This window comes from Gracilinanus agilis, chromosome 3, assembly GCF_016433145.1.
Source record: "Gracilinanus agilis isolate LMUSP501 chromosome 3, AgileGrace, whole genome shotgun sequence".
Classification (NCBI taxonomy): Eukaryota; Metazoa; Chordata; class Mammalia; order Didelphimorphia; family Didelphidae; genus Gracilinanus; species Gracilinanus agilis.
In genome coordinates this window covers 77,880,425-77,952,513 of record NC_058132.1, presented here as the reverse complement: position 1 = coordinate 77,952,513, position 72,089 = coordinate 77,880,425, and the positions used below count along the sequence as shown (strand labels likewise).

General features: G+C 40.1%; 2 protein-coding genes across 2 annotated transcripts; both read left to right on the top strand.

Annotated features, from left to right (window-relative positions):
• The first annotated feature begins 6,767 nt into the window (after nt 1–6,767).
• AKIRIN1 (akirin 1) lies at nt 6,768–22,117 on the top strand. Its single transcript, XM_044668042.1, has 5 exons — nt 6,768–7,086; nt 17,221–17,361; nt 18,704–18,838; nt 20,804–20,875; nt 21,734–22,117. The coding sequence occupies exons 1-5, from the start codon at nt 6,882–6,884 to the stop codon at nt 21,742–21,744; spliced, it is 564 nt and encodes a 187-aa protein (XP_044523977.1). The 5' UTR covers nt 6,768–6,881; the 3' UTR covers nt 21,745–22,117.
• Nucleotides 22,118–38,570: 16,453 nt separating this feature from the next.
• On the top strand, nt 38,571–46,134 carry NDUFS5 (NADH:ubiquinone oxidoreductase subunit S5). The gene is made up of 3 exons (XM_044671470.1): nt 38,571–38,674; nt 40,912–41,129; nt 45,741–46,134. Exons 2-3 carry the CDS (start codon nt 40,914–40,916, stop codon nt 45,843–45,845), a joined length of 321 nt encoding a protein of 106 aa, XP_044527405.1. The 5' UTR covers nt 38,571–38,674; nt 40,912–40,913; the 3' UTR covers nt 45,846–46,134.
• The last annotated feature ends 25,955 nt before the right edge of the window (nt 46,135–72,089 follow it).

The following is a 72,089-nucleotide window of genomic DNA, read 5'->3' as shown; positions in this document are numbered from 1 at the left end:
GTCTCAGTCCCAGCTGTGTGTGCTCCTGGTGTGACTGCTTGGACAACCAGGCTTGAGTTTCAAAATCTGTGAAATGAAAGAATTGAACTACAGGTTATTAAGAAGCTCCCTTCCAGCTCTGACATTCTAGGTTCTATGATTTAAGGCCCATTAAAACTCTGACAGTATGTTCCAAGATCCCTTTGTTCTCTAACCACCTGGGTTCTCACATTCTGTGCTCTAAGGTCTCTTCTTGCTCTAACGTTTTATGTTCTAACAGTCTGTATTCTAAGGCCCCTTCTAGCTCTAACAGTTCTATGATTCTGCTCAGCAATCTATTAAAAACAATTGGCTTCACTGATTAAAAAAATAAAAATTTCCTACAAGGAAACAGACCAGGAAAAAAGGAAGCAAATAAAAGAAGGAGTCTTCAAAGAAAAAAGCAGTCAGGTTCCTATTCTGGAAACTTGGTTTCTAGTGGGAGGAAAGGGCCCAAAGAATATCCTGATGAACCTATCTGTAAATCAAGGAAAGGGAAAAAAAAACAGTTTTCTGAAGGACTTGGGGATTTCTGACCAGAAAAATATGAATTGGTCCATTTGAAGATTTCATAAAAGGCCAAGGGATAAATGAGCATGTGATCCAGGTTTCAGAGCCCTAAACCTACTCTTCAGAGAAGGCTAGTGCATCAATCATAGTTAAAAAAAAAAAAAAAAAGGAGCAATCAGAACGCAATCAGAGCTTTTCTAGGGAACATTCAATGAAAAGAGATGACACCCAAAACCCTAGACTGGATGTTAGAAGATGGGGTTTGGAGCTCTGCCATTTACTGACTGAGATTTTGTGCAAATTACTTCTATAGGTCTGTCTGTCAAATCTGTAAAATAAAAGAATTGGACCACACAATCTGAGTTTCTTCCCAGCTCTAAAGGTCTATGAGAACCTGTGAACCATTAAACAATTTTATATGCTAAAGATCTAGCCAGTTCAGAACTCTAAGTGACTTCCAACTAAAGAGAATTTCCCAAGGTTTCAAACCTAGCACCTGGACAATAACCCACCACAAACAGAGGAGAGTTCTCAACAAACCTCCCAAGCCTGCTGGTCAGCAAATTTTAGAGCACTAATTCCCTCCCTCATATTCATTCCATTCCCACTCCTAGGAGATTGCCCCAGTGGCTCCTTCCTCCTGAGATCAACTGGAGCCCTTCCCCAAGCTTCAATTCAGGCACAGCCTTCTTGCCCTGACAACCAGGGGAAGGAAGTGTCCTTAGTTTCCAAAACCCAGAGGTCAGAAATATTCAGAGACAGGAAGGAGGCAGGAAAGGGATAGTCTCTCACGCTCTCTCTCCCTTTCCTGAAACTGCTGCCCTTTGGAGGAACTTGGGAAGTCCCTCCCTAAACAAACTGCAAAATTGGAAGAGTCCAGAAGAGCTGCCAAACTTGTCTAGCCCAGAGAGAGGGAATCCCGGAAGGAAATCCCCCTGAAGGAATCCTGGAAGGAAAGTCCTTCCCTCCTGTGAGGCTGGGCAAAGACTGGGCAAGTCCCTACTTTTAATCTATAGGTGTATCTCCCCTCCCTGGGTGGGTTACTGTTTTACTCTATGTCTTCCTCACTTCGCTTTATTGTTCACTCACTGCATGCCTGTACCAGAATCTCCAAATCTTCCTTCCTGCCCCAAATCCTGCTGAAAATTAAGGATAATAAAAATAAGTGACCCTTCCCTTTGAGATCAGGGTAAGGACCAGTTTCTGGATGAAAGTTGAGAAGGGATGGAAAGAGGGGATGGGACAGGACTTTTGGAAGTGGAGAAATAGCATGTTTTTTTGGGTTCCTCTCTGACTTCTCTGCTTTCTCCTTTGAAAAGAGAAGATTCTTCCAAGGGGCTAAGTGGTATAATGAAAAATGAGCTAGGTTAGCATCAAAGAGAGGGGGGTTTACATCCTGGTTCTGATGCTAACTATGTTAAGGCCCTTTATTTCTGAGCCTCTGCCTTTACCAAATCTCTGGGTTGGAATGAATAGACTTTAGTGCCTCTCTAAGTCCAATTAATCCCTGAACAGAAATCGACTCAAGAACAGCCTAAATCCAAACTCTCCCAGAAACCCTCCAGTGACAGTAAACAAATTTAGTTCTAGAGGCCATACATTCCACTTCCTGAATGCTCTCATTGTCAGGAATTACTTTCAACTTTTTTTTTTTGCAACTTTTAGCCTCTTCTTCTCTCTCCCCTTTCACAGGATCATGGATCCTAGTTTTGTCCTCTGTGGCTAAACAGAACAAAACTAATCCATCATCCCCTTTAAACACGCTTTAACTCATCTATGCCTTTCCCAAGATGGGGCACCCAGAGTTTAATACAGTAGTATTCTAGCTACTGTCTGACTCAGAGCAAGTACAACAGGATTATCAACTCCCTCATTCTGGAAGTGATCATTTTAAAACAAGAGGACTACATGGAATTAACTGGATTCATGGTGCCTGCCTCTACCCAGGAAAAACTAGGGGTAGAGGAGGAGCTCCTATTTATCCCTCATCAAAAATAATATATGACATAATAGGGTATTACTGTATTGTAAAAAAAAAAATCATCCCTTTGAAGAATTCAGAGAAGCATGAGAAGACTTCTATGAACCAATGCAGAAAAGAAGTGAAGAGAACCAGGAAACAATCAACTACTACATCATATACATATAAGACTATTATATCATAAAAAGAAAGAACAATACCAAACCCGATTCCTCCATCTCCAATTCAGCATCCAGTAATTATAATAATCAAGCTTGCTCCTATGGCTGTAGAATAGTGTATATACAAAACATAGACATGTTAGATGCATTATTTTTGTTGACCTTCTATTTTTCCCTTTTTAAATATTTGTTACAAGGGCAAGATTAAGGGACTTGCCCAGGGTCACATAGGTAGGAAGTGTCTAAAGCCAGATTTGAACTCAGGAAGATAATTCTTCCTGGCCTTAGGGCTCAACACTCCATTCACTTCCCCTCCCAGCTGTCTTGTAGCCTGTATAGCCTTGGTCCAGGCCTTTTCCCTCAGCAAAGTGGTCCAGTAGACAGAGAGCAGGGCTTGAAGTCAGGAAAATCTGATTGTTCAAATCTGGCCTGAAATCTCTGCCTCAGTTTCCTCATCTGTTAGATGGAGTTAATAAGTACCTACCTTCACAGAGTTGTTGTGAAGACCATATGAGATAATATTTGCAAAGCACTTAACACAGTGCCTAGCCCATGGTAGGTACTTAATAAATGCTTATATTTCCTTCCTTCCTTTCTTCTCTAGGCCCCAATATCTCCTTTTATAAAGTGAGGAGATTGGACTATATAATCTAAGGTCCCTTCTGGTTCTAAGTCTTATGATCCTGAGTTGGAGAATGGTTACAATAAATACAGTGCCAGAAATTGCTTTCTCCCATCTTCACTCTTAATAAGCTTCATAATCATTCACTCAACAAATTTTTTCTCTTGTTTTTATAAATTTTTTTTTCTAGATTACATGTCAACACAATTTCAATATTCACTTTGTTATTTTACAAACCGCGTTTTCTGTTTTCCTCCTCCTCCTCACTCCTCACCAAGAAGGCAGGTACTGTGATATAGATTGTACATATATCATCATATAATACATATTTTCATGGCCTTCATGTTGTGAAAGAAGACACACTGCTTACACTAGACAAAAATTCACGGAGGAAACAAAGAATGGTATGTTTCAATTTGCATTTGATCTCTGTTCCTTCCATACCACTGGATATCCATTTTTTGTCATGTGTCTCTTGGTGTTGTTCTGGATACTTGCCTTTCAACAATAATTTCTAAGTAGTATTTATTTTGTCCAAAGAACTGGTAAAGGAAATTGTAAAAAAAAATGTGTTAAGTGGGTTTTTGCCCCAAAGAAGTTTATGGTAAACAAGAGTACAAATAACTATAAAACAAGTATACTAAGTGCCATTTGAGTGGTATACTGAATGTGAAGCATCGAAGGTGGAAAAAATAAAAATAATATGAAATCATGGGGATAAAAATGTACTTAGGCTACTTAGGTACTTGGGCATAGATGGATCTGTTTTCTCTCATCTTTTCCCAAGATACAAAGAATTCAAAAAAGGAAAAAAATCACTTCTAAGAAGAAAAATCCAAGAATGCTATGTGGAAGAAGTAGCAATTGGCCCTGACCTTTTTGGCAGAAGTGTATGTCTGTTAGAAGATATAGAGCTGTAAGGCACACCAAAGATCTAGTCCAACAACTTCATTTTACAGATGAAGAAACTGAGGTCTAGAAAGATAACAAGACATGCCCAAGACCACATAATTAATAAGTATTGGGTTTCCAAGCTAGGGCCAGACTCCAAATCCAAGAGATGCTCTGGATATACTGGCATATACTATGTCAATAAGAAAGTTGGAGTAGCATGAACAAAGGTGGGAGATTGAGATTTTTACAGAAAATTAAGTAGAGAAGTTTGCCCAGAGTACAAAGTAATTTAGAGGAGTAGGATGTTGGGGCCAGTTCAAGGAGGCCCTTGAATGCAAGGCTAAAGATTTTGGATTTTATTAGGTGGACAAGAGGAAGCCATCAGATTCTTTGAGTATCAAAATGACATGAGTTATTTTTTGTTAAAACCAATCTGGAAATGTATGCAGAATAGATTATAGAGAAAGAAATTGGAGGCAGGAGTTTGGTAAGAAGGCCTAGGCCTAATAGACCGAGGAAAAAAGTCCTAGATATAAGAGACATTATGATTTGGTAACTTACAATGGGGGACAAGGAAAAACAGAGTCAAAGATGCTCAAAAGATTTCTTCAAGGCTAGGTTTTAGAGAATTAGGGAAATATCTGGACAGAGATAAAGACAGAGACAGAGAGAGACAGAGAGACAGAAAAGGTGAGAAAGACAGAGAGACAGAGACAAAGACAGAGAAACAGAGACAGAAAGATCAGTGGTTCTGAATCAGAAGTATATGGAGAAGTTGAGGAGATGACCCCCCCATTAATGAATGTTTTCCTTCAGAATAAAGTTTTTTCTCAAGAAATAAATGAAAGGGAGCAGCTGGGTAACTCAGCAGATTGAGAGCCAGGCCTAGAGATGGGAGGTCCTAGGTTCAAATCTGGCCTCAGACAGCTGGACAAGTCACTTAACCCCCATTGCCTAGCCCTTACCACTCTTCTGTCAATACAGAGTATTGACTCCAAGATGGAAGGTAAGGGTTTAAAAAAAAAAAAGAAGAAGAAGAAGAAAGAAATGAAAAACTTTCTGGCTGCCATTTTCCCAAGATGGCAGCCAACATTCCATTTGAAAGGCTCAGAAGCAGTTCTCATTTCATTAAGGCTTCCACCACAACAATCTTTAGAAGGTACATAGTGTAAATGGCATTTTCCTCATTTTATAAAAGAAAAAATGAAATCTCAGAGAGACTATGCCCAGATCTCCATAGCTGGTAATTAAGTCAAACCTCCTTACATGTCTTCTTCTTCTTCTTTTTTTTAATTTAAACATTTATTACTAATAATTTTTAACATGGTTACATGATTCATGCTCCTACTTTCCCCTTCACCCCCCCCCCACTCCACCCCCCCATGGCGGACGCACATTCTTACATGTCTTCTTGAGCACCATGCCACCTTGCCCAGGATCACACAAACTTAGAAAGTTTGGAAAGAAAGGACATGCCTCGTTGCAACAAGGGTGAATCTGGTTAGCTTCCCAAGTCAGGGTAAGGAAACATAAGTAACAGAACATAGCACTAAGACAGACATCCATCTATCAGGTCTCTTAAATGGCTCAGGAGGTAGAAAGAGCACTGAATTTAGAGTTAAGACACACACAGGGCTTTGCCACCTAAGAGAATCACAGGAACCATGTAGACTGGAAAAGGGGTCTTAACATGTACCCAACCACTGGCCCATCCCAATGCAATGCAACTTGCTAAAATTCTAAGTAAGCTCCACCCTCTAGGTTAGGTCTTCCGTAGACAGAGCCTAAAAAAAAAAAAAAAACCTGCCCTCGAGGAGTTTACGTTCTAAGCGAGGAAGTTGCTCAGCAGCTTCCGAGGGACTGAGAGCTCCTGGGAAACAAGGCCTTTCTACTCTCTCGGCCTCAGTTACCTTCTCTCTAAAATGGGGGAGGGGTGCTGGGAAATGTCACAAAGGTGTCCTTAGGGGGATTAAATCTCTGCAGACTTGCGGGACCAGGCGTCACTGCCACGCCCCTGGTCAGGGGTGACCCTGGTTGTGGGGGTAGAGAGGGCGGGGTGTGGCGGCTCTCGGGACATGTGTCAGGGTCACCCATCCCCCGCTCCCCAGGGCGGCCACACGGCGCCCCCTGCCGGACTGTGCCCGTGGGAACGCCCACCCTAATCCCCTAGTGAGACTTCTCCCTCGGGCCCTGAGTCTAGCCGCCAGCGAAGAGGCCCCGACTCCAGTAGCCCCGGAAACGTAGGGAAGAGAAGGCGAGACTTGGGGGAGGGGCGGGAAGCGGGGAAGGAGAGGGGGAAGGGAAGAAAGCGAAGAGGAGAGGGGGGAGGGGAGTCTATCACCCGGCTGTTGCTTGGTGACCCTGCCCTCTCTCTCCCCACCCACCCACCCCCGCCCTTCTTGGGCATCAGGCGGTTCCATTTCCCCAAGAGGGGACGCCCGCGGCTGAGCCTCGGTTAGATAGGCACTCTCGGATGGTTTCGACCGCCTTCCCCCCTACGGGTGGTGTAGCAGTCCTCCTGACGTCACAGGGGCGGGGCTCGGCGGCGCTGCCGGGTGCGGGAGGCGCCATTGGAGCCGGCTCTGCCCGAGAGCCCCGAGCGGAGGCGCCGTAGCAGGTCGGGCCATTTCGCCACCGCCGCCTCCACCACCTTTCTCCTCGCCGCTCTCGTTGTAGTCGTCCTTCGGCCCTGAGCATGGCGTGCGGGGCGACGCTAAAGCGGCCCATGGAGTTCGAGGCGGCGCTTCTAAGCCCCGGCTCACCGAAGCGGCGGCGCTGCGCCCCCTTACCGGGCCCCGCGCCGGGCCTGCGGCCCCCGGACACTGAGCCGCCGCCTCAGCCTCTGCTCCAGCCGCCGCCGCCGTCCCCGCCCGGCAGCGAGCGCCGCCTGCGGACCCCGGGTAACAGGGGTGGGCCCGGGAAGCCGGGGCGGGGGGCAGCGGAGGGGAAGGGGCAGGGCCCAATACTAGAGTCCAGGCTAGGCCAGAGCCTAGGCCTGAGGAGGGGGAGCGGGAACCGGGGCAGAGGGCTTTGGGGAATGGGGGGTAGCCGGCAAGTCTCCGACCCACCCAGCCCGGTGCGACCTTCAGTGGCCCAGACTTCGGAGAGAATCGAGGCCGGGCCCTAAGAAAGCAAAGAAACCCGGAACAGCTGTGTGTCTGGGGTGTCCGGGGGCCACCCTCGCCACCTTCCCGTGCGGCACACCCGAGCTTACCTACACTACTGGCGATACACCGGGCATGGGGGGAAAGGAAGAACCTTCGAATTTCAGGGGGCAGAGGAAATTGGAAAAGAGAATATGTCAATTCAGTATCTGGCATTTATTGCAGTTTATATGGGGGTAGTTAAGGCCTTGGGATAAGAGGGGCATAAGGGGAGATGATACAGAACAGGAGGTCACATCAGAGTCTATTTTAACTAATTTAAAGGAATTGGCCCAGTTCTTTTGTTCAGGAATTTTCCTATGTCAAATTTGGTTTCAAAGTCATAGGCCATCAGAGCTTGGAAATCATTAAATACCCTAGGATTGTTGTGATTGGATTTGATATGTAGTTAGTCGAAGACTGCCAGGAAAAAAGAAGGAAAAAGCTGCTGTGGGGATCTCAGCAAAGCCCTGTCTTGATTTGTATAGGAGCCAAGGGATATGTTAAAAAATTCTTTATTTAAAAACGAAATTTACTTAGGTCCAAAGGACTTCCTAAAATAGGAGTGTCACAGAGAAGTCCTTGGGAAATAACCTTTCGTACTTAGTCTCCTGTTTCCTCAAGTTTATAATTTTAGAGCTTCCTTAAACTCATCTCTAACCATTTATTTTTCTTTAATCATCAAATTCTACCATTCCTTCCTTGCATATAGAAGATTCAACTTCTCTTTTGTTAACATAATCCAAGCCCTCACCTTCCCATCTAGATTACTACAATAATTTTACTGTAGTTCACCCTGCTTTGTAATGTTAATCTTCCTAAGACATGATTTCACCCTATTATTCCCTGCTACTTTTCAGATCATATCCAAACTTCCCATCCTAGCATTACATCAGTTAACCCCACCTTATGCTTCCAGATTTCTCACTCTTCTCCAAAATTACACATGTTCAAGCTAAACTGGTTTCCTTCCTATCACCCAAATGTTCATTCTTTCTCCATTTTTTCATTCTGTGTTGATCTTGTCACGCCAAGGAAGGTGCTCTTCCTTTTCCTCATTACTAAACTAATTCTTATACTTCATTGGAGGCTAAGCTCAAAGCTCACTTCTATTAAACTAACACCACTCCCACAATAATCTTACTTTGAATCCTTGCCTTAGCACTTAAAGTGCTGTTATGTTATATAGCTATCACTCTCTGCTTGCCTGAATATTGCCTTAGTATTTTTCCTTTGTTTCAGAGAATGCTGGATTTGATATTAGAGTATTTCTGGCTCTGCCATAAATTAGCTGTGTGACCTTGAAGAAGTCTGTGCATCTTTGTGCCTCAGGTTCCTTATCTGTAAAAAGAGGAAGATGAATGACTGCTCCCATCTCTCCATTCAGTCTAACATTTAAGTGCTTTCTATGTACAAGGCACTTATACTAGGTTCTGAGGACACTTAACATGAAAAAAATGACATAGGCCTTCTCATCAAGGATCCTACAGAGGAGGCATCAAGGACAGCCTGCTTAAATAAATAGAAGCAAGAGATGTCAAGATAAAATCAGGGAACTGCATAGCAGTCCAATTTGATTGGAACATAGAATGCTTCAAGACAAAAAATGTGAAATATGACTGGAAAGGTAGGTTGGAATCAGATTGTGGAATGCCTTAAATGCTAGGCTAAGGCATTTGTATTTTATCCAGAGTAAATAGAGAGCCTTTGGAGGCTTTTGAACAAAGGAATAGCATGGTCTAACCTATGCCTTAGGTAGACTGTTTTAGTTTGCTGTGGGGAAAATGGTCTGGAAAAGAAACTAAAGCCAAGGGAGACCATTTAGGAGGCTATTAAAGTCTACATGAAAAGTGATTGAAAAGACGAGAATGTGGTAGCAGTGGGAATAAAGAAAAGGACAAAAGATACTGCAAAGGTCGAATTTATAAGACTTTCTCATTAGATATGAGAGCTATGGAATGACTTTGAGACTGGAAGGCTAGTGGTATCTTTCATAGAAATGGGGAAGTTGAGAAAAGAAACAGATTTAAATGGGAAGACAAACTAAATTTAGGATAGTCTGAGTTTGTAGAACATCCAGGAAGAAGAGTTGAGCAATGGGGGATATGAGACTAAATATTTTAGGACAAAAATGGGACTTCTGAGGATCAAGTGAGACAATATGTATAAAAGTGACTCAAAGAATAGAAAGAACTATACTTAGTAAGGGATTATTAAGGTGAATATAGCATCTAAGGACAGTGCCTGTGCTCTCTAGTTTTGTATTCCTTAGAATACTGTCCCTGACCTGGACGTGTTCAGTAAATGCTTACTGCATTGAATTTGAAGTGCTTAGAAGATTTCTAGTGTGGGCCCAGTGCAATATGTGTGGTATGCAACATATTTGGATTGAGGACCAACCCAGTTGAGTTGGAACAGGCTTATCCCAGTTGTAAGATCCTGTATAGAGCCAGAATGAATCTTTGAGGTGAGGTTGTCTGGTCTAACACTTTACCCCCAACCCCTCTCCTCTTTTTCTTTTGCTTTACAGATTAAGAAACAACCTAGGGTGATTAGGTGACTTGCCCAAGGATATAGAACTAGTATGCAACAAAGGCAGAATTTGAATCTGTGTCCTGATTCTAAATCTTCTATATCTTACGGGGTCATGAATCTTTGAGCCACAGGACTCTTCCAAGCAGAGGAGTTGTGCCTGGTATCAGTGGAAGGAAGCACTCACTCCAAAGAAATTAATCATCAAAGTAGATATGACCACATAGATTCAAAGAAATTAATCATCAAAGTAGATATGACCACATAGATTCAAAGAGAACATAATTTAAGAATCATAGAATCTCAGAACTATAGAAGACTCAACCCATACCTAAACAAGAATCCCTTCTACAACATCCCCAACAGTAACTGTCCATTTTTGTCTTGAAGATCCTCCAGTAAGTAGGGCTTTCAGTCATGACATGGTCTCATTAAGTAATAGGAATATGTTTTTTCATCATAGTGAATATTTACTATTTCTAGCCATTGTTCCTATTTCTGGTTTCTGAGGTGTCATATAAAAGTCAATGACAGCATTTGAGATATTTGATAGCGACTGTCTTTAGCTACCACCAACGCTTCTTTTCTCAGCATCCCCAGTGCTTTGAGGTAATTCTAGTCCCTTCACCATTCTGGCTACTCTAACATTCTCCAGCATGTCAGGGTCCTTTCTAAGATCCAATAGTTAGAACTAAACACAGTATCTTAGAGAGAGGCCTGGCCAGTACAGAAAACAGCAGTACTGTTACTACCTCCACTCTGAATATTTGACTTTGATGTAGCCTAAATGGAATTAGTTCTTTTGTCTGTCTTATCACAGAGTTGCTTAGTGTTGAACTCACAGTCCACTGAAATCCTAGCTTTTTTTCTTATAAACTATTGTTTTACCATTTTATCCTATATTTAATCAATTGATATTTATTATTAATCTTAAAGTGAGCCTAATGCTTGAAGATCTAATTAGTAGCTCAATCATTTATACTGAAAATATTTTGTTTAAATTCAGTAATGAAGGAACACAGAATTACTAATGGTTTGCCATTTAGGGTATATTTTGTATGAAAGGTGCCTTTGAAATTTAAAAGAGAAACCTTTGATTCCAGAGTAGAAGACTTTGAAAGCATGTGGGGTAGAAGTGATAGAAGTAGCTATTTTGCTACATGCACCAAATGAAACTAACCAATCTCACAAAGAATGAATTTTTAAATCAGTAATTCTTTGCAACCACTCTACGTTGGCAATGGTTATCTTAAAGGTTTTTCTTTAGGGTTGTCCAACTTCACAAAAAAACCTTATTTAAATAACTCATTTTAATTCATAATAACTTGAAAAAATATGCCATAAAACTCTTGTGAAAGAAATTATGACATCAAATAATAGAATATTTATAATCTAAAAGTGAATCTGTCATCATTCCTCAAGGATGTGTGTTGGGTCAAATGAACAACAAAAATGAGAGTTTTGTGTCCCTGTGTTTTTTAGGGGGGGGGAAATTGGGCTTGATCCAGGGGTCTTTGGATTTCCTACAGCTGCTTATGTGATTTGGTAGATTATCACATTGCATTATTGCCGCTTGCAAAGAAGGGATTTTTTTTTTCTTTTAAAAAATACCTATTAGTGTTTTATAAAGTTTTAACTTAGTGAAGATTAGAGTGTGACTGGTGGTATGTCAAAAGATATGAACATTTGGTAGAATGCTCTTTTTATATATATATATATACACACTTTTAAAATCACTTCAATATAAATTATGTCTCCTCTAGGGTTGGTATTGGCCGGTCTTTTTTGGAGTGCAAAGAATTTGCCTTTGCAGTTTATTCACCTTGTAGCTGCAATGGCAGCTGGTGGTTGATGAAAGACCTTCTGTTCTGTAGCATTTGTTCTCCTCACACTTGTCCTTTCTTGTCTTTGCATTTCTTTACATATTTGTACTGAATCTGACAATTCTTTGATTCTGGGACAAAAGAGGGAAGGACTTCATAGTTTCAGTGAATCAAAATTAGAATAGATAAGAACTGTTGAATGAAAACTTTGCTAATCTTATATTCTTTTAAACTGTTCAAGCAAAGAATGGTAATTATACATGATTTAGGCTTAAGTAAATAAGGCTACCTACTTAAGGGTTTTGTCTGTTTAAAAATCTGAATTCCTCATGTATGCTTTCTACATTGAAAACTAAATACTTTGGAAGTGATTAGAAGATTAGAGAATCCAGAATGTACAGGTAGAGAATTAAAGTGTCATAGGTATGGAGCTGATTTATGTTCTTTTTGTATTAATGACTTATTTCCATGTAGTTCTGTTCAACTAATCAAACTACCCTGGACTCCATGATTAGCTATAGAGATGGACATGGATCATCCCTGCTTTTTTTTTTTTTTTTTTAAATCCCTGCTCTTAAGGAGCTTGTTAGCTGCTGAGATATACCATAGATATAAAATCCATATGACCCAAAGTAAAGGAGAGGTCCAGGCAAAATGAATTAACCACTAGAAAAAAGAGATCTTTATTTATAGTAAACAGATATCTAAATTGATTGTTAAATAACAGCTCAGTTGTGTGCGACATTTTTTTTTTTTTACAAAGTATTTGATAAAGTTTACAAAGCATTTTTACTGAAACTGAAACATAGGTTTTGGTATTGGGGTTCATCTTTTAACCCCATTTTACAGATGAGGAAATTGAGGCCCAGAGTAATAGGGATCTGCCCAGGCTTTGACTCTCTAGACTCATAAAAGAGGAGCAGTTATGGATTCAGTAAGTGTCATGGTCATATGCGCTGAGCTCCTTTGAATTTTTTCAGAGCATTCCTTAAGACTTTTTGGTAGAAGTAGTAATAATAGTTGCTTGCATTTCTTTAGCACTTTAAAATCTTGATGTGCTTTACTTATGGCAAACCTATATAGTGAAAATATTAGCTCTGTTTTATAAAAGGAAGCTGAGGCTTGGAACCAGGAGGTGCCTTGCCTGAGACCACAAAACTACTGAGTGTCAGAGGTAGTTGATTTGATAGTACTCTTTCTCTTACAGCATTCTGCAATTGGTGTTCCAAATGAGGTGCTAAATAGGAGACTTATCTACATTTAAGGAGTCTACTTAAAAGACAGAACAGTATAATGATGAAAAACTAGTGTAGTTCTTTTATTCATTCAAGAAATTAAGCTGGATTCCATTCCCTCTTTAGACTACTGTTCAACCCGGGTATCCTCTCTGAGCTTTAGTTTCTTAGCTATAAAATATCAGCTGTTAATTATTTCTACCTCAAGAGCTGTGTGGTTGGTTGTGAGGATCAAATGAAATTATGTATTATAGGGCTTTGCAAACTTTAAAAGTGCCCTACAAATTCTAGTTGTTATTGTCTATACAAGGACAATTTAAATATTGTGTGGGAGACAGAAAAGAAAATAGTCAATGTCCTGCATAGAGCTGGAGATAAAAACATTTATACAAATAGCCACAACATAAAAGAATGGCAGACCAATAAAGAAGTATAAAGTACCATGTTCAAAGATGAAAGAGAATCCTCCATGGGGCAGCCTTCATAGAGCAGAAAGGAAGGAGGCAGAGACAGTGTGGTGTGATGGAAAGAAATTAGTTTTGAGTCCTGTCTCTAAAACTTAAGAACTATGTCATTTCTGAGCTTTGACTGCCTCTTATTTAAAACTGGGGAAGTTATAATTATAATTAAGGTGATATATATATATATATATATATATATATACAGGTGAGTTATTTTTAGAATAGACTGAAATTGACAGGCTTGGAAGGAAGATTAGAAATTACATATTGCTGATAGGTAAGAGCATGCACATCCCTCAAATAATATCCTATCATTTATTAGCATTTAGTTGGCTTAGTGTATTTTCCTGAAAGAAGTAGAACTAGGTTATTCATGTCCAGTGGTTTAGAACCTAAAGAACTTTCTTTGATCCTAGTCAAGCCAGTGCATAGATTACTGTTTAGAAACTAAATTTGGGTAATCTCCTGGGAACTTTAGAGGAAGAGAAGTTAGCAATATTTGGTAGGCAATTTTTTCATAGTTCACATTTATATAGTGTTTTATGGTTTACAAAGAACTTAAATATGATGAGAAGTAAGACACTGAGGAAGTGGTAGATGAAATATTCTGAGAGACTAGTGTACTTGTTTGGAAGTTTAAAAAATGAAAAGCTCAGAGCATACTGGAAAGCATATAAAGGGAACTTGAGAAAGGTGCATTATCTGTTGAACTCCTTTGTGGTCAGGAAGGTTGAATAAAATGTTGATTTTGAAGTCTCGCTTAAAAATTACAAGAACATTGTTAGACAGGAAAATGAACATAATTTTCTCATAAGCAGTGATTATTCTCAAGATCATTACTGATATGATTTGACCAATTATGGGCACTTCTTCCACCATTGCAAATTGCAACCCTTCTCTGACCTTTTCATCCTGTACAGGTCATATACATAAATGCTTCATCTGTCCATTGCACTAGAGGCTTTATTCATGGTTTCTTCCTCCTGTGTCTGTTCCTACCCCAAAATCTCATTGTATTTCTCTCTGCTGTCTCTGTGCCATGACCACCTCCATTTCTTCTGTTCATAGATCTCTCCATTGTTATCTTTAATGTAACTTCTTGCATGTGCAGGTTGTTGTTGATAACCTAACTATAGTTTAGTTTGAGGTGTTCCGTGAGTTGCAGACACGTGTCATCACCAGGAGAATATTAGTATCAGAGAGATGAACTTTTGCTGCCTTAAGCAGTTTGGTGTGATTGTGATTGAAAGCTGATCAGTTTCCTGGATGTGCTCTAGCTTTCACATCATCCCCAGGTCTGGAAACAACTTATTGTCCTCCTGCAGTACCTCTCCAGGATCTTGATAGACTACCATCCAGTGTAGTAAGAATAACATAGTCTATAAGTCACTAAAAAAAAAAAATTGTTATACTCCTATGTTCCAGGTACTGGACTAAGTGCTGGGGATACAAATTTGGAAGGAAAAAAAAATCCTGTCTTTAAGGAACTCACTCAGATTGGAGAGACAATAAACAAAAGAAAGATAGCAAAGAATGGGGTGAGGTGGAAAAGTAAAATTCCAAATGATTATAGCTTAGCTGAGAAATGAAGAGATGTCTGAAGAAACCTTGAAATTCTTTCAAAAGAAATATTTATGGCCTAGGACCATGGCGGGGAGCCTGGACCTCTCTGTGGGCATGTGCACCATTGCTTGCCAGAGTTAGTTACTAGAAAGACAGAAAGTTGGAAGGAGCTACTCCCTTACCCCTTTCCACCTCACCTCTGTGCTTACTCCCCCTGAGCAAGGCCCCTGGGCCACTCCCTTTCTCTGGAGGTGTAGGGGGTGAGGCAAGGCAAACCACCCAGTGGCCTAGGAGAATGAGCATTGGATTTAGTTTTGGGACAACTGAATTCAAATCCTATTTTACTAATGTCTGTGTGATCTTCAGCAAATCCTTTCTAGGCCTCAAGTTCTTCATCTTTAATATGAGAGGGGGCAGCTGGGTAGCTCAGTGGATTGAGAATCAGACCCAGAGATGGGAGGTCCTGGGTTTAAATTTGACCTCAGACCCTTCCTAGCTGTGTGACCCTGGGCAAGTCACTTGACCCCCATTGCCTACCCTTACCACTCTTCTGCCTTGGAACCAATACACAGTATTGATTCCAAAATGGAAGATAATTGGCCCCCCCCCCCCCCAAACACACACACACACACACACACACACACACACACACACACACACACACACACACACAACAAATAAATAAATAAATAAATGAAATGAGAGGGCTAAACTTGATCTTTAACAGTCCCTCTCCAATCTAAATCCTGTCTTCCAAATGGGTACTGCTCTGACATCTTTGTTGGTATTGCATATGGAGATTTATGATTGGTCAGTCTTTAATTGAGTGGTACTTTTAAATATTTTTAATAAAAGTCACCTATAAACTTGTCTTTAATAATTATAGTAGATATTTATATAAAACTTGAAGATTTTCATATTACCCTACATACACCATCTCATTTAAGCCTCATAGCAGCCTTCCGAGGTTGGTTCTACAATTGTTATCCCCATTTTATAGATTTGAGAAAGTCACGGTTCAGAGAGGTTGTTACTTGTCTATGGACTTACAGCTTGTAGATGTCAGGGGTGAGACTTTAATACTTTCTGGCAGAAAAATTATCCACTAGAAGACATTGCTTTTCAATCTTCTAAAATTGTACAAAATACAGATCATCTTGTGGCTCCAGAGATCATGTTGTAGGCCATAGATTCCTAAACAGTCAATTAGTTGTAGGTAATTAGGTCTTCTAAGTCTTACCTGCAAGATTCCAAGTAAGGTAGACAGAGGCCAACCTTTCTAACTGAAGTTTTGCCCATTCTAGCCACACCCTTCTTAGTTCAAAATAGCACTAGGAGGAGGGGCAGGGTGACTTTGAGGGACTTTGTGGTTGGTGTGGAAATAAATCTGAGCATCTTTCCACTCCCTATACAGAACCTTTGCTTTACTTTGTCCCTGTCGGCATCTCATTCTTAGCATCACCAGTGATCAAAAAGACTTCAGAGAAACCAAAAGTAGTAGCTCCTAATCAAGAAAAATTTAGAGATCTCTCTTGTAAATAGTGCCTACCTTGAGAGCTCAGCATTTCGTAGGTATAGACTCTAGTCAAAAGAGAACATTGAAGTGCTTATTGGAAGAGTGCCAGCCAAAAGATGTGCTTCTACCTGAGGATGAAATAAGAAAAGTTCACTGCACTCTGGGAGGCAAAACAAAGACAGAGTCCTTACTTTAGGTGTGCAACTCGGAGGAACATTTTACAAACTTTAAAGATTCATTATTACATTGCTCATTTGTAAAATGACACAGTTGAGAATAGATGTTTTCCAATATCCTTTCTTATTCTGATATCTATTTTTTTCAAGTTGTTCAAAATGGAGATCTTGCCTTTGGATGATCAATAAATTGGAATCGGTCATAATGGAAGCATACTGTCTAGTGTGGGGCATGAGAGGAAGGGAAAGAAATACAATGTAATATAAACACAATAAGCATTTTAGAAAGGGAGTTATTTAAATGCTTTTAGGAAACACTCCAAATATAGTTAGATAAAGGAAATCTTTGTCCCTTATCTTATACTGAACCAGGTAGTGTAATGAAGAAGTCTGTGGACCCCTTCTCAGGATCATGTCTTGTTTGTTTAAAATGCATAAAACATGTAGGATTAAAAGGAAACCAATTCTATTGAAGTTCACTCATCAAAAATTTTAAAAAAGATAACAGACCCCCAAATTAGGAAGTCAACACCATCAAAGTTTGAGGAGAAAGATACAGTGTCTTCTTTTTTTCTTTTTTATTAGAGCAAATATTTCAGAACATCAAACAAGAATACAGTCGCTATCAGAGGTGGAGACAATTAGAAGTTGTCCTTAATCAGAGTGAAGCCTGCACTTCAGAGGGTCAGTCACATTCTTCAGGACTTACAGCACCAAGTTCACCAGGTAAGAAGGATACAGGTTTAAAATTTCTTTTTTTTAATAGGATTATATTTGTTTAATCATACCAATGATAGGGTTTTCATTGAACTTCAGGTTTATGTTAATAGAACATTTCAGCAAGCTACATTTATATGTATATATCCACTTGGGAGAAACATTTTTGCTTTTCCCAGTATTTTTTTATGTTAATTTAAGGAGTTTGCCCAAGAGCAGAATCACCAGAAACACCCAATATATGACTTGGTTTTTTTTTCTATATATTCACACCCCACAAAAGATAGTGCTGACCATTATGGCTCAATTATAAAGTCGTTAATGCATTACTTGCCAACACTATTGAAATCCAACAGTAATATTGTTGCTATGGAGCCTCATTTCACCTTGAGTATTTTCATTGAACCAATAAATATTTGTCAGAGTCTGCTTGGCTTTACACAAGCCAGATGCTCAGTGCTATTTCTTCTGAACTGATAAATTGTATGCTATTCACAGGGATAATTTCTCTATCTCTGGTAATGTTTTATATGATTTACTGTTGGTAGTAATCTGATACCTGCATAGAATTGCAATGTAAATTAGCTCTTTCATCCTCATAGGAGTGAGGTGATCATTTGTCAGAGAATTCTGAGTCTTAGCTTGAGAATGGTGATAACTGATGGCCTAAAGTCTAAAGACTTTCAGAGATTGATTCTATTACGTATTTTTTTTTTGTTAAGAATGTGTCTCTTAAAAGTTTATTAAGAAGCATTCATGTGTTAGTGTCTGGTAACATGTTATTAGTTAAATTCACATTATCCATCTTAGCCCATTACTTCTGCTCCCCAGACTTCAGTTTCTTCACATTAAGAAGAACTAGGATCATAACTAGGATATGGACTAGGTGAGCATAGGATCATGAATGTCTAGTTCAACCCCTCAGTTTATATTTGAAGATCTTGCCCAGGGTCACATGCTATATAAGTGATAAAGCCAAGATTCAAACCCAGTCTTGCCTCCCACTGAGGTCTCTTTCTGCTTTGTTTAAGTTTGAGTTTTTTGCTTTAAAGCCTAATCTAATTATTTTAAGTCTTTGCTGCTTTTCAGTAATGTCACAGCATTAAATGTGTGCCACCTTCTATGATGTTAGAGCTATTCTTTTGAGCTATATTTGTCTAACAGTCTTCGTTTGATTCTAAGGGTTTCATTCATATGGTCTTAGTCAATCTCGTGGGGAAACCAGGACTCATTGATTTGGCCCATTTGGCTCATAAGGGGCCGAACAAGATGTTCGCTCTTAGTCTGAGCTTTGGAACTAGAGTGACAGTTCAGCAGCAGCTCCATAGACTTTCTGTTTTTCTTTGTTTAGGTTCATCCTGGATGAAAAAGGACCAGCCAACATTTACATTACGACAAGTGGGACTATTGTGTGAACGTCTTTTAAAAGACTATGAAGATAGGATTCGGGAGGAATATGAGCAAATCCTCAATACAAAATTAGCAGGTGAGTTGAGACAGTACTATACTGATGCAATTAGAGCTTTCCTTGAAATAGCAACTATAATAGTGTTTTCACTGGTACAGCAGGTAGGAGCTTGGTTTTTTTTTTAGGTTTTAAATTTGTTTACTTAGGCACATGATTTTGCTATTATTTTCTAGTTCTTGATTTCATGGTATGCACATAAATATCTTGTTTGTACAAAGTTGCTCAGATACTGATTTGACCTGGTTGGTGTGAGTGACAAAGGGGTGTGTTGTGGCACTTGGGTAGCTAAAGTACTTTACAAATACAGGGCAATGCCCAGGGGAGGGCTACCCCCCATACCCTGGGGCCATCCTGGGACCATTCAGGTCAGGTTAGAATGGTCTTCCTGCTAGAGACTGGGGTGGGGGGGGGGGTGTAAGTGCAGAGGTCATTGCAGCAGCTATGGGACTGTGATCAAGATAGGATAGCAGATGGCCTTTAGGGACCCCATGGCCTAGAACCTTCAGCATAGTACTTTTTGATCATAAATGCAATGTGATGGCATTTATAAGGGAGTGAAAAAAGGCCTGAAGTGAAATGAAAGGAATGTGGTAGGAAAGAAATGAAAGGTACTTTAGGAAAGGGAGGCTTTTTTATGTAATCCTAAAATAAATTATTTTTAATTTGATGTTGAAAATAATGGCTAGTTAGGAAAGAATTTGGAGAAAGACCAGTGAGTTCAAGAGGATTTAAGTAGCCACTTCTCCAGTGGCTCCCTCTAGCCACAGTCAAACTCCCCACAGAGAATTTAGAGCTGGAAAAAACTTGAGGGCTAGAGGCCCATGGAGTGGTTATGCAGCTAGCATGGCAAATCAGGGATAGAAAACTAGACCTTTCAGCACACTTTCCCCTCTACCTTCAAGGCTGTTTTAATTATCTTCTCTGCCTGGATTCCTGCAATGTTTTGTTCACTAGCTTTTCTCTGTCTAGTATCATGGGCCTTTATTTAGTCAGTGCCACAATTGTGCATTTTTACAAATTTGAAGGGGCAGGAGCTATTCTAGCCCTGAGGACCGCTGTAGGGTATATATATATGCTTTAGGAAGACCTGAAAATTAAGGGTGACTGAAGTAGGGGGAAAGTAAAAGGGGAAGCAGGAAGAAGTAAAAGAGAGGAGAAAGAGACCATTTATGAGAAGGGAGGAATGCTAGGAACAATTGGTTCTTTCTCACAGCTCTTATTTTCCTTATTCTTCCCTTCACACACCAGGCCAGGGACAGAGTAGATGACTGACTTCTAATGAGTCTCTGACAGCCATCTTCCTATCAACTGCATGTTTAGTTGTTCATACCCTACCCCCCCTCCTTGTAACCCCCATTCAGGTTAGCCCCTTCTCTGCTCCTTTGTCAGCTTGTGGCAGTCTGTGCCTGTGGCAGTCTCTGGCACTGAGCCTTCTCTGCTGCTTTCCTTCCCTGTGCTCCTCTTTGCATTTGTCAGGATGCTTTCCTGTTTTCTAGGCAGTTTCACATTGGAAATTCCCTCTCCCAAGAAGCCTTTCCCAGGGAATTGGTCGGTGGGGTTTTTCATTGTCATTATACCCTGTTAACCATCTTAATGTTTACCCTCTTATACACCCTCATCTTGGGGCCTTTGTGGAGAATGTAGTGATGCAAAGAGAGAGTTAAGCTTTTTAGAGTTTGTCTTTATCAGTATTCTCTAGAATGTGTACTGTCTGTGTGTGGCTTTCTGTTTATGAAGGTGCTCAGCAACGGTTTGCTCCTAAATTGAAAGAGATGCCATTAGGAAAATAGACTTTTTCAAATAAGAGAAGACCAAAGTGAGGACCAGGCAATTGACCTTGAAATTCTAGAGGAAGGGGCAGGTCCTAGGCAGTAGGAGGACTGGCGGGCTTGGAGACCAACTTTAATGTGGGGAAAGGAGTCTTGTGGAGTTGATCAGAACCCTGAGATTCAATGCATGGAACGGTATCTTTTCCCCTCATAGAACAATATGAATCTTTTGTGAAATTCACACATGATCAGATCATGCGACGATATGGGACAAGGCCAACAAGCTGTAAGTGATTCCTCTGACTCATTTGTCAGGGTCATCTTTATCTTTTCTTTTTCCAAAAATTCTAAAGAGTAAGATTTTTACATTGTGTGCCCAAGACCCATAAGGTTTTCTGCTGAGGGCAGTGGTTGACACTGGGCCAGGCCCCTTTGCAACACAAGGTGCCAGGTGATTTAACACCCCAGCCCTATTAGGGCAGGTGCCTTTTCCCTCCCATTGCCATGAAATACTGTGAGAAAAGGCAAATGAAACCCACCCAAGAAATCCAAATTATACTTTTTCCAGATTTAAATACATCAGTTTGGTACTTTGACTTAATTTTTTCATGCAGTGCTCAGGATTTCTTGATTTTGAAGATTGTGGAACTTCCAGATACCTAAAATTTACTTGAGCATATCAGGGGTCTGTGATTTCCTCATTATAAGTACTCCCTCCATTAGGTTAGACTTGCAGTCCTCCTTTACTTTAGGAGATGGTCATGTTGAGCTTCTGGAGCTGAGAAAATTCCTTCCCTAGTATCTGATTGATCCTCTGGCAGAGAAGGTTCTCCAAACTTAACCTTAGATGGCTCTTGGAAAACAGACCCAAGGTTAGTTGCCAAGTAGTTACACCACTGACACAGCATTTAAGACCCTAATAGCACAATGAGACACAGTGGATGGAGGACATTGGTGGAGGCCTAAAATTCTAATTAGTCAAAGGAAGTGCAAAGAGATGGGCCCAAGTACATTTGAATAGTCTGAGTTTTCCTTGCAATGAGTAGTAAAACCTGTATGCCAGAGTGTTCTGCCCAAATTCCCATTTGTATGTCAAAGTACAACATTGTATTTTTACTGATAACTACTATTCTTCTTTTTGCAGATGTGTCTTGAATTTTCTTTGCATATCTGGGTACCTGGTCTGACCTCAAGAGATGGCTGCTGTACACTTTTGCAACTGGTTTGATATCACATTTCAGCTCCAACTTTGCATCCTGAGAACACTTAAAATATCTCTGCAGGTCCATTTTTATATAACTTGAAAGACCTTGAAACTTTCTGGTTGCCACAAGCATAACTTTCTTTTCTGCTCAGCCAATAAACAGCTGTGCCCTACCACGAGATATTTCCCAAACACAAAATACATGGAGCAGCAGTTTAGCAACGTAAGCCTTCATTGGCAACTAAGCAGATGGATCGTCTCCCCAAGCCCAGTTCTGTAAGGTGTGTGTGTGGGTGTGTGTGTGTGCATGTCTGTAAGAGTGAGAATGAGAGTGTGTGTGTGTGTTGTGTGCGTGTGTGTGAGTGTATGCATGTGTGTGCGTGTGTTTTTTAAGTTATTATTTGTACTGTGCAAATTTTCTGATCTTGGGGATCCTGGCTGTGAATTTGATGCACAACAATTATGGTTAGAAACATTTTTTGGTCTATAAGGATCAATAATGTTTTGGTGACCATAGAAGATATAACCGTGGATTGTTTTGTGTGTAGCTATTATTGTTAAATACAGGGACTATTTTCAGGCACAGAATATTAATCATAATTTAGGTTGGACAATAGATGTGATTATGATGACAGAGAGAGGTTTTTGTGGTTGTAGGTTTTATATATACGGCATGGAATTAGTACAAGCTGGAGAAAGGATCATTTGACTATGGACTCGGCCTAGCCGTGCTAAGAAAACACCTTGACTCCAAGCCTTAAAATACACACGTGGAGTCTGCAGCTCACAGCGGCTTGTGTGTTCATTTACACAACCAGGAGCTCCACCAACACTTTTGACCTCTCAGAAGAAAAGGCTTCCCCAAGAGCAGTAGGTTTTGCTTGTTTCAGTGTCACACAAGTGAATGAGGGTGGCCCTGCTCTGTCCAGCGTCGTATTGTTACAGTTAGTAACGGTATGTTCATCTTGGGTCATTAGACTAGAAACAGAACTTCTGATCCCACATTCAGGTTTTTCCAAATTCTTCCAAGATGTTTCCGTGCTTGGCTGCTTGGATTTTTTTTGACAGGGTGCAATCCCTGTTCTGAGTTGATAACATGCTGTTCTTCTCCTTTGAATTTCCAAGGTTGAAGGACAGAAAGTAACCTCTGTTTTGAGGAGGTGGAAGTTCAGTGTACTTTTTTTTACTGTGACTTTTCAAGGACCATATTCCACAGCAATGCCTTGTTTCCTTTATTATTGTTTCTTGAAAGTTAAATGTTTTTAGTTTAAATATAGGCTAGAATTTTAAATTAGGGCTTATTTCGAAAAATGCTGAGTTTAGTTCAAATGTATGCCAATGCCTTCTGGGCGGATAATATTCAGAGACAATTGTTCTTGATCAGATGGCATGGAGAAACCTTTTGGAATAGTCACATTTGCAGATTGCCTATTGATGAATGTCTTTGACTTAAATCTAACCAAAAAACTACAATGTTATCCTTTGTACATTTTCATTATATAGTGTTAACGAGCTTAGTTGCAAACCAATAAAATACTTAAGCTATTTGTTTACCTTGCCTTCTTAATATTGTTATCAAACATTCATTGAACTATATGATTTAATAGGAGGCTGCTTGCCGTAAATCATTTACTCAATTTGACATAACATGGAAGATTCTCTTTTTCCTTCCCTAGTCCAGGGGTGATCTTTAATGATGAAAGAATGATTTTTTTATCTCAATTTTGAGGGCTATTGCTTCATCTCTACTTATTCTTTCCTCTAAGTGGCAGTGGTTGCTAGTAGTAGTTAGGAAATTAGATCTACTAAAGTGTAAGCTTCCTGAGGATAAAGACTTCATTTATCTTTATCTCCTCTGGGGCCAAGCACAATGGATTGCAAGTTAATATTACCCTGCCCAATTATTAATCATTCAATTGTTTATAGAATGTCAGAGCTAGAAGAAAACCTGGAAATAGTTCAACCATATCATTGTATAAATAAGGAAACCGAAGCCTAGACAGGGAAAATCACCAGCCCAATGTTATTGGACATTCTGAAACAAGGTCTTCTGACTGAAAATCACATTTTCTTTCTGGGTAAAATAGTTAATCATCACCTCTCCATACTATATAGTGAGTGGGCAATGACTTGTTATCCTTAGATGAGAAGGTCACTCATAACTAAGACAGTCTCTTTCCAAGGTACCTCTCAATTCAGCTCTGCAGATGAGTTATGTTCTAGGGCTAATACCATAAAGGGGATACAAATGAGAGTGAGTACATTTGAGCTAAAGGGACAGACAGGAAAAAGCCCTCTCTGGCCTCCATCTGCCTCTCTTGTTCTCTGTTATGGTCACCAGCCTTAACAGCAATAAAAGTTGAGGTCACCAGAGAATAGGTCAAAGCATAGAGAGAAGACAGCAGGGTACAATGGAAAAGACCATTGAACTTGGAGTTGGACCTGGCCTTGAACTCTGACTCTGCCGCCTGCTGATCATGTGGGAGTTAGAGGGCCTTCTCCAAAGTCCTTTCCAGCTCTAAGAAACTATGTTGAGGAGAAGAGAAGCCATATTTACTATTTGGGGACCCTGACTAGGAGTTTATGGGGATAGGAGAGGCTTTCTCAACCTGGCTAGTAGGTAAAGGTAAGCTATCCTCAGAATGATTGTATCAAATGGGAAAAGGGGGGTAAAATACCTTTTTAGGCTCATAAAGTCTCTGTACCCATAACAGGCCTAATCTGAAGTAGGAGGTCAGGTCAACTGAGGGTCTATAGTGAGTTTTTAGGATAAGTATTAAATATGGATTTTTCCAACTGGTGAACTAATTGGAAAAACCACACTCTTGGGAAAGTTCTTCCACTTCATGTCCCCATCCCTGTTGTCTATTTCTCCTGGGTCTTAGTTTTTTAAAGAAACTTCTTTTGGAATACTCAGAACATTAGTGTGTTATTGCTAGAGGGAAGATTAGAACCTCTTGGTTTAAACGTCCACAAGCCTCCTAGGAGTAGAATGCTAGAGGATTTGATGGTGACAAAAATCCAGGTGATATCACTAAGTTGGCCAAATAGGGATAGGAAAGGGAATAAATATTAAGTACCTACTATGTGCCAGGCACTGTGCCAATCACTTTACAGATATCTCATTTGATATTCAACAACAACCCAGGGAGGAAGGTGCTATTATGATCCCTATTTTATAGTTGAGGAAACTGAAGCAAATGCCTTGGATGCTTTGCCCAGAATCCTCTTTCTAGTAAGTATCTCATATAACACCATTTCACTGTCAAGTAAAAGAAAAGGCACATAGTAGGAGGGAGGGGGACCCCATTTTCTAGGCCCAATGATAGCATGGGGAAGGATAAGAGGTTTTTTTTAAATATATATATTTATATAGCGAAGGCAGGGACAATTTTGTTTTTGTATCACCATTTAATAAATGCAGTCATGGTGGAGTGGTGTAGTCCCTTCCACAAGTCATGTGTTTAGTGCTGGACTATAATATGTTGGAGGCTACCTTCTCCCCACAACTTGCATTTATGTAGTAGCAGCTTTATGACATTCCTTACCACCTCATAAGGTGCGTTGTACAAAGATAATTAAATCCTATTTTACAAGTGAGGAAACCAACTAATGTATGAGAAAAGATTAATCGACTTGTATGTATTAGCCAGGATGATTCAAACTGCAGTCTTTCAACTCAAAGACCACACTTCCCCCGTGATAGTATTCTCTACTCTTCTCCCTCTCCTTCCCTGGAGAGAGAAGCAGATTGTGAATATGGATTAGGTGCCCCTTGTCTTCCATGCGCTTACACATTGTAGGGCCTTTATAAACATTTGTCATCTATTCTGTATTTCCCAGGACCTCCTATCCATTATCTTTTTTTTAAAACCTCACTTTCCAACTTAGAATCAATACTCTATCTTGGTTCCAAGGCACAAGAGTGGTAAGGGGTAGGCGATGGGGGTTAAGTGACTTGCCCAGGGTCACACAGCTGGGAAGTGTCTGAGGCCAAAATTAAACACAGAACTTCCATTTCTAGGCCCAGCTCCCAGTCCACTGAGCTATCTAGCACACACATCCCCCATCCATTATCTTTGAACCAATTCAATAAATATTGATGAAGCCACAATTTCCATCTTCATGTATTGTTGGGGGAGTGAGTGCCCTGAGAGGTAAAACGGATGGATGGAAGTTAGCATTAGGTTCCCTAACTGTTTAGATCAGGGATCTTGTGATGTAGTACTTGTAATGGGGAGGAAGAGGATACACAAATAATTGAAACATGGTCCTTGCTTGAAAGTAAATGGGGAGTGATGACATGAACAAAAATATCCGCCATATCATGGGGGTTCAGAGATGGGAAAGGTGACTCAACTGGAGAGACTTGGGAAAAGTTCCACACAGAGGAGAGTATTCAGACTGGGCCTTAGGGGATACATAGGAGGAGGGAAGGACACTGGAGGGAACAGCGAGCTGCAATTCCACAGGTCTGTGGTTTAGGACCAGCCTCTGGAGGCCTTGAATGGTAGGGTAAAACGTTTTAGCTGTTATTAGGCAAGCAATTAAAAGTTTAGTTTTGAGCCAGAGGTGTAAAAGACTGACCAGACTACTAGCCAGATGAGGCGAGGAAAGAATTTTGGTTTGGTTAGGTGAGACTGAGGCAAGGAACGCTGGGAAGGAAAACTTGATGAAATTCTGTCATTGCATCTGATCCGCTCCATCCTTTCAGCATTTATGAAGCACCTACCATATACCTACCCTGTTCCAGGGGCAAGAATAAATATACATTGGGATTAGATGCTATCTCTGACCTCATAAAGTTTATGTTCTAGAAGCAGAATTAAGTCACCTAGCTAATTCTACAGAATTTTCCACACAGTGGGGGGATAAATAAAGTATTCCGTGAATGTGTAATAGATTGCCATGGTGTTTGTGCTTGGTGGGGGATGATCAGAGAAGGCTTTTCCTGGCCACTTAGATAGGAGAGTGTGTCTAGGGAAGAGTCAGAGGGTAATAATTGGAACTTGGGAGACCAGGAGCCCCAGGGATTTCAGACAGGCAGCTCCACATTTCATAAGGATCACTTTAAAATCCCAGCTTCACCTGCCAGCCATGGGAACCTGTGCAGTCACTTCAACTCCTTGGGGCCTCTAATTCCCCCTATATAAACTGCAGGAATTGAATTCCATTAAGGATTCTTAAGGTTTAGTCTGTGACCTTGTGAAAATTGCTAACTCCTTGCATATAATTTCTTTTGTATTCCTTTGTATTTTATGCATTAAAAAAATATTCTTCTGAGAAGGGAAGGGATGCCTAGGCTTTACCAGACTCTCAAAAGAGTCTATGGTTATGGACCCCTCTAAGGTTCTTTGCAGCTCCTAATCACTGACTTTCCCTCTGAGCTCCACCCTTGTTTTCCAGTTCATTTCATATTGCTTCAGTGAGCCCCATTTGAAGTACAGCCATCCCAGCCCCATAACTGTTCCCTTGGATTCCTCTGACCAATGGATGTTGTCCATTTGCTGACTGCTGCCCCGAGCCGGTCTCCTATGATCCTTGCTTTACTGGCTGGAGTATCAGGAACTCCCATATAAAATGGGCAATTGAGTGACCCCACCACCCCATTCTTTGCCTGGCTTTTCAGCTCTCCTCCTGGGCAGTGCCACCTTGTGGCCACTGTCCCCATCCTGATGCTGTTTCACAGTATTTTCTGACAACCATCCTTTCCTTGTTGGTGCCAGCCTGGTTGTCTTGCCTAAGACTTTCAGAACCTCTTATAGTGACTGAGAAAGTTATAGCCAGGGGGCAGCTGGGGGGCTCATTGGATTGAGAACCAGGCCTAGAGACGGGAGGTCCTAGGTTCAAATCTGGCCTCAGACACTTCCCAGCTGTGACCCTTGACCCCCATTGCCTATCCTTACCACTCTTCTGCCTTGAAACCAATACACAGTATTAACTCCCAAGACGGAAGGTAATGGTTTAAAAAAAAAAAAAGTTATAGCCAGCTCCTGTTTATAGGGAACTCTGAGTACTTTACAAATCTGTTCTACTACAGTCCCAAGGAGGCAGGTCCCCTTTATTATACCCATTTTGCAGATGAGGGAACTGAGACTTGGCTTAAGTCATCTATCTACCTTGGGAGTTGTAAGGGTCTTGAATGAGAAGTTTGAATGCTAGTCTTCTTGATACTGTGTCTGCTAGCTGCTTCCTTAGCCAATCTAATTACCTACCCATCAACTTCCTTTCACAAGATTTAGAGCTGAAAGGCGCCTTGCGTGTTATCTAGTTCAACCCCTTTGTATTACAGACTGGGAAACTGAGGACAAAGTGAAGTAACTTGCCCAGGGTCACAGAGCAGAGTTGGGATTCCAACCCAAATCTTCTGACTCAAAACCCAATGTTTTTCCCACTCCTTCAAGCTGCCTATCATCCCCTGCAGCTCAGTAGAAATCTCTGACTTTCCCTTCAGCCTTCCAAACTCTTAGGCTGCCTCTCAGGAAGTTTTTCTTGTACCCTCCTCTTCCTTTCCTTCCAAAGAATTCAGAGATTCAGTTCAGTTATTTTTCAGTCCTGTCCAACTCTTCATGACCCCATTTGGGGTTTTCTTTTTTAATTATTATGTTTTAAATTTTTATTTTAAACCCTTAACTCTTCTGTGTATTGGCTCCTAGTTTGAAGAGTGGTAAGGGTAGGCAATGGGGGTCAAGTGACTTGCCCGGTCTCTAGGCCTGACTCTGAATCCACTGAGCTACCCAACTGCCCCCTATTTGGGGTTTTCTTGGCAAAGATATGGAGTGGTCTGTCATTTCTTCTTCCAGCTCATTTTACAAATGAGGAAACTGAGGCAGATAGGGTTAAGTGACTTGCCCAGGATCACACAGCTAGGAAGTGTCAGGTCAGATTTGAACTCAGAAAGATGAGTCTTCTTGACTCCGGGTCCAGGATGCTAACCATCTAGGCTGCCCTGAAAATTCAAAGAAATCTTGGTTCAAATTCCACCTCTGAGAGTTATTAGCTCTATGACCAATGGCTATTTTTTTTTCCTGTGCCTCAGTTTCTACACCTATAAAATGAGGGTCATAATATTTAACTTAGCTGCTTCACAGGCTTTTCATGAGGAAAGCATTAACTGGAATTAACTGGGGAGCTATGATTATGCCACCCCCTTCAAACCCAACATTACTTAGTGAAATCTCTTCTTTGATCCCATGTGTACAACTTCTAAGTCTCTTTTTTTTAGTTTCTCGGCCTGAAATGCCTCCTTCCCCTTTTACCCCAACAAAAGGTTTTTGATTTCTTTTTTTTTCTCATTTAACTTTTTATTGTCTTTCTTTTTTTAATATAATATTCCTTTTAAAATATTTTCCCATAGTGATATGATTCATGTTGTCTCCCTCTCCTCTTCCCTCCACCCTCCTGGAACTGACAAGCAATTCCACTGGGTTATACATATATTTTCACTCAAAACCTTTTTCCATATTCATTTTTTTAATAGAGCAATCTTTTAAACCCCAAATCATATACCCATAAAAATAAGTGATAAATGATAAATCATATGTTTTTCTTCTGTGTTTCTACTCCCACAGTTCTTTTCCTAGATGTGGATAGTGTTCTTTCTCATATTGACATTATTTCTTAAAACCTACCTCACCCTGAAAGCCTGGGCACTCCTAATGGGGATGGAGGGAGGGAGGTAGTGTTCTCTTCCAGGTCTCTCCCTCATCTCTTCTCTTTGTTTCCCCATCCCTCCCTACTTCTCTCCCCTTCCCCCTCCCCACCCCCATTTCTTTTTTATAAGGGCAGGATGGTATAGCGGATAAGACAGGATTTAGAAAGGACCACATTTAAATCCTGCCTAACTGACCCTGTAAAATGAGCAGTGCTAAAACTTTACAGCCTTTATGGCCCCTTCCAGCTTGAAATCTATGATCCTCCAATCCTTTTATCTTCTGCCATTGTAATTCCTTTAACTTGTCTTTGATCGATGTGTTTTGGGTAGGGATCCAAATCCAGATTGTAGGAAATACAGAGATGATTACTGAAGGCTTTTGAAGATCATAATGGATTTGTTTCCCAGAGAAAGGTATTATGAGGTGGAATGAGACAAGGGACCAGAGAGGACAGGCAGCCTGGGGTTGGTTAGTTTCCATAGAGGGAGAGAATGGAGCTGTGTGGATGCTCACTGTAGGGCTTTACTTCTGAGTGAATAGGCCACATTCCCTTCCATCCCATGTCCTCCCAGCCAGTGCTGCTGGCTCAGGGGTAGGCTGTCACCAAGCCGATTCCACACAGAATTAGTAAATGGCTATATAGATGTTTATATATCTGTCCACACACACACACATACACACGTACACTCTTTGGGCAAAGGCACTTGGAGTGCTTTGTCATTTCCTTCTCCAGCTCATTTTGAGGAAACTGAGGCAAACAACCAACTTACCCAGGATCACACAACTAGTGTCTGAGGCTAGTTTTGAACTTAGGAAGAAGAGTCTCCCTGATTCTAGGCCGAGCACTCCATCCACTGCACCACCTAGCTCTACCCCACATGTAGAAATATAAATAAATATATACTTTTTCCCTCCTTTCCTCCTTCTTCCTTCTGAACTCTCTCCCTCCTTCCTCTCTCTTTCCCTCCTCTCCCTCTCTCTCCCTCCTTTCCCTATGTCTCCCTCTCTCTCTCTCCCTCTGTCTCCCTCTCTCTGTCTGTCTGTCTATCTGTCTGTCTGTCTCTCTCCCCTTCTCTCATCTTTCTCCCTCTCTTGTCTGGCTCTCCCTCTCTCTCACCTTATTTCTCCCTCTCCCTCTCTGTCTCTTCCTCCTTTCCCTCTCTCTGTCTCCCTCTATCTCCCTCTCCCTCTGTCTCCCTCTCTGTCTGTCCCTCCCTCTCTCTGTCTCTTCTCTCATCCTCTTTCTCCCTCTCTTTTCTGACTCTCCCTCTATCTCTCCCTCCTCTCTCTCATCCTATTTCTCCCTCTCCATCTCTCCCTCTCTCTCCCTCCCTCTTCCTGCCTGTCTCTCCCTCCTTTCTCTCTCCCTCTCCTTTCTTTCTGTCTCTCCCTCTCCCTCCTCTCCCTTTCTCTCCTCTTATCCTCTTTCTCCCTCTCCCTCTCTGGCTCTCCTTTCTCTCTCACCCTCTCTTCTTTCTCTCACTTTCTCTTTTCCTCTCTTTGTCTCTCTCCCTCTCTCCCTTTCTCCCTCTCTCTCCCTCTCCTTCCTCTGTCTGCCTTTCTCCTTTCCTCTCCATATATACACACACACATATAACTTTGCATATCTATTTACACGTATGTGTGAATATGCATACAAGCATAGATACATATGAAGAACCTAGGCTGCTTATTGGAGTGTATGCATTCAGAAAACATGGTTCCTGCTCTCCTGAAGCATGCAGTCTTGTAAAGGATGTCACGCTCATATTTAGGCTACATAATCTTAAACGATAAGGTCAAACGCTGTGTAATTGGGGTATGGTGGGGGGGGGGCGGGGGGGAGGCTCACAAAGAAGGTCTTAAAATCCCATCTTCAAGGGTAACTAGTGAGGCAAGCCGGGGAGGAACGCTCTGGGGTTGGCGAACAATGGGCGCCAAAAGGAGAGAACCTGGAGAGTGTTTGGGGGATGCTGAGGAAGAGTTCGGCTCGAGCAGACTGAAATAAAGCCGCCGCCATTTGTAAAGAGGCTGGGTGGGAGCCGGGAGCCCCTGAGAAATCCGAGCGGGCACCCTTCGCCGCCAGCCGGGAGGATGCTGCTGCGTCCGGTGGGGACGGTCCCATGTTTTGTTCATAAGGGGGCGCCGCTGCGGTCAACAGGAAAGCTTGTAGAGATCTACCCGCGGTCGGGGAGGGCCCCCCCCGGGAGAGCTCCCACCTGTGTGTGCGATGTTGGAGGAATTCTCCAGAGGATAGCGGCGCCCTACGGCGAGGCGCCATATTCTAGCGCAGCAGCACATCCCTATTTGACAGAGGAAGACAACAGCGAAGGGACTGCCCGCAAGCGCGCAGAAAGCCCTTTGGCTTCTGGAAGGCAGTCACACACCTTTTATGAAGCACCTCCTACGCAGTGTAAAAGGACTGGCCGTGCGCTTCCGGCACGTAGGAGAGTGTCCCCGGCTCCGGCCCCCACCCTTGGAGCTCTCCTTTAGAGAGCCAGAGCCAGAAGAGCGTGCCAAGGCCGCCTAACCCCATCCCCTCCTTTCACGTAGGAGCCAATGGAGCCGGGAAGGCTATACTGTGTCGGAGGTGGGATTAGAACCCGTGTAAACTTGATTCTAAAGCCAATGTACTTGCCACAGTATCCCACTTCCTTTCCCATGAATGTGAATTCCTTTTTTTTTAAACCCTTACTTTCTGTCTTAGAATCAATACTGTATATCAGTTCCAAGGCAGAAGAGCGAAAAGGGCTAGGCAATGGGGGTTAAAGTGACTTGCTCAGGGTCACACAGCTAGGAAGTATCTGAGGCTAGATTTGATCTCTAGACCTGGCTGTCAATCCACTACACCATCCAGCTGTCCCCAGAATAATAGAATTCCAAGATATCGAGGGCCTCAGAGCTTTTAGGGCTCCTCTTTCTTGGAGATTATTAATCTGGGGGACTGTGAACATGGATGTAAAGAAAAAATTGCATCCCTGTTTTTACAGAACTTTTGTTTCCTTTGTCATCCCCGTATATTTTATTTTATGCATTAAAAAGTATTCTGAAAAGGGGTCTTTGGGCTTCAGCAGACTGCCAACGTGGAGCCTGTGATAAAAAAAGGTTAAGAACGGCTGCATTTAGCTGGGCATGGTGGCACCCACCTGTCCCCAGCGCAGAGAAGGACGAGGCTGTGTGTATCAGCACCAAATCTGGTGAGCTCCCTAAGGGGAGCGCCAATCCAACCCAGATCAGAAACAGAAAAAAAATCAGAGTGAGGAGAGAGAGAGAAGGCCCAGGAGAGACCACTAGGCTTCCAACTGGTTGAGATGTAAGATTCAGTTTCAAAAAAAAAATAATAATAACCCCAAAGCCACTGATGTCGTTTCATTTTACCCATCAGGAAACCAACTTGCCCAAAGTTACACAACAAATGAGCAAAGCCCAGCAACAGACAAATTTCATCCCTCTCTTAGCTATGAGGAGACCAAGAGGCAGAGAACCAAGTGAACAGGATCAAGATCACACACTGAGGTGTTTGCAGAGCCCAGACTAGAACCAACACAAGCTAGCTCTCCGCTTAGGGCTTTTCTTCTTCCAGGACTGCTGCCTTTCCTTTTCTTAATTTGGGAAGGCAAAAACTACAGAGCAGACAAGATGTGGGGGAGGTTTCCAAAAGGGGGTAACGGGCATAGGGAGATTATAATGAAATAACACCACACCACAGATCGAGAAGCTGGTTCGAGTGCCAGACTGTGATTCTAAAAAGTAACTTGGAATAATGTTGTCCCCTAAATCACTAAAATTATGCATACCCTTGACCCAGAAATACCACAACTAGGCCTATACCCTAAAGAAATCAAAGAAGGAGGAAAAGGTCCTCTATTTACAAAAATATATCAAATTTTTTATGGTGGCAAAGAACTGGAAAAGGGGTTGGAAGATGGAGGCTATCCATTGGGGAATAATTGAACAAATTAGGACATCTAAATTGAATGTGATTATTGAGCTGTAAAAAATGACAAGGATGTTTATATTGCTACATATTTTAAAACAAATTATAAATAATGTGGAATTCATGGTTTTGCACATAGTTTTTTATGCATTTGTTTAGTTAAATGTTTTTTAGTGGTGGTGGTGGTGATGGTGATTATATAATTTAAAATTTATTTTTAAAAAACGACAAGGATTTTAGAAAATCTCAAGATTTGTTACAATTGACAGTGTAAAGCGAGAGAAAATTTTATACAATAACAACATTGTAAAAACAACTTTGAAAAAGTGAAAAATTCTGATGAACATTGTGATCAACCCTAGAGGACAGACGAAGAAGTAAGCTCCTCATCTCCTAACGGGTGATGGATTCAAGAGGCAGATTGAGACACATGTTTTTGGACACAGCCAACGTGAAAATTTGTTTAGTTGGACTGTACATATTGATTACAAGGAGGATTACAAAAAAAAAAAAAAAAACAACAAAAAACAGGATTACAAAAAGTATGTGTTGGAAAATGTTTAACAACCAGGGGGAAAAAATGGAAGCAAGACACACGTCTTAGTTTAGTCCTCATTCTTAAGATTTTCTCCATTACTTAAGTCTAGATACTAATCAATAAAACAATAAATCATAACCAGATCTGTAGCTCACACTGAGAATCTAATGGTTGTAGCAAATAGGTGTGAGGTGATTTCAGCACACCCCAGGCAAGGTTTTTTTCTTTGTTCTGCCTTTTTTTCCAAAAAAAAAAAAAAAGGAAAAGTGAGAGGGAGAGAAAATAAATGCTTGTTCATTGAAAAAGTTTTAAGTAGTTGTGTGTTGCTGTTTTTTTTTTTTAATATTCAATCCCAATGCATAGTGGTTGTGTGACCTTGACAAGTGACTTAACTTTTCACTGCCTCTAGACAGCTCTAAAATCATAAATTGCAGAACAGGTGTTAGTTAATTGCACATATTGATAGGGGAACTTTCCTCCCCAAAAGTTCCTTATTTTACTCATTTAAATCATAGATCTGGTTTTAAAAATAAATTATAGATTTGTTTAAAAAAAAAAAAAAGCCCTAGGCCCTCAATTCTTCCTATGGCAAATCACTAGCATTTAATAAGCACTTACGTATGGGGCAGCTAGGGAAGGGAGGATAGAGTGTCAGGCTTAGAGAGTTCTCGGTCAAATCTGACCTCCGACATTTCCTAACTGGGTGACCCTTAACCCCAGTTGCCTAGCCCTTGCCACTCTTGCCTGGAGCCAAACCGATACTTAGTATGGATTCTAAGACAGAAGATGAGGGTCTTAAAACAAAAAATATAAGCGCCTATGTACTGTGTTCTAAGGACTAAGGTTACCATGAGAGTCAAAAACAGTCTTGGCTTTCAAGGAGCTCACAAGGAGAAATAACATACAAACAAGATCTAAACCGGACAAATTGGAGATAATCAACAGACAGGGAAGGCACCCACATTGAGGAGGCTTGGGGAAAGGCTTCCCATAGAATAGGAGATTTTAATTGGGATTTGAGGGGAACCAGGGAGGCCAAAAACAGATGAGGAGGGACTGCCAGGGAAAATGCTCCAAATGGGGAGAGAGAGTGTCTCCCAGTGTCACTAGATCATAGAATATGAATTGGGAAGAGTATAAGAAGATTGGAAAAGACATGAGGGTTGCGTTATGAAGAGCTTTAAAAAGTACAATTAATAGGACTTGGTAAGTGTATGTGAGGAGTGAGAGTCAACAAGTATTAGGTGAATGTTATGCACAGGCATGGTGCTAAATGCTGAGGCTACGAAGAAAATTAAGACAATCCCTTTTCTCAAGGAACTCACAGTCTAATGGAGGAGATAATCTGAAAACAGTTACACATTGGCCAGGGCATTTTTATCACCTACAATTCCTTTTATTAATGAAATTGAGTCTGTTTAGAAAAAAAATGGACTCAACCCCCATTTTTACCATCCTCAACACAATTTGTGATTCAGTTGATTCTTTGTGATCCCTTTTGGGGTTTTCTTGGCAAAGATACTGGAGCGGTTTGCCATTTCCTTCTCCAGCTCATTTTACAGATGAGGAAATAGAGGCAAATGGGGTTAAGTGAATTGCCCAGGGTCAGACAACTAATAAGAATCTGACAGCAGATTTGGACTTCAGTGTTCCTTACTCCAACTCTATCCACTGAGCCACCTCATTGCCCTTCACTACAAGAGCAGACCCAATAAATGAGAAAGAGCAGAGTAGGGCATTCAGGATGACACCTCTGTTGGGAATTTGGGTGATTGCCCTCAGCATTAACGAGGAAATTTCAAAGTGAAGGGAGTTTGTGGGTAGGGATTTAGGGGGAATAATGACTAAGTAGAGACTCAAAGCCTGGTCTTCTGACTTCTAGTACTCTTTCTACTACTCCCAGACTACCTAAGTGTTCTAACCCCTGATCCCTCCCTCTCTTCCAGGGATTCACATTTATTAATACAATTTATTTCTTAATAAAATGTATTTTAAAAGACATTTATTATTGATGAGAATGCTGTGTAAATTAGAGGCATCCTTGCCTTTACCATTGTCTTAGTAATTTAATAAATGAATTATCCCATTTACTATTATACAGTCTCATTAACAATTATGGTCTCCAGTATTTCCAAAGAGCCTTAATTGTATCCATTGCTCGGCTACCCATTGCATATGGCACAAATAGAATCCAGGATTTGTCCCTGGGGAGAAGCATAGGTTTAATTCTAGCTCCATGACTCACTGAGAATAATCATGGGTGGCTTGTGGCACTTTCTCCAAACTTCCTGATGATACATTCAGTCCCTACCTGCCTTACAGAGCTATTGAACCCAGGGCAGATAAGAAGACACAAAGAAAGCCTTTTGCCCACTCTGACTCACTGTAGAAATGTCATTTCTTGTTAAAGCGGTGACACTCTCAAGCAGAGTGATTCCAGGCCAGTTGCTTCAGCCATTAGCACCTTGGGGTTCCTCATGTGTAAAATGAAGGGAGTGGGGTCTTTGGGTCTCTTTCCAGCTTTTTGGTCCACCTGAGTGTTCCCTGCAGAGATTTGGACTCTCCTTACGAACTGCTATGGACAGCCTGGTCCAGCCTTAGTGAGACAGTTAACAGCCTCTTCCTGGAGCTCAGGTTTGTGGTCTTGAGGACCTGTTAGCAGGAAAAAAGAAAAGAGGAAGAAGGGGAAAGATGTGACCACAAAATGGGCACAGTCATACTTTCACTCCTGATTCCATAGGCTGCTCCCCACCAAAAAGAAGAGAATCCTATACCAATGGGCTTAGGGACTGGGGTTACAATAGAAAAAAAAAAATTAGACTGGAAACATGCTCTAATGCTTAACAATTGGAGAATGGCTGATTGAAGTAAGAAATAAATATAATAGAATAATTGTTGTTCAGTAGTGTCCAACTCTTTGTGACCTCATTTGGTTGGGGTTTTATTGGTTTGTTTGTTTTTGTAAAGAAACTGGAATGGTTTGCCATTTCCTTTCCCAGCTCATCCTACAGATAAGGAACTGAGGCAAATAGGGTTTAGTGACTTGCCCAGGGTCACACAGCTTGAGGCCTGATTTGAACTCAGAAGAGTCTTCCTGACTTCAGGGTCAGTGCTCTATCCACTGAACCACCTGGCTGCCCTAATGCAATAGTATGATGCTGTTAATAAATAAATAAATAAAAAATAAAACAAACAAAAAACAAACAAAAAATATAAAGCATACAAAAAATATGGAAAGACCTACATGAAGGGATACAAAGCAAGATTTTCAGAATGGGAATTATAAACACTGAAACAATCCAGAAATGGTAGAATTTTAAAAGACTCAGAATAAGAGCTTTCTCTAATTAAGTTTGAGAATCTACATTAAATAGTGAGGATTTCCTTTTTTAATTAATTAAATTTAGAATATTTTTCCATGATTCCATGATTCATATTCTTTCCCTCCCCTCCTACCTTTCCTCTCCCATAGCCAATGAGCAATTCCACTGGGTTTTACATGTATTGTTGATCAAGACCTATTTCCATATTATTAATATTTGCACTAGGGTAATCGTTTAGAATCTATATCCCCAATCATATCCCCATCTAACCATGTGATCAAGGAAATATTTTTCTTTTGTTTCTACTCCCACAGTTCTTCCTCTGGATGTGGATAGCGTTCTTTCTCATAAGTCCCTCAGAATTGTACCAGATCATTGAATTGCTGCTAGTAGAGAAGTCTGTTACTGTTTGTGCCACAGTGTATCAGTCTGTGTACAATGTTCTCCTGGTTCTGCTCCTTTCATTCTGCATCAGTTCCTGGAGGTTATTCCAGTTCACATGGAATTGAGGATTTTCTTTTATGTAAGATTATTTTGATCAAAAAGATAATTTATAAAGCACTTTGCAAAACTTAAAAATGCTATATGTAGACATATTAGTTTTTATTATACTTTGTGTTCTTGATTGTTTCTGTTGTAATCCAATTTATAATATGATTAGGGACAGCTAGGGAGTAGAGTGGATAGAGCACCAGGCTGGGAGTTGGGAGGACCTGGGTTCAAATGTCACTTAAGACGCTTCCCAGCTGTGTGACTCTGGGCAAGTCTCTTAACCTCCATTGTCTGGACCCTACCGAATTGATCCTTAGACAAGAGGTAAGTATTTGGAAAAGAAAAAAGATAAAATTATTTACAATAAGTAAACTCCCAGTTTCCTTCTGGATCTCAAGCCAACCCTTCCTTGTCCATCACTCCTATCCCCCTTGGTGTAACGGAATGTAAATACGATTGGGAGACAAGAATCCTGGGGCTCATTCCTGTCTGTGCTACTAATTAGTGATCAAGTCCCCATACTGAGCCTGGCTGACTGGACAGCATCCCTCTAAAATCCTTTTTAGGAAGATGTAAATCTTCTGAATGATAGTGTTTTTATCATCCGATTCGACCCCAACCTGGCTGCAAGATGGTGCGTGCCGCCCATCCTCCTTTCCATCACTTCACCCCCTGACATACCCCACATGGTTTCGTCCTAGCCCTGCGGATTCTTCCCAAGTCTAACCTCCGCCGCGGCTATCTTCCCATGCGCATGTGCAGGGCGGCGCTGTTTTTTTGTTTGTTTGTTTTTTTTCCCCCCGCGGCTTGGGCTGAACTTGCGCGGAGGGGCGTGGTCTCCGGGTGTCGCGCTATTACTTCGACGCTTTACGGCCTGCTGAGCCGCGACCGAGCTGTAGGACAACGGTGACTTGTGGTTACGGAGAAGGACGCGGCTGCGTTTGGACTAGGCCGCAGGTGATCTTGGTGTTCACCGGGGTGGCGGGAGGGTTGGCAGGCGAGTCTGTCCGCAGACCATTTCTCCACTGCGCTTCCTTCTGCCTAGGGCCCCCTTGAGGGGAGGGGGCGGGATCTGGACCTTTAGGATGACCTCTGAGGTTCCTTCTTGTATCTTCCTGACCGACAGACATCGCCCCCAGGAAGCCTCCCTTCCAGCTAGCAGCAAAGACCTTTCAACCCCAGTTCCAAGCGCTAATGGACTTAGTTTAACCATTATCTCGTTTGGTTTTCCCAACCACCCCGGGAAGGGATACTGTCATTTTCCCCATTTTGCAGAGGAGGAAACTGAGGCAGACTAAGGCGAAATGACTTGCGTAGAGTCCTCCAGTATCCGGATTTGATCCCCAGATCAAGCGCTCTATCCACTGCGCTTTGCTCACCAATTGTAAACGGGACTCAGACTCGGGAGACGTGGGGTTTTAGTCCCTGTTCTGCTTCACACCTGTGACCCTGGACAAATCCTGGGACATTAAAGATTATCATTCAATCTCCCTCGTTTTACAGCTGAGGAGACTGAGGCCTAGACGAGGGAAATCGTTGTAGTTGACCAGCCAGCCTTTCTTTTGTGACTAAAAAGCTTTGAGACAGTCAGAGCTTGGGATAAAAAGTCTTTTGATCAAAATGTAGCTTGTGAAAACTAAAAGGACCCTTCTCTAGTCTCATCATCCCCATCCTTCATTAAATGAAAAATCTTTTATCAGGTGCTTTTGTTGTCTACATCACAGCCATTTCAATTGTGATTCCTCTCCTCCAGATTTAACCCTCACCTTCCATTTTAGCAATAGCAGTTGGGTTAAGTGACTTGATCAGGGTCATACAGCTAGGAAGTATCTGAGGTTATATTTGAACCCAGGACCTCCCTTTGAACTTGACTCAGTCCACTAAAACATGTAGCTGCCCCCAACCCTCTTTTGATGTAATGAGAAATAAGCAATAGCATAAGATATGATGACTTCACTTGGGACTACTCTCCCTTTCCAATCTCTTGTTGTGACTTGTTGTGACTTGCTACCTCATACTTCAGTTTCTGATCCAGGACCTCCATTGTTTTTACGATTGGAAAATATTTTAAAGACAGTTGGATTCAAACTTATTTTTCAGATGAGGAAACTAAGGCACAGAGAAGTTTTAATAATTTGCACCGATTACTTACTGTCTTGAGATGGTATTTGAACTACCTTTTAATGATCATTTAATTTGCATTGTTACAGTCATGTATATTATTGTCTTGATTCTGTTTGCTTTTGCCATGCATAAATTCATTCAGATCTTCCCATACTTTACTCAAATTCCTCATCCTACATGTATTTGTTTTCTTAAAAAATTTTATTTTCCTAATTACATGTAATAGCAATTTTCCACATACATTTTCTGAAGTTATAAGATCCAAATTGTCTTCTTCCCCTCTCCTGGAGATGGGAAGTAATTTGGTCTGAGATACATGTATTGTCATCCTGCATGCATTTATGCAAGTCATTCCAATTGCCTGGAATGCACCAGAAAACACTCCCTTTTTCTTCATTGTCCAACTTTAAAATCTCATTTGGGTTGGGTTTTTTTGGCAAAGATTCTGGAGTGGTTTGCCATTTCCCTCTTCCACTCATTTGACTGATGAGGAAATGGAGGCACAGTTAAATGACTTGTTCAGGGTCATCCAGCAAATAAGAGTCTGCTAGGTATTATAGTGAGACACAAAGATGAAGAGGGCACGGTATTTGACTCAAAGTTTATGCAGAATAAGGGGAATGAAGACAACAAAAATAAATATAATGCAAATTAGTAAATGCAAAAGGAAGGTACCTAAGAATTTTGAGGAAGAAATTAGAAGACTTCATGGAAGAAGTAGGCCTGAATTAAGGGAAGGTTCTAAAAAATCTGTCACTAAGGCCATCTACCATGGTTAATTATTATATTTTCTTTTTTGTTTTTTAAATCTTTACCTTCTGTCTTAGAATTCATACTAAGTATCAGTTCCAAGGCAGAAGAACAGTAAGGACTAAGCAATTGGGCTTAAGTAACTTGCCCAGGGTCCCATAGTTAGGAAGTGTCTGAGGCAAGATTTGAACCTAGGACCTTCTATCTCTAAGCCTGGCTCTCTATCCATTGAGCCATCCAGCTGTATATTTTCTAAAGCGTTTATCATTTGTCTTGGTTTCTGTGGCTTAATATTGCTTCTCTTGTTATCTTTAATGCAGCCATGCCATTCTTTGATATTCAAGGCCGGTTGGGCCTCAATATTGACAGTTGGTTGACAATTTTGAGTGCTGAACAACCTTACAAGATACCAGCCCGATGCCATGCTTTTGAGAAAGAATTCATTGAGTGTGCCCATGGAATTGGTATGACCCGAGCCAAGAAAGAATGCAAACTGGAATTTGATGATTTCATTGAATGTTTGCATAGGCGGAAAACGGTGAGTGTGAAACAATGATGGAAGGAAGTAGATAACTATTTTTTGAGACATGCTCAATTTATATCCAATCGTGATCAATAGTTCAATTTTATGTACGTGAAAATACATTAGACTGTCCCCATAGTTCTCTTCATTCTAGTGCTGGATTCATTATAAAGCTGCCTTATTTTGCTTAATTTGTAGATTACTATAATGACATTCTAAAAGGCAGGTCATATATAAGCAAGGGTATAGTTTTGGTATCTACCTCTTCTTCAACTACCTACTAATGTATACTTTACTGGCATAGTAATAAGACCTTTTTTCTTGCTATTCAAGAGATTCAAAGTTACATGCAAGAAAATTTCCCATCCTTTGGTTATATGCAACAAAAGAAACTGTGGAACTTGGTCCTCCTTTGATAGGTATTTTGAATTAAATTTGATAATAGATGCTAAAGTAGGGAGGAATTTTTCTTACTTCTGAGATCTATTCTTTGTCTTTTAGAGTAGAGGAACTTCAGCTAGAGCAGTGATTCCCAAAGTGGGTGCCACCGCCCCCTGGTAGGTGCTGCAGCTATCCAGGGGGGCGGTGATGGCCACACTTTTTTTGGTATTACATTCTATTCTGAGTTCAATAAATAGTTTCATAATTTCCAGGGGGTGCTAAGTAATATTTTTTCTGTAAAGGGGGCGGTAGGCCAAAAAAGTTTGGGAACCAGTGAGCTAGAGGTTCGACTCCAGTTTGGCATATACCCATAAAAGTTCATAGAAGTATGGAATCTCAGAAACAATTCATCCAGTCTACCAACTTTTTGTTAGGACAGACTATGTCTTAATTTCATATTCTTTTTGTTGTTTTTGTTCTGAATCATTTATTGAACATATTAAGGTCTTGGCTCTTTAAAAAAAAAATCTTTTTAAAAGACTCCTTAAAAGGTCTCAAAATGAGACATGTACCATGAACTGGAGGGGAAGGGTTCCCTTCCTCTCCCCACTTTCCCCTTTTAGGCCCTGCAGCCCTGAGAAACAGGTTGGTTGTTTTATTGTTTCTCCTTTTCAGTTTTAGGCACAGGCCTAGCACCCAAGCCATGACCTTGTTATCCTTGGAAGCAGGATTATAGGCCAAAATTTGCTTCCATTTCAGAAGGGAAGCCTTGAGAAACCAAAGTCTGAGACTTAAATTCAAGTGGGGAGGCTTTGAACTTTGGTGGGATAATGTTATATAGAAATTGAGCTAAACTGTGAACCTATTCTCTCTCCCCTCTTGAGAGTCTAAGGTGGTAGAGGGTAAGGATTATGCTTCCATGCGTTGGAAGCAGAGGATTGTTGCATATGTATTTTTGCTATCACTTACAAGTAAATAATTCCATTGTTAAAAGTTAATGGGACTGTTAAATTAATAAATGGAACCAGCCATAGAGAACCCCTATAACAGATGTAGACTAGAACCAATGATTGAGGCTAAACACCATCTAGGCCAGCCTTAAGGTCACCAAAGAACCCAAGGGGAGAGGTAAAATGTAACACACCTGGTCTTCAAGAACCTGGGGCAGACAAGTTTAAGATAATAGATTAAACTCAGGATGTTAGTACCAAACCCTGGCCTGCTTGTCTTTGTTTTACTTTGAACTTTCCACTTCTGGAAGTTTTAAATTTCACATTGACCTTATTTTTAACTCAACCTTTTTTGGCTGAGAGGGAGTGGATAGATATTGTTATCATAACATCCCTCTCTTCCTAATTCTCTTCATGTCCCTCTCCCAACCCCCCCCCCCCAAAAAAAAACCCAAAGACTCCCTTATTACAAGTTAATATAGTCAAACAAAGCAAATCCATATATAACTATGACCAAAATAAAATAAAATTTAAATTAAAAAAAGATCCCTTTCCTTCAATTGGGGAATGGCTGAACAAATTGTGGTATATGCTGGTGATGGAATACTATTGTGCTAAAAGGAATAATAAACTGGAAGAATTCCAGGTGAACTGGAAAGACCTCCAGGAACTGATACAGAGCGAAAGGAGCAGAGCCAGAAGAACATTGTACACAGAGACTGATACACTATGGTAAAATCGAATGTAATGGACTTCTGTACCAGCAGCAATGCAATGACCCAGGACAGCTCTGAGGGATGTATGGAAAGGAACGTTACCCACATTCAGAGGAAGGACTGCAGGAGAGGAAACATATAAGAAAAGCAACTGCTTGAACGCATGGGTTGGGGTGGACATGATTGAGGATGTAGACTCGAAACTACCACACCAATGCGACTATCAACAATTTGGAAATAGGTCTTGATCAATGACACATGATAAAACCAGTGGAAATGTGCGTTGGCTATGGGGGGAGATGCGGGGGGTGAAGGGGAAAGTAGGAGCATGAATCATGTAACCATGTTAAAAATGATTATTAATAAATGTTTAAAAAATGATTAAAAAAAGATCCCTTAAAAGATTGGAGGAACAGGTAGTAAGCAGGCTGAGAAATTGGAATCATAGAAACTGGTAAACGATGAAGGATTTGCTGATATGCCGATAGGTGCATAAAACAAGTTGGACCTCAAAGTGAAGCACACCTACTGCCTCTGTCAAAAAAGAGAGTGTTGTTACATAGGGGCAAGGTGAGTCTTTGTGGTCAGACAGAACAAAGTGTCATTTATTTGGTGAGATATGGAGGTGGGGGCAAAGAGCGAATGTGTCATTGGGTAATGGCAGTTTAAAAAACATCAGTGCAGAGGCAGCTATAACTCAGTAGATAGAGAAACAGACCTGGAGATGGGAGATAGGAGATCCTGGGTTTGAATATGGCCTAGCTGTGTGACCCTGGGCAAGTCACTTAAACCCCAATTGCCTAGCCTTTTCCACTCTTCTGCCTTGGAACCAGTACTTAGTATGGATTCTAAGCTGAAAGGTAAGAGTTTTTTTAAAAAATCAAAGTATTTAAAATTTTTTAATCATAAAATCCTAGAAATGGAGAGAAACCTTGAAAACTAATCTTATCCTCTCATTATGCAAATGAAGAAATCAAGACCAAGTGGGACTTAGTGTTATGAGCAAGTTATTGGCAGAACCAGAATTAGGAACTTTCCTCCAAGGTTTTTAGGTTTTTCCCATCTTTTATCTCTTGTAGCTATTTGCTAATTAACAAAACAGCCAATACCAAGTTAGTCTTGGATCAGGATTGCTAGACATTTAGGCTTCTAGGCATTGCCCAAAGTGTAGGGGCAGCATATCATCCTGTGGTGTTAAGATCACTGTGGTTTTTATTTTCTAAGTATTTCAGAATGATAATCCATGGAAAATACACTAAGGATGAAATACTAGTGGGCAACTGGGTAGCACAGTAGAAAGAGCACCAGACCTGGAAGTGGGAGGACCTGGATTCAAATTTTGTCTCCTAACACTTCCTAACTGTGTGACCCTGGACAAGTCACTTAACCCTGATTGCCTTGCCCTTGCCATTCTTCTGTCTTAGAATTGATACTAAGACAGAATGTAAAGGTTTAAAAAAAAAGTGAACTACTAAAAGGATCTGTGATTTTCATTATTGGGGACATTCTTAACTTATAGAGATCCACACCTCTGACATAACTGAGAATATATTAAAGAATTGTCTGTAGCTTGTCGGCTCTGGGTGGAGGAAGGGAAAGGGGGAGAGAAAAAAACATGAATCGTGTAACCATGGAAAAATACTTAAACAAAAAAATAAAAACAGTAGCATGAAAAAAATAAATTAAAAGGATACAAAGGGTGAAAAGAAACAAAATAAAATAAAGAATTGTCTGTAGCTTCCTGGGCAGGAATCTCTCTGAACCTAGCTTTGGGACGCCTGGGGCAACAAATAGAGTCTCTCATCAGGCCCATGTTTTAGTAAGATCTACCAGAGTTTTCCTCTTTATTAACAAAGCCTTCAAATATTTGGGATGACTTCTAGAACCGTGATTAGATAGCAGAGGAAGAATGAAATAGAGTGATAACATAAAACTTAGACTAACATCTTTTTCTGTAGCCCAAGCTCTTAGATAATCTTGAACTAGTGGAAGAGGTCAGTCATTTTTTACCCCCTTGAAGAAAATGTAGTGTTCTGCTATTGTTGTAGCTAGAAAATGACCTTTATTGTAAGATAATCTAAACATGGCATCATCGTGCGGCACTGTTGACCATCCCCTCCTTTGACTACCCTACCATAAAACCTTGTTCATAATCAGTGCCTGATTGATGTTTGAATTGTATTAAACTATGTCATAAAATGCAGGCCAGGTTTACAACTGTCACCCATGTGGCATTATTGTGTTTGGCCAGGCAACAAGTTGACTGAATTTCAGAGAGCAACTTGAAAAACTATATTAGTGATGACGGCCACAAAGCAAAAATCTACTATCTAGTATGTTGTAAGTCATCTGTAGTAAAAAATGAAGTTTGAAGTTTTAGTAGCTTTAAACTGATTGAGGACACCCTGAATGATAGGCTAGGTATTGGTTATTCCAGCAGAGTAGTGTCATTGCCAAACAAAGTCTGTAATATAATAATATAGTATATACACTATTCACAAAATTGTATTTATTTATAGCTGGAATGATTATACCTTTCTGAATGTTTTTTCACTGGCTGTGTATTTTTCCATTTGCAGATAGAACGCTGGGGCCAGGTCATGAAGCAGAAGGAGAAGCTAATGAAGGAAGGGAAGTACACCCCCCCAAATTGCCACTCAGGCAAGGACGAGCCAAGGCCTTGACCAGCCAGTGGCGACATTGGGCAGCTTCACTCCTGTTACGGAATTAAAGTGTACCCTGTTGTTCACCAGAAATGTCTTTTTCTTAAAACAGGCACCTTCTTTGGAAGATTAAAAATTAGAGTGATGAAGCCATCTTGCTTTTCTCCCTATCCAGTACTCTCTGTACTTTACCATTAAGACAGCCAAACCAGACAAGTTGGTGTCAGTGATTCTTCCTCTAAGATGTGATCTGTGATTCTTGCCTGTATTGGAAAATAAGCATTTCAGAAAGTAAACATTTACCACTATATTTGCTCTCTTCCTCCAGCCTGGTTTGTTTTTCTTAAATTGCAGGGTAGGATTCATGTACACGTGTATATGTGCGTGCGATTGTGAGTGTATATTGAAATAAAAGAGTAAATAAATATTAGTGAGTTGGTGGTATAGTGATTAAAAGGGGTTTAGATGAATTCTTGGTTCTCGATGTAATAGTCCTTGGGCCAGTTATCCAAAATCCTTTAGATTTAGGAAAGGATTCAGGGAGAGGCTAACAAAGTAACAATAAGATGATAAAACAGGGTTTATTATTTAACTGGGACAGGTAAGGGAAGGGAGTGGGATGATCTCACTGGGGTAGAACTAAATTCTCACCAAGATCCAGTAGGTTTCTACACTGATCTCTACCTAAATTTACCCAGCTACCTATACTCTATCCTATCTAGAATCCACCCCCCCGCCCTTGGTAGTATTTAAGAGTGAGGGAAAGCTTGAAGGTAAACAGGTCCACTAGGTTTATAGGGAGATCTCACAACTGTTGTCCTTTAGGGTCTGGCAGGAATTCATTAGAGTCTCAGCAACATAAAATCCAAAAGGAAGGGGAGAGTAAGGATCTAGCTACACAGTCCACCCACGTAGCTTCACAAACTCAACCTCTTCCTGGCCTGTGAAAAGCCTGAAGGATAGTCCACTCTGACAGGGTATCCAGAGAGAGCCAGTACCTCCAGAGAGAGTAAGTCCAGGAACTAACTGACCCCAGAGTTCTAGAATTCTTTCTCTCTGCCTCCACCTATCACTTCCCACTTTCCCTGATTTCGTTATAACAGTATGACCTGCAAACTGCAACGTTACTGGCAGGTGGATGAAGAAAGCCCAAACAAACAAAAACAATCAGGTTAAAAAATATTGGAAGGGAATATGGTCACCAAGTTTTAATTTTGCATTTACCTTTCTATACAAGTAGGAGGCAGCATGGCATAGTTTTACATTCAGAGTCAGAGGACTAAAAGTGAAAATCCCAATTCTGTCACTTACTACCTGGATAATTTCGTTGGGCCTCCGTTTCCTCATCAGTAAAATAAAGAAATTGGACTGAATGATCACTAAAGTTCCTCCTAGTTCTAATGCCAAATTAGAAAAATTAGGATTGAAGTAAGGAATTATAGATGTAGAAAGGAAGGATATATAAATACAGAAATTTTGTATATAGAATAAAGAAATAAGATAATATAACACTATATTAAATGGTCCAAATATCAGTTTTAAGGCTAGTATACTAATATAGTTCTTGCTGCTTCTGCATTATCTTATCAGAATCAGAATTTAGCTTTTAGGCCTGAATCCCACACGTCCTCATTTTGTGGCCAAACATTTGCTTTAACCCACTTCTGGCACATCTCTCATCCATCAGAACTAGAAGACCAAGCTGGAGTCCTTTTAGAAAATGCCAGAGCTTCATCTCCGAGTTAGCTTGTTCTACCCTCTAAGCTTCTCAAAGGTTCTCATTGTCCATAAATCACTGGATTTGGAATCAGGAACATGAGTTTGGACATTGATGAGCTATGCAACTCTGGGCAAATCACTAGACCACAGAGCCTCAATTTCCTCATCTGCAAAATGAAACTATAAAGGGTGCCTGCCTCACTGGGTGGTTGTGAGGATGAATAAGAAAGTGATTTGCAAACCTTAAAATGTTACAGAGATCTTAATTTGTTAATAATTCAAGGGGAGCCAGATTAGCTCTTTCATTTGATTCATGAATTTGGAAGTTTGAAGGGTAGAGATGCTGAACCCAGAATGTTAATAGTAACATCAATAGGTCCCTTTACAATTGTTAATTTAAGGTTTACAAGTGCTTCCTTTGTGGAAGAACTCTAGTTTTGAGTTTTAAACAAGGTTTTACAGGGACAATTTATCAATATTCAAACATTCTTGCTTGAGACCGCAATCTATTGGCAAAGTTTTCCCTGCTAATTGGAATTCTCAAACAATTTCCATTTGTATTTTATAGTAAAGCCTAAAACAATAGACAAATTCCACTGCAAAGCAAAATAAAGGAATATAATTTTAAGTTTTGCTAGGTAAAAGAAAGCCCTGTACTCCAGTTTGGGAAGACCTGAGTTCAAATCCAGCCTCAAATAATCATTAGCTTTGTGATTCTGGGCAAGTCATCTTGCCTATCTGCCTCGGTTTCTTCCTTTGCAAAATGAAGATACTAATAGCACCCACCTACCTCACTGAGGATCAAACACAATAATATGAAAAGGAAACCTAGAGTAGCTCTAGCTTAACGCTAATGCTAGGGCACCTGGAAGATGTATTCCTAAAACCAATCACTCCCTCTTTAATTCACTTTTAGTCTGGCCCCAGTTGAACCCAGAGATAATTCTCAACTGAATTTTAAAAACATTTTCACACTTATTTTCACCATAGATACAACTAGTTTCAGAGGCAAGAGAGTCCATCCTTGAATCGAGCCTTCCATTTAAGGAAGACTCAGTAGATCTTTGGTTCAAGTGAGACCCAAGTCTTCAGCCTAGTAGAGTGTCATCACACCTCTTCATGTTTGGTATGTAACTGAAGCATGGTGTTATGTCCCCACGCTTCACATTGTGAAGGGAGTACAGGCATTATTACCCTAAGGTATAAGAAACAAAAGGTTAGAGGATTCGTCCAGAGACACGTGTAACAGATCCCGGTGATGAATGTGTATCTCTTGACTTTCTAAGTTCAATACTCTTAGCACTGGACCATACTGCTTGTCAACAGAAGCCAAGTATTGTTGCCCAGAACAGAAGGATGCATATGATCATTAAATTTAAAGTCATCTAAGACCAAAACTATGGGTTAGAGTGAAGGAATCTCAATTAGAGAATTGAGAGCTCTGGATTCCAGTCTGGACTGCTTCCTTTGGCAAATTCCCTCCCATCTCCGAGCCTCTCTTTCCCTCTTAAAATGAGGGTGAAGACCAGAGGTCGGGGTCCACAAACTACTGCTGAGGGCCAAATTGGGCCCACTGCCTGTGGTTTGTTAGGCTGCAAGCTAAGAATTTTTTTACATTTAAAAACTAACAGAAATTTATTTTAAAATGTAGAGACCATTCTTAGTTCTCTAGCCTATACAGGAAAAGGCAGCCGGACAATAACTATAGTTTGGTGACCCCTGGATAGACTCCATTCTGGGTGACTGTTTTTCTTGTGTTTATTCCCTTTGCTCTGAATTTGAGCATAAAAGGAAACCTTAAATCCCAACCCATTAGCACTTATGTAAATGTAGAAAAGAAAAAGGGACCTTTTATTAATGCTTTCTCTTCTCCAGCACTGGAAAGAACTGGCACCCATTGGAGAATCGGATGCATTCTTTCCACCAAGCACCCACGACGCTTTTCACAATTGGCCACCGTTTTGCTTTTTCTCAATCTCCTGGCTATTTGGGAAGCATTTTGGAGCCCAGCAGAAATAAGAAAATGGAATAGATCAACTTGATCCTGACTCCAGGAGCCCTCTGTTAGCACACTGTATTTTAAGAAGTCTGAACGCGAATAATGTTCTCTTAGGACTGTTTGTGCTTTTGGGGCTCCAAAGCTGATGCAGAATAGAATTGGAGGGGGCAGAGACAGCAGAGAGATCCTTTCAACTTGGTGATTCAACCTTATGTTAAAAGGCAAGTCAGTTTTGTTCCCACAAAGAATGTGTGCAAGCTTCCTTTGGCTCTGATATTTCTTCCCTCCCTGCACCCTGGTAACTTGGATCTGGAATACTAAGGGTGCTGCATTCTGCCTAACCCTGAGAATACTCTGCCTACTTATGAGAAAGCACAGAATGTTTTGGGCACTCTTAATAGGTTGGCCCGGAACCAGAACTGCTCTGTCTGGGGGACTTGCTTTACCTGTTATCCTCAGGTACGTAACGTAGACAAAATTCATTTACTCATCTTTTTTTCTTCGGGGAATGTTTGTTCCCTCTTCTTTCTTGAAAGGTTGTGGAATATGATGGCTTTTAAACATCATGCAATAACAGAAGACGTCTTAGAAATTATGAAAAATTATAGTCTTTTCTATTTGACAGGTCAAAAAATAAATTTGGGAGACTATAGTCAATTCCGTTTGTAATATAATACTACTATGTACAAGACACTGCTAAGTCATGAAATGTAATCAAAGGAAGCTGTAGCATCGTCCTTAACTGTCAGGTTATAACGTTAACGTTATATGAGACTAAATACATCAAGACTGGTTTTATATGGTTATCAGCATTGAAATCTGGACTTGTTAGGACGATCTCAGAAGCAGCTACCAGGTCTTTAGTAATTCCTCTTAATATTTAGTACAGCTTGGCCACCTGTCTGTCACCAGCAGGGTGGGCAAGCCAGCCTGGCTAAGTCAGCAGGGGAATCTTGAGGAAGAAGCATGTGCCAGGAAAGTAGGTCAGAGTGCCCACTGCTACCACCACGACCAGCTTCTTCCCCTTAGACCCCGTGGGCCTCTAATAAATGCTTTTTCATTCATTCACACGGCTATTCATACTATAAATTGTTAATAAATACTCATCAGAGGAGGGTAGGTAGGTGGTTCAGTGGGTTGAGAGCCAACCCTAGAGAGCGGAAGTTTGGGGTTCAAATCTGCCCTTGGACACTTCCTAGCTATGTGACCCTGGGCAAGTCACTTAACCCACCATTGCTTAGCTTTTCCCGCTTTTCTGCCTTGGAACCAATACACAGTATTGATTGTGAGACAGAAGGTGACTTTTCAAAAAAAAAAAAAGCCTTTCAAAAACAGAGTTTTCTTCCTCAAGACTGATGAAGATCTTGACGTGATGAACCTAAATTCAATCCCCAAGGAGGTCTAACCCTGGAAAATATTGGCTATGATCCCAGGGAAGGAACCATTGATGTGTCTGTCCTATGCATGGTCATCATATGTTAATATAGATTCATTTCTCAGTCCCTGACACTAAAGAATTTACATTATGGCTTAGTGGGTTCTGAGGGATTATACCTACTAACAGGATCTTTTCTTTAAAATTTTTATCTTTATTGATAGTTTTGCTTTTTGCATCACCTTTATTTCTGAATACAGCTCTCTCCTAAACGTGGACCTCTCCCTTTTGATAGATTTCAAAAAGGGGGGGGGGAATGGTTCAACCATGCCAGTGCATCACCCACGTCTGATAATACATGAGAAGCGTTTCCTCAACTCTTCCAAGACCAAGTTTACCTATAGTCACAGTTTTATGTTTGTTTGGTTTTTCTTTCCATTTGCCTTGTTATTGTTTTCTTGGTTCTATTTCCTATTGTATCAGATTATATGAGAACAGAACCTTTTAAAAACTGATGTTTATACCAAGTATTCGGTACATTTCAAAGTTGAAAAAGATCTTATATCACATTAGGCCAAGCCTTTCATTTTGCTCAAGAAGTGAATAAGATTCTAATCTTATGATTATGATTCTTATGATTCTAATGATCCCCCCAGCCACAGCAAAGAAGAGACAGAAGAGGCACTAAAGTTTAAATTTCATGGATCTCTACTGTACTACACTTCTTCTCATGGGAATTCTTAGACAGGACTCGGTTCCCTTCTCAAGAGTCTACTGATGGCCCAACATCAGAGCATGTTGGAAGGCTAGCATCAATCAGAACCAAAAACTGGTCTGCTCACTTTCATAGTTTTTATTTTTAAACCCTTGTCTTCCATCTTAGCATCAGTGCTGTATTGGTTCCAAGGCAGAAGAGTGGTAAGGGTCAGGCAATGAGGGTTAGTTAACTTGCCCAGGGGCACATGATTAGGAAGTATCTGAAGCCAGGTTTGAACCCAGAAGCTCCTGTCTCTAGGCCTGGCACTCTATCCACTGAGCTACCTGGTTATCCCCTCATAGTCTTTAAATACCTCCAAATTGTGATTACTACACTTCTGTAGGATGGGTTAATAGCCTTTCATTTTAATGAAAGCACTAAAAAATAGGTTGGCACTTGGGAATTCTCTAGCAGAGACTTGGATGCTTCATTACCTCTTCATATTCAGGTAAGAGTTTATCTTTGTTAACATAAGCCCAGAACTGAAAATAGTCAAGCAATAAGTGATTTTTGAGAGTCTTGATCAGAGGACTCTGAATTATTTTCATTATTTTTAGGTTCAATTTAGTGATGAGTCAATGCAAATTGCCCAGGTAGTTTTATTATTGGGGAACTTAAAAAAATTTTTTTTTCAAGCAAAAACCTATGTTCTCTTCTTCCCACTTTCTCTTTCCCAGGCCTCCTTTGCAAAAAAGAAAAACAAAGCCCTGATGACAAATAAGCACCATCAATCAGAACAAATTCTCTCACTGGCTTTATCTAACTAATTATGTTTTCCTCTGCACCCTAAGTCTATTGCCATTGTGAGGAGATGGGTAGTATGCTTCATTATTGATCCTGGAAACTTGATTGGTCATTGGTGGGGGGTAGCATCTTTGAGTCATTCTCTAAGCAGAAATTTTCAGACTTTTTGCTTCATGGACCACCTTTGCCAGGTCAGTTCAGGGAGATGGAAAGAGCACTGAGTTTGGGTTTAAGTCCAAAATTTTCCACTTATTACGAGTGTGGCCTCAATTGGGCTTGATGGTTACTTAGGTTAGTTGTTACCTTTTCAGCTCCAGATCCAGTGATCTTGCATCACCTCACCTAGATTTCTAGCATAGGCTGGGGTGTGGGTAGAAAATTGTGTTTTTAAAATGACACTTGTGAAAGGTTCTGTTTGTACAAAAATATTCATAGCTATACTTTTTGTGGTGTCAAAAAAATTGGGAAAATGAAGGGGTGTCCCTCGATTGGGGAATGTCTGAAAAATTGTAGCATATGATGGTGATGGAATACTATTGTGCTTTAAGAATGATGAACTGGTTGATTTCTATAAGAACCGGAAAGACCTCCATGAACTGATGCGGAGTGAAATAAGCAGAACCAGGAGAACATTGTACACAGTAACTGAAACACTGTGGGACAATCAAATGTAATCGACTTTGGTACTAAAAGCAATGGAATGATCCAAGATAATTCTGAGGGAATTGAGAAAAAGAACTGTGGGGGTAGAAATCTAGAAGAAAACATATGATTTATCACTTGTTTATAGGGATATATGATTTGAGGTTTTGTTTTTAAAAGATGACTCTATTACAAAAATGAATAATATGGAAATAGGTATTGAGTGATAATACATGTCTAACCCAGTGGAATTGCTTGTCAACTCCGGAAGGTGGGAGGGAAGAGGGGAGGGAAACAACAAGAATCATGTAACCATGGAAAATTTAAAATAATAATAATAATAATAAAATGATCTTGTCATTTTAGCCTCTAGAGGAGGAAGGTATGGAAGAGATAGGCCAGCCTATGAAGGCCTAGGCTTTTTTTCTTAGGTTTAAGAGTAGGGAGTAGAATAATATGGGACAGCAAGCTGAGCAGGTCAGATGTTGACAGCTATGAGATATTATCTGTTTTGAGGTCCTAAAAGAGCTTCCCAGAAGAATTAGACCAGACATTCTGTGCAAAGGAATAGGCTTTTGGTAAATATAGCTTTACATTTAATTTTTGTTTTATTTTTTAATTACGTGTAAACACAAATTCTCAATTCTTTAAAAAAATTTTGAGTTCCATATTATTTCCTCCTTTGTCTTTCCTTCTTTGAAAAGGCAAGTAATTTAATATACATTATGTATGTAAAACATTTCCATATTAACCCTATTGCAAAAGAAAATGCAGACCAAGAAAACCAAGAATAATAAATTTTTTAAAAAGTGTGCTTTGGTCTGTATTCAGACTTCATCAGTTCTTTCTCTGGAGGTAGATAGCATTTTTCATCATAAGTCCTTTGCTTATCTTAGATCACTATATTGCTGCAAATTACTAAGTCATTCACAGTTGTTTTTAAACTCTTACCTTCTGTTTTAGGTTTGATGCTAAGCCTCCGTTTCATGGCAGAAGAGCAATAAGGGCTAGGCAGTTGGGATTAAGTGACTTGCTCAGGGTCATACTGCTAAGAAGTGTCTGAGACCAGCTTTGAACAGGACCTTCCTTCTCTTGGTCTGGCTCTCTATACGCTGAGCCACATAGCTGCCCCTAAGTCATTCACAGCTGATCATCACTACAACATTGCTGTTATTCTGACCAATGTTTTCCTAGTTATGTTCATTTCACTTTGATCAGTTCACGTAAGGCTTTCCAGACCTAATAATGGCGTTGCTAGGTCAAAAGGTATGCATAGTTTTATAGCCCTTTGAGCATAGTACCAAATTGTTCTCCAGAATCATTGGATCAGTACCCAATTTCCCCAAAGGTGTATTAATATCCCAATTTTCCCATATCCCATTCAACATTTTTCATTTTCCTTTTGTGTCATATTAGCCAGTCTGATAAGTGTGAGATGGTACCTGAGTTTTTTTAATTTGTATTTTTCTGATCAACAATGATTTAGTCCATATGAGGATACATACCTTTGATTTCTTCTTCTGAAAACTACCTGTTTATATCCTTTGACCATTTGTCAACTAGGGAATGACTTGACTTGATTCTCTATTTATTTGAGAAATAAAGCTTTTATCAGAAAAATTTTCCCCCAGTTTCCTTCTTTCCTTCTAATGTTGGCTATTTTGGTTTTGCTTGTGCAAAAACCTTATAACTTAATGTAATCAAAACTACCCATTTTGCATATTATAATGCTTTCTGTCTCTTCTTTGGTTGTAAATTCTTGTCTTATCCATAAATCTGACAGGTAAAATTGTGAGATTCATATTACAGAGTGGGGTCCTAGCTGCAGAGAGGGGTTCAGGCCACAGCTCGGAATTCCATGGGGCCCCCTGAGAACTCTGAGAGAGGGGGCAGTTAAAGGCAGTTGGGTCCTGGGTTTAGAGTAAGCAGGTCACACTCTGTTTGCTGGGTCTTGGGTCCTGGGTTGCTCTTGGGGGCTTGAGGCTTGAATCTGAGCAAAGCTGTTTTAGTTCCTAGCTGCCAACCTGCTTTACCTTGATTTCACATTCAACTACATCACAGTTACTTCTGTTTGGTTATTAGATATAGAGGGAGAATATTTATAGGGATAGAGAGCAGATAAGCAATTCAGGTTACCTTTCCTCTTTGGGGGGAGAGGCTGCTTGGACATAACAGTTTGAGGGCTTCCCAGACCTTGTCAATCCTTATTTGATCTTCCTTCCTTCCCTTCCCCACGTATCATTAAATCTTTAATCAATTGGGAGCAGTGCCTGGTTTTATTTAGGGAAATACTCACAACTTCCTCAAGCTGAGTTCCTCCTGCTTTGTAGCCCAGAAGTAAGACCTATCCTCTGTGTCTGCGAGCTTCAAAGATATCAAGCTTCTCCTATTATCTCCTATTCAATCCTGCAGGGAAATAGTTTAGAGAAAGTTATCATCTTTAGGAGTTTAGTCTTTCCTTGTTTCCTGACTGAGCCCAGAAGATAACAGATCAACCTCCATATTGTAACTGATTTTCTAACTGCCTGGTGGGAGGGGGGAAGTGAAGGAGCTCTCAGCAAGATTTTGCCCCTCCCTTCAGTCAAGCCTGTTTGGGGGGGTGTGGGTGTGTCCTTTCCATAAACCAAAGGATCAGAGAGATTTGATTCTACAGACCCCTGTCATCTTACAGCTTCCCAAATACAACAGTTTGGCCAGCCAGCCTAGGATTTCTTTCTGAACTTGAGTGGGAAGCTTTTACCATGGCCAGCTTGGTTAATAGAGCAATCATTACTCTAGAGTGCTGCGTAGTGCTATTATATGGGTTATGGAGGGCATGTTCAATGCTGTGGCTGGTGACTATCCCTCAGTTTTTTATGGAGATAATTAGAATTTATAATTCTTGTCAGTGGCTGACAATACCCCTGGGTGAAGCTCTGGCATATGTTCCATCAGAGATGGCCATGACAGTGACATTTTATGGGGCCCTAGTGATATTGAGAAAGATTTTGGTTTTTACTTTTGGGAAGGCAGAAGTGTAAACCCGGCTCTAGAACAACTGATTGAACAGATGAAGACTCTCATTGAAATTAACAAACAAATTAGGGAAGGCAAAGATCTAGATGTAAGAACCATCATGCTGCTAGAGATCATAGAGAGTACAGTTTTACCAAAGAAAGAGGGAGACAATAAACAGAAGGCCACAGAAAATAACACCACTCAACAACAAGCTGCAGGGGCTGAAGCAGTTCCTGTCACTATCCTACCCATTTCAGACAGGACTGTGGTGCAACCAGACTCAGGCATAATACATGTAAAGGGTTACAAACAATTCACAGGGGGTGATTTGGAAATTTTAAAGAGGAGCTTTCCCCAGTTCTACACCAATCCCCACAAATCAATAAAAGAATACAAAAGGGCCATCAGGTTGTAAAATCCCACTTTTAAAGACATAGAATTGCTATTATATGAGCTTTATACCCCTAGTGAAAAGGCAAAATTCATCACTGAGACTAGGAGCAACCCCAACCTAGCCTCTTGGCCTGAGCAGCATCAAGATCTTTGAACTCTTCTCCCATGCCAACATGGCATACCTTAAAAGGTGTAGAGAAGATTCGGCCAAGGTGATAAGGCTCCATGCAAGGCACTCCAATGCATGGGGGTCCTTTGAGAAGCTTAGGCAAGGGGAAGAAGAACACCCAAGCCTATTTTTATACAGGCTCTCTTAGGCTTTAGGGACATGACTGCAGAAGTAATATTCAGCATGTCAGGCGTCAGTTCGTGAAAGGTAGTGCAACTCATATCCAATCTTATTTCAAGTTGCATTGCCCACAATGGAAGACCATGCCCATTGAGGAACTGAGAAAAACTGCAGCCTATGTACATAAGTCCAGGGATACTAAGCCTAAACAATCTAAGGCCTCAGAGAAGGATAAGGAAAGTGCAGAGTTAAAAAGGCAGCTAAAGGAGGCTCAGAAGGCAAAAGAGATAGAAGAAATAAAGAACATGGCTCTGATGTCCCACAATAAGAGGAGCCAGAATAAGCCTAGGCAATCCTTGTACAATAGTAACAACAATAACTCTGTCAAGAAATGTTTTCTGTGTCAGAAAGTTGGATATATTGTTCGGGACTGTAGATATAAATCACAAATAAATTTTGGCAACAAGAATAACAACGACAACAACAATAAGAGGAGCTGTAATAACAGCAATAATAGGGACAATAACACCAGATACAGTGACGAAGCAAAGGCCAGATGTTGTGATCATACCTGTGATAGCTTTAGTAATTCCCCTAGTTTATCTAAGATAGAGGAATATGTGTCCCAAGGAGAGAGGCCACATACCAACTTATGAATCAAGGAAGCAGCATTAGTTGTTGCAGTGGCAGATAAGGGCAATGGCAATGATAAGACAGAGGAAAGTGGGAAAGAAAAACTGGGAAGAGAAATCTTAAATTATGGGTTGGTGGATGTAACACAAAGTTACAAAGAAATGACTGAGGAGGAGTTGCAGATGGAGGATGATATAATAGAAATAAAAGAGAGAATTTATGGGAAGGGAAACAGTGATTTGGGGAATGATGAAAGGAAACCATGCACTACACAAAACCTTGATTCAAGCTTGAAGGATGTAGCACTCATTAATTCTCACTGTATGGGAAAAGAAACATTATTATGTAGTAAGACTGTGGATCATTTAAATCAATTAGTAGTGCTACCCATTTTGTATCTTATAATGCTTTCTATCTCTTCTTTGGTCATAAATTCTTGTCTTATCCATAAATATGACAGGTAAAATATCCCACATTTCCCTATTTTACTTATATCACCTTGTATGTCTAAGTTATATATCCATTTTGACTTCTAAATCTTGTATTCATTTTGACTGGAGATATATATATATATATAGAGAGAGAGAGAGAGAGAGAGTTTGTTTTGTTTTTTGTTTTAAATCCTTATCTTCTGTCTTGGAATTAATACTGTGTATTGGCTCCAAGACAGAAGAGTGGTAAGAACTAGGCAATGGGGGTCAAGTGACTTGCCCAGGGTCACCCAGCTAGGAAGTGTCTAAGGTCAGATTTGAACCCAGGACCTCCCATCTCTGGGCCTGGCTTTCAATCCACTGAGCCACCCAGCTGCCCCCTGGATATATTCTTAACACACAGCTGAATGATTTATGGGACACCCAAGTATGGATATATGTAGGGGAAGGCAGGTGACAAGACAGAAATTGACACAAAGTAAGATAGAAAAGGGAAGTATAACTTGATGTTGATGGAGTTTTGTTTTTTTAATTAATTTTTTCAGTAACATGTAGAAACAATTTATTTTTATTTTTTTTAAACCCTTAACTTCTGTGTATTGGCTCATAGATGGAAGAGTGGTAAGGGTGGGCAATGGAGGTCAAGTGACTTGCCCAGGGTCACACAGCTGGGAAGTGTCTGAGGCCGGATTTGAACCTAGGACCTCCTGTCTCTAGGCCTGACTCTCAATCCACTAAGCTACCCAGCTGCCCCCTAGAAACAATTTTTGACAACTGTTTTCTAACTTTTCAGGATTCCAGTTTTTATCCTCTCTCCCTTTCTGGTACAGGTTATATCAGTACTTTCATGTTGCCAGAATCTTAAGGCCTTGGTAGGAGGAGAAATTAAATTCAGGACTTTGCAAGAGGCCACCCCTTGGCTGGCATATTGTTAGCTTCTTCCCAGGTTGATGGCTGAGACCCCTTACTCTCCCCAAATTAAGACAGTTCTGAGATGGCATCTTAGACCTGTGTTTTCATGGGGAGGAGTCAAATCTCTAACAGGACATCTGATTGACTTCCTACCTCTTATGTCATAGGCAGGGAGCTGCCAATGAAACTGGAAGTTTCCAGCATGGAAGATTCCAGATTTGACTGGGGAATAGAGATAAGGAACTGGGAAAGGGGACGTGGTTTTCCAGGCAAGAAGAGAATGTGAATCTAAAGCAGACAGCCTACCTGAAAAAGATTAGGCATAGAAAATCACAGGTTTTCTGGATTACAACAGATGTGATCTCTTCTAATGAGACTTTAGAGTCTCTTTTCTTGTCTTCTGCCTCCCCATCCATGGCTGTGGGCAACCTACTTTGCTTCAGTCCAACCTCCTTTACTGAGAAGTGATGGAAGTCGACCCCATTGTTTCTTATTCGGACTAATAAGTACAGTAGCAATAGTATTGTAGCAAACCAAGTAACTAGTGCTATCAAACTCTTTGGCTTGTTTCTTGTTGTGTCCGACTCTTCCTGGCCCCATTTGATCTCTTTTAAAAAATTATTTTTAATTTTACTGTTATTGTCATGCAAAACACACTACCCTATTGGTCATTGTTTTAAGAGCACACTCTTACATAACCAAAACCCCAAAATAAAGCCACAAATACACGGATGTGATGAGAAACAGTTCTTTCTCTGGAGGTAGATAACATTACCCATCATAATTCTTTCAGGATTGTCCCAGATCATTGCATTGCTGAGAATAGCCAAGTTTTCACAGATAATCAAGTTTATACAATGTTCTCCCAGATCTCATTTGGCCTCTTCTTGATGAAGATACTAGATCGTTTGCATTTCCTTTTCCAGCTCATTTCACAGATGAAGAAACTGAGGCAAAAAGGGCTAAGTGACTTTCCCAGAGTCAAACAGCTAATACATGCCTGAGACTGGATTTAAACTCACAAAGATGAATCTTTCTGACTCCAGACCCAGCACTCTATCCACTGTGCCACCTAGCTGTTCATTTCTAATTGTAGCCATAAATACTTTCTTTCTTTCTTTCTTTCTTTCTTTCTTTCTTTCTTTCTTTCTTTCTTTCTTTCTTTCTTTCTTTCTTTCTTTCTTTCTTTCTTTCTTTCTTTCTTTCTTTCTTCCTTCCTTCCTTCCTTCCTTCCTTCCTTCCTTCCTTCCTTCCTTCCTTCCTTCCTTCCTTTCTTTCTTTCTTTCTTTCTTTCTTTCTTTCTTCTCTTTCTTTCCTCTTCTGATTAGGGGCAGTAGCCAGATATCCTTTAGATAAAAAAAAAAAAACTCTCCTACCTTCCATCTTAGAATCAATACAGTGTATTGGTTCCAAGGCAGAGGAGTGATAAGGGGTAGGCAATGGGGGTTAAGTGACTTGCCCAGGGTCACACAGCTAGGAAATGTCTGAGGCTAGATTTGGACCCAGGACCTCCTGTCTCTAGATCTGGCTCTCGGTCCACTGAGCCACCCAGCTGACCCTCTTCCTTAGGTTTTGGAAGACCACCTGCATGTTCCCAGCAGATTGCCTGTGGTCTCCTGTATTCACCTTTGAGATGGAGGTCAGCTGCCTGAATTATTTGATACTGATTAAGATGAACACAGTTGGTGGCAAAGAATTCGGAACTAAATGGATATCCATTAGTTGAGGAAGGGCTGAACAAATTGTAGTATATGATGGTGATGGAATGCTATTGTGCTCTAAGGAATGATGCGCTGTTTGATTTCTATAAGAACTGGAAAGACCTCCATGAACTGATGCAGAGTGAAATAATCAGAAACAGGAGATCACTGTACACAGTAATGCAAGTGGAGTGATCAACTGTGAAAGACTTAGCTTCTCTCATCAATAGATCCAGGACAATTCCAAGGGACTTAATATAGACAAAGAATGCTATCTACCTCCAGAGAAAGAACTGTTAGAGTAGTAATGCAGATGAAACATGATTTTTCACTTGTTTATTGGGTATACATTGTGGGGTTTTGGTTTTATAAGATCATTTACTTACAAAATTGAACAATACAAAAATGTGTTTTGCATGATAATATATATATACATACACACACATATATAAATATATATATAACCCCAATCTAATGGCTTGTCAGCTCCAGGAGGAGGGAGGGAAAGAGGGAGGGAGGTACTTTGGATCATGTGGAAAACTTATGTAGAAATTTGTTATTACATGTAATTGGTTAAAAATTAATTAAAAATGTAGATGAACACAGTTTAATTTTCTTGTTTCAGTTACTTTTCCAAATGTTCAGTTTCGAGTTTAGCCTCTGTAACTTTAAAATCTGCTGCTGAAAAAATTTATAAAGGAATTGTGGAGGAGTCAATAGTTAGAGGATTCCAGAAGAAACTTAGTTAAAAATGTGGCTGGTATGTAGCCTTGTTATTGTATGTAGATCCCCAAGCCACCCACTTCAGGGGAGGTATTAACATGTGACCTAAATCTATAACTTTCTATCACTGTGAGGTGTGGGAGCAGCACTGGTATCAGATACAAGGTCTCTTCCAAAGGAGCTTTTATTTACACTTAACTCTTTAAGAGTCTGAAGAACCCTGGAATAACCAAGATATTTTAAACTCAGTTGTACTTGGGGAATGGCTCTTAAAATTAATCTTCTGAGAAAATAACTTTTGGGGTTTGGGATTTTGTTTTTGTATTTTGTTTTAGGGTTGACTTTCTTTATTCAGGGCTTTTGTGATGGCTTTATCCTTGCCTGTTCTTTTGAGGATAAGAAACATTTCTAAATGTTTCTCTCAATTAAACTGTTTTTAGGTCAAAGCCATAGCTGATGTTGGGTTCTCTCTTAAAGTTCTTCAAATCTGCCATTTCTTGTTTTGTATGTAGGGAGCTGGAAGAAGGATAAGGAATAAGGTTTGAATGGAGAGACTTAACTTTATTACTTACTTCTATGTCTTCCCTGGTGACTTTTGGGAAAACATGTTCCTATACCTTAGCACAACATTCAAAGCTTTCCACCATCTGGCCTCAGCCTTATTTTCTACCACCTTCCTACCTTGCAGATTGGACCCTTCACTATTCCCTTTTATGTCTTGTGCTTCTTCCCTTCATGCCTTTGCTTAAAATGCAATGTGGTGCAATGAGAAGATCACTGGATTTGTAATCAGAAGGTGTAGGTTTGCATCCCAGTGATGTCACTACCTGTATAACCTTGGGTAAGTCACTGATCCCTATAGGTTCCTGTTGTTCAGTGGTTTCAATTGGGTCTGATTCTTTGTGACCCCATTTGAGATTTTCTTGGCAAAGATACTGGAATGGTTTGACATTTCCTTCTCCAGCTCATGAAATTGAAGCAACAAGATTAAGTGACTTGTCCAGAGTCACATAGCTAGTGTCTGAGACCAGATTCGAACTCAGGAAGGTGAGTCTTCCTGATTCCAAGCCCAGCACTCTATCCATTTAACACCTAGCTGTCCCTCTCCATCTCTAAATGTATGGTCTTATGATGAATGACTTTTAGCCTTCCCAGTCTCTCCCATCTCTGTCCTTTAAGGCTTAATTCAAACTTGCCTCTATTTTCAGTTTCTAGGTACACATCCAAGTTTAGCCCATTCCCAAGGTTACCTTAGTCCCCTGGACCCAGTCTCGTTCTTGCAGTCCCTTGACAAACACTAGTTTTAGTGTTGGCAGTAGCCTTGTTGCTTCAACAGATCTCTCCACATTCACTCAATTTAAGAAATATTTATTAAATGCCTAATAAGTGGTTGAATAAAGCATATTGCTCACTTTGTGACATTGTGACAATCCATCAATACCCATGTCTTAAACAGATGTTACAGGTGGAACATTCATTAGCTAGATGAAGAATGGAATAAAAGTAGGATCATAGTATTTAAAAACAGAAGGGTCTACCTAATTCAAACCCATTTTACAAATGAGAAAATGGAAATTCCAAGGACAATGATTTGTCCAAGGTCACACAATTAGTAGCCAATGGCAGGCTGAGATTTGAATCAAGGTCCTCTAACTTGAAATCCAGCCTTAATTGCCCTCTTAGTGTTTGTTACCACAAACTCCCATCATTCTTTTTGTAAAGATATTTTATTTTACCAGTAACATGTAATAATTTTACTGATAATTTTTCTGAAGTTATATGATCCAAATTATCTTCCTCCTCCACTTCCCTCTCTTCTTCAGGAGCTGGTAAGCAATTCAATCTGGGTTATATGTGGATTATCATACAAAACATTTCCATATAGTTCATTTTTGTGAGTGAGTATTCTTATAAAGCCAAAACCCTAAAACATAAACCCAAATAAAAAAGTGAAAACCTGTATGCTTTCATCTGCATTCCTACTCCAACAACTCTTTCTCTGGAGGTGGATAGCATTTTTTGTCATAAGTCCCTAGGAATTGTCCTGGAACATTGTATTGCTGAGAGTAGTAGCTAAGTCATTCACAGTTAATCATTACATTATCGTGTGCAATATTCTCTTGGTTCTGCTTATTTCACTCTGCATCAATTCATGTAGATCTTTCCAGCTTTTTCTGAAATCATCCTGTTCATCATTCCTTATTGCACAATAGTATTCTATCACCAACAGGTGCCACAATTTGTTCAGCCATTCCCCAGTTGACAGACATACCCTCAACTTCCAATTTTTTACCATCACAAAAAGATCTACTATAAATATTTTTGTACAAGTAGGGCCTCTCTCACCCCATTTAAAAAAAAATCTCTCTGGTATACAGACCTAGTAGTGATAGTACTGGATCAAAGGGTATGTACTGTTTTATAGCCCTTTAGGCATAATTCCAAATTGCCCTCCAGAATGGTTGGATCCATTCACAACTCCACCAACAATGCATTGGTATCCCAATTTTGTCACATCCCCTCCAACATTTACCACTTTCCTTTATTGCCACATTGGCCAATCTAATAGATGTGAGGTCGTACCTCAGAGTTGTTTTAATTTGCATTTCTCTATCAAGAGTGATTTAGGACATTTTTTCATATGATTATTGATAGCTTTGATTTCTTTATCTGAAAACTGTTTATATCCTTTGACCATTTGTCATTTGGGGCATAAAAGCCCATTGTTTCTCTGCTAATCTTTAATCTCAGATCTTCAGCTGCCTATGGACATATCAAACTGGATGTCTTGAAGACATCTTAAATTTCAAAATGTCCAAAATTGAACTCATTTTCTTTCTCCTCCATCCAATCTCTCTTCTCTTCTTAACTCTCTTATACTTATCAGGGAAACCATCATTCTTCCAGGCATACAGACTTGGAACTTAGGTGTTGTCCTCTATTACTCACTCGTCACCCCCCAACATCCAATTGGCTGCCAAGTCCTGTCATTTCTACTTTCACATCATCCCTCCAAAATGACCCCTTCTCTCCTCTGACACTGCCAGCATACACACACACCCGCTCAGCAAACTCCTGTGGCTCCCTCAAGCTTCCAGGATCAAATATAAAATTCTCTGGTTGACATTCAGAAGCCTTCATAACCTGGCCCCTCTCCAACATTTCCCACACCAGCCTCCTTGCTGTTTCTTACACAAGATGTTCTCTCTTCTAATTGCCTTTTTATTAGCTGTCTCCCCTGTCTGGAATTCTCTTCTTCATCTCTATCTCTTGGCTTCACCATCTTCCCTCTATCCTAGCTAAACTCTCACTTTCTTCAAAAATGTCTTTTCTGGTCCCCCTTAAAGTTAGTGCCTTCCTTTTCTTAATTAGCTCCAATTTATCCTGTCTATGTCTTGTATGCACATAATTGTTCTTATATTGTCTCCCCCATTGGATTGCCAGCTCCTCTGAGAGCAGAATCTTCTGCCTTTCTTTTTATCCCAGTATTTAACACAATGCCTGGCACATAGTAGATATTTAATAAATGCTCATTGACTTGACTTGGTGGGTGTAAGGCTACAATATAATACCAGTGATGATCCCTCCCCCAATTTAATGTAAATGTTATTAGAGAGGTCATGTATGAACAGAAAAAAAGTGAAATAATCAGATAGCCCCAAAGTTGCACAGATTGTCTTTAACTTATTGGACTAAATATATGAAGACCTCTAGTGTATTGGGCATATCTTCCAGGAGGATTTGTAGAAATCTATGGTCAAATTGAGGAGAAGATGAGAAGGCCTCGACGGGTTTGGATCTACACCAGCAGAGAAAATGCCCAACCCCTGAGATCTTGAATCCTTCAAAATAGAGAATAATAATTGCTAACATTATATTTATATGGTTCTTTAACATTTTCAAGGGCACTGAGATGATGCAGTAGAAAGAAAACCAAGCTTGGAGTCAGGAAGACCTGAGTTCAGTCTGGCCTTGGACATTTACTATGTGACCCTGGGCAAGTCACTTAATCCTGTAAAATTTAAATTTAAATCAATAACTCCCAGTTCTTATTTTTCATAAAGTTTATTAATAATCACTTGAAGTAGAGGAAATAAAAAAATAAAAGTACAAGGCCTAATATTCTACCCTAAGTATGACCACATATGTAGACTCTCTTGCCGAGAGAGAGAGAGAGAGAGAAAGAGAGAGAGAGAGAGAGAGGCGGGGTCATACACAAAACTATATCCTGAGGAGGCTGGGCAAGAAAGTCTACACATGTGGTCATACTTAGGATAGACTATTGGGCTTTATACTTTTATTTTTTTTATTTTAAATCTTACAACCCTATTTACCTCAGTTTCTTCATCTGTAAAATAAATTGGAGAAGGAAATGGTAAATTACTCTAGTATCTTTGCCCAAAAAATCCCTAATGGGATCAGAAGAGATACAACTGAAGAGCAATAGGATTTTCAAAGCACTTGACATATCTCATTTAATTTAATTTAATTTAAAAGGCGATGTCCCTCTCCCTCTACCAACATCCTCCTCTTCTATCTCATCACGGAGAGCTAAAGCTCTAGTAAGATGCTCCAAGTCAGAATGACTTGGCTTCTAGACTTGGCATTGAATTGGAGTACAGGCTGACTTCTTTAGTGCCGAGAGGCTCAAGATCAGAAGTCTAGCCATTAGGTGATCACTTTTCCAGCCTCAGCAATTCATTAAAACATTCCCGGAGGCAGGTGAGGGTTGCAATCTGCTTTAGCAAAGGGAATAGCCACTTGGATGAAATCATGTATCTTGAAGTAATGAGGTAGCTGTGAACACTGTGTTCCAGGTACCCTAATGAGTGAAAAAACTGAATAGGCCTCTCTGTCTCCCAAAAAGGGAAGCCAGGAGGGCCTTTGAAAATGTTTTCAATTAAAATTGCTCTTGTATTTGTGTATTCCTTGGCAGTGACTGGGAATGATGTCATTTGGAGGATCCTGCTGGGAAACCTAGTTCCTTCTAGCTTGCATCCATGTGGGTTTAGCCATCAGGAGGCAAATGCTGGTTAAAGATTAGAAACTTAATTGTGTTCTAGTGTGTTTGTCCAAGCTATGAGGCAGTTCCTTTTCCCATCTGACAAGCCAGGACATTGTGTTGTTCTACTGCGTCCCTTTCCTCCACAGGACCAGTGTAAACTAAATGGGAGGCTGGAATAGCTTCTGTGAAGAATACCCCAGGGGGGTTGGAATAGCTTCTGTGAAGAAACACCCTGGGGAGGCTGGGAATAGCTTCTCAGCTTCCTTTCCCAAAGGGCTTCCTTCTCAAATTTGCTGCTGCCAGTTTACCAGACCCCCCACCCAACCCCAAGGAAATTGGAATGTCTTCTTGCCCCTCTAAGCCAAAGTCAAAGGCAACTCACCTTCTCTCTTCATTTAGCTAGGGTAGGGCTGAAAACAAAGAAACAAAGATCTGTTAAGAAATTAAGGGGGGAAAATTAAGTGCAACAAAATAAAATTAATTCACCAGTTACTGATGTCAGGGAAAACACCCACCTATGACAATAAAACCTTTTGAGGGATATGAGAAAGTCTAGGAATATGAAGATTTTTTTATTGCTATCCTCTCTACTAGACAACCCAATGGCACTTCAACTTCAATATGTCTAAAGTGTAACTCACATTTTCACACAATAGCATCTTCCCTCAAGACCTCCCCCTGCTTTTTTTATGTTGTTCTACTGTCCTTCTAGGTTTAAAACTTGAATCATCCTAGGCTTTCACCTTTCTCTCACCAGTTTTTATCCTGTCAGTTGCCAAATTTGGTCAGTTCTTCTTCCATGATTACTCTTAAAAAACAAAACAAAACACCTGTACCTTCTTAGAGACAATACTTAGTGTGAGTTCCAAGGCAGAAGAGTGGTAAGGGCTAGGCATTTGAGGTCAAGTCACTTGCCTAGGATCGTGCAGCTAGAAAGTGTCCATGGCTAGATTTAAACTAGATAAAAACCTCCCGTCTCTAGGCTTGGCTCTATCCATTGAGCCACCTAGCTGCTCCCTCCACAGTTACTCTTGCATCCATTCTTAGTTCAGTCTTTAATTGTCTCTTTCCTAGACTATTGTAATAGCTTTCTAATTGGTCTCCCTACTTCCATTTTTTTCCTCTTCTCCAATCCATCTGTTACCCAGCTACCACATTCATGTGTGTCATTCAGACACACATCTGACCATGTAATTCTTCTGCTAAAAAAGTTTCAGTGACTCCCCATTATTGCCTGTAAGATAAAATAGAGACTCTAAAACAGAGACTCTTTAGGTGTTTAAAGCTTTCAGGATCTGGCTTCTGCTTGTTTCAGACTGCTTTCACCTTATTCCCCTTTATACAATCTACATTCTGGCCAGGCAGGCTTCCTCCATTCAAATAGTCTATCCACCATCTCCTTTGCCTGAAATGAATGAATCAGTGAATGAATGAATGAAAAAACATTAGTGGTAAATAGAAGCAGGGCAGCTAGGTAGCTCAGTGAAGATGATGTGGGCAAGGCTGATTGGGGTCTCAGCCAAAGAATTGATGGACAGCACAGACTGACTTCATTCTGAGGAAACAAGCTTTATTATAAAAGAATATAGTAATATGGTGGCTATACATAGTTTGTTAGCTAGTATAGTAAGCAAATCAGGTAAATGAAGGTAAAGGTGTGTAGGGATCCCAGGAATTATTTCTTGATTAGTGACTAAGGTAGGGGTCATTTGTTTAGGTAGTTGTTGCCCTGTGTTTCCAAGGAACTGATATCACTTTACCCATGGTCCACTTTGGTTGTGTGGCTTTATCCATGATTCACTCTGTTTGCCATTGGGAGGAGGGCAGCAAAATACAATGTAAATGGGATGCTAAGATAGAAGGGAAGAGTTTTTAATAATAATAACAACAACAACAATAATAATAATAATAACTAGAAGCTAGCATATATACAATGCTTTACATGTCACAACAACCCTGAGGCACAGGTGCTATTATTATCCCCCTTTTAGAAGATGAGGAAGCTTAAACCAAGGGACATAACTTGCCCAGTCATACAGCTAAACAAAGCCTGAGGCAGAATTTGAACTTGGATTTTTCTGTGTAGCAAGTAACTGTCTCTATTAAAAATACACTACAAGGGAGCAGCTAGGTGCCTCAGTGGATTGAGAGCCAGGTCTAGAGATTGGAGGTTCTAGGATCAAATCTGGCCTCAGACACTTCCTGCCTGTGTGACCCTGGGCAAGTCACTTAACCCCTATTGCCTAGCCCTTACCTCTCTTCTGCCTTAGAACCAATACCTAGTATTGATTCTAAGGCAGAAGATAAAGGTAAAAATATATATCTAGTGAGAGAGAGAACATATTCTAAAAAGTATATTAAATCATATTATTTTATATATTAATTATATATTATATTAAAATTATGTATATATACTATATAACCTAGGCACTACATTAAGTAGTGGGGATGGAGATATGAAAGCAGCACAGTCCTGTCCTCAAGGAGCTTACATTCTAATAGGGGAAAATATCATCTATCAGAATAGTTGCTCAGGAAGGGAATGTGTGGGGTGTCACATAGTCACATAGTCATAGGTCATAGGGATGTCAGGTTGATGATCTATGGGGCAGTCTACTGACATGCCCTTTCCCAGAACAATGGTAGTATTGCTTTGATTACTGAACACCAAGCGAGAGGCAAAAGCAGGGGTTGTGACGACAGGGCAGATGGAAAGATGACAAGAGTCAGTGACCGAGATGTAAAGCAAGGAATGCATTCTCTCATCATCATTTTTTAGAGTCTCCAGCTGGATTCTAGGCTCAGCTTAGGTGCCACCTTCTTTAAGAAGCCTCCTCTGGGCATACTCCTCTCCCCATCTTCCATTGTTAGTACTTCCTGCTGAAATTGTTTTGTATTTGTTTATTCATTTACATGTTCTATTCTTCCTGGGAAACTGAGCTTCTTAAAGACAGGGACTGTTTTGAACAAAAATTTTTTTTATTTGTCTTTATATTCCCCAATTCCTTAAATATTTTGTTGTGGTGGTCATTTTTCAATCGTGTCTGATTCTTTATGATCCCATTTGGGGTTTTCTTGGCAAAGATACTGGACTGGTTTACTATTTCCTTCTCCAGCTCATTTAACAGATGAAGAAACTGACTAAACAGTATTAAATGACTTGCCCAAGAGGGATTTATGGTAAAGAACGCTACCCACATTCAGAGGAAGAACTGCAGGAGAGGAAACATATAAGAAAAACAACTGTTTGAACGCATGGGATGAGGCGGATATTGTTGGGGATGTAGATTCGAAACTACCACACCAATGCAACTATCAACAATTTGGAAATAGGTCTTGATCAATGACATATGATAAAACCAGTGGAAATGTGCGTCGGCCATGGGTGGGGGGAGAAGGGGGGAGAAGGGGAAAGTAGGAGCATGAATCATGTAACCATGTTAAAAATGAATATTTATAAATGTTTAAAAAAATAAAATAAATGACTTGCCCAGGGTCACAGGGTTAAGAAGTATCTGATTTGAACACAAGCCCTCCCTGTCTCCAGGCCTAGATCTCTATTCACTGCACCATATAGTTGTGCCTCAAAGATTGGTTTTTGCCTCTTTTTGTATCTCCAGCATTAAAATTTTTTTTTCTTTTCTTTTGAACTAACTACATGTAATAACACATTTCTACATGTTTTCCAGTCATATGATCCCTCCCTCCTTCCCTCCCCTCTCCCAGAGCTGGCAAGCAATTCAATCTAGGTTATATGTTTATTATCATGCAAAACATATTTCCATATTGTTCATAAATGAATAATCTTAAAAGATCTTTTTAAAAAATCTTTAAAAATATATACATATATACCTAAGTAAACAAGTGAAAAATAATATACTTTCATCTGCATTCCTACTGCAACAGCTCTTTCTTTGGAGTTGGATAGCATTCTTCATCATAATTCACTCAGAATTATCCTGGATCATTATATCATTGATAATAGCTAAATCTATCACATTTGATCATTCCACAATATTGTTGTTCTTGTGTACAACGTTTTTCTGGTTCTGCTTATTTTGTTGTGTATCAGTTCACATAAGCCTTTCCAGCTTTTCTGAAATCATCATGCTCATCATTTCTTATAGTTCAATAGTATTCCATCACCAACATATACCACAATTTGTTCAATCATTTCCCAGATGATGGACATACTCTCAGCTTCCAATTTTTTGCCACCACAAAAAGAGCTGCTATAAATATTTTTGTACAAGTAAGGCCTCCCCAGACTTTTTTTTTTTTAATCTCTCTGGGATACAGACCTAATAGTGGTATTACTGGATGAAAGGGTATGTACTGTTTTATAACCCTTTGGGCATAATTCCAAATTGCCTTCCAGAATGGTTAGATCCATTCACAACTCCACCAATAATGCATTAGTGCCCCAATTTTGCCACATCCCTTCTAACACTTATCATTTTCCTTTACTGTCATATTGGCCAATCTGATAGGTGTGAAGTGGTACATCAGGATTGTTTTAATTTGCATTCTCTAATCAAGAGTAATTTAAAATATTTGTTCATATGATTATTGATAGCTTTTAATTCTTCATCTGAAAAATGCTTATTCATATCCTTTGACCATTTGTCAATTGGGGAATGACTTGTATTATAAATTTGACTTAGTTCTTTATTTATTTGAGAAATGAAACCTTTATCAGAGAAATTTCTTTATTAAATTTATTAATTTAGACTATTTCCCCATGATTACATGATTCATATTCTGTCACTCCCCTCCTCCCTTCCCTCTCCCATAGCCAATGAGAAATTCAACTGGATTTTACATGTATCATTGATCAAGACCTATTTCCATGTTATTAATATTTGCAATAGAGTGATCATTTAGAGTCTACTTCCCCAATCATATCCCCATTGAACTATGTGATCAAGGAAATGTTTTTCTTCTATGTTTCTATTCCCACAGTTCTTTCTCTATTAGAGAAATTTCTTATAAGAATTTTTCCCAGTTTATTGTTTCCCTTCTGATATTGGTTGCATTGTTGTTGTTGTTTCTGTACAAAATTTTTTAAAATTTAATGTAATCAAAATTATTCATTTTACATCTTATAATGTTCTGTATCTGTTGTTTGGTCATAAATTCTTCCCTTCTCCATAAATCTGACAAGTAAACTATTCTATGTTTCCCTAATTTAGTTATGGTGTCACCCTTTATGTCTAAATCATATGCCCATTTGGCCTTATCTTGGTATAGGGTGTGAGTTGTTGATCTATACCTAGTTTTTCCCATACTGTTTTTTCCAACTTTCCTAGCGGTTTTTGTCAAATAATAAGTTCTTATCCCAAAGGCTTGAATCTTTGTGTTTGCTGAGATAATTTACACCTAATCTATTCCATTGATCCACTTTTTTATTTCTTAGTCAGTGTTGGATTGTTTTGATGATTACTCCTTTATAGTACAACTTAAGATCTGGTAACCCTAGGCCACCATCCTTCACATTTTTTCCATAAGTTCCCTTGATATTCTTGACATTTCATTCTTCCAAATGAAAATTTTGTTATTATTTTTCTAGTTCTATAAAATAGTTTTTTGGTAATTTGATCGGTATGGCACTGAATAAGTAAATTAACTTAGGTATGTATTGTCATTTTTATTACATTATCTCAGTCTACCCATGAGCAACTAATGTTTTTCCAATTGTTTACGTAAAAAGTGTTTCGTAATTGTGTTCATATGATTCCTATGTTTGTCTTGGCAAATAGATTCCCAAGTATTTTAAATTGTCCAAAGTGATTTTAAATGGAATTTCTCTTTCTTTTTTATTTTAATTTTTAATTTTATCTTTATTTTATTACAATAACAAGTTTATATGCAAGTTTTCTAAAGTTATATGATTCATGTTGTCTCCCTCCCTTCCTTGCCCCATCCTGGAGTTGAAAAGCACTTCCA

Coding starts and splice junctions, on each gene's coding strand:
- AKIRIN1 (XM_044668042.1), top strand. CDS start 6,882: ATGGCGTGCGGGGCGACGCTAAAGCGGCCCATGGAGTTCGAGGCGGCG. Junction 7,087..17,220: donor GCGCCGCCTGCGGACCCCGG/GTAACAGGGGTG, acceptor CTTTTTTATTAG/AGCAAATATTTCAGAACATC. Junction 17,362..18,703: donor TACAGCACCAAGTTCACCAG/GTAAGAAGGATA, acceptor TTCTTTGTTTAG/GTTCATCCTGGATGAAAAAG.
- NDUFS5 (XM_044671470.1), top strand. CDS start 40,914: ATGCCATTCTTTGATATTCAAGGCCGGTTGGGCCTCAATATTGACAGT. Junction 41,130..45,740: donor GTTTGCATAGGCGGAAAACG/GTGAGTGTGAAA, acceptor TTCCATTTGCAG/ATAGAACGCTGGGGCCAGGT.